This window comes from Nicotiana tomentosiformis, chromosome 8 (genome assembly GCF_000390325.3).
Source record: "Nicotiana tomentosiformis chromosome 8, ASM39032v3, whole genome shotgun sequence".
Lineage (NCBI taxonomy): Eukaryota > Viridiplantae > Streptophyta > Magnoliopsida > Solanales > Solanaceae > Nicotiana > Nicotiana tomentosiformis.
Genome location: NC_090819.1, coordinates 42,705,887 through 42,777,975, shown reverse-complemented (window position 1 = coordinate 42,777,975; position 72,089 = coordinate 42,705,887). Strand labels below are relative to the sequence as shown.

Below are 72,089 nucleotides of genomic sequence, written 5' to 3'. Positions count from 1 at the left end.
TATGTAAATCTTTTTTTTATTCTGAGCCATATTTATTGCGCCATTGTAAGTATAATCTAGAATATATATAAGATTTTCCCTTTCTGGCAATTTCGAGTCTTTACTTTTTCAGCATCTCTTCATAGTTTTTATTCTTGCAAAGTTTCTGATGCCTTAGTATAGAATCAAATGTAGTTAGACGGCGTTCGATTTTCAGAAGTTCAAACATAACCTAACTTCGATGCAACTTTGTTTGCTCAAAGTTTTGAAAACTCGGTATAACCGAAAGTGTTTTCGAAATGCTTAAGTGTTTTTAGACGATGCTTTTCCTCAGGGTAACCTTTTAGCATGTTTCAAATTTTATAAAGGCCATATGTTGTGATTATGAGCTTCGGACGTCTCTGAGCCATTTTTTAGGGTTGTCGTAACCTTTTATGCTTAGGCATTGCCTAATAGGTTTTGTGCCTCCAGGACCTCGAGATCCCGTGTTGCTCGACAGTCCCTGAGTAGGGGTAGACCTTGGGCTCGATAGTCCCCGTATAAGGGTAGCCCTTGGGCTCGATAGTCCCTGAATAGGGGTAGCCCTTGGGCTCGATAGTCCGCGAATAGGGATAACTCGTGGGCTCTTAGGATCCATAATTTAAGAGGCAAGAATATGTAATAGCAAAGTGGAAACTTTCTTTCATTCATGTATGTAAAGTACATGATCAAAAGCGTGTAAAATCTTGTATCATGGCTAAGGTGGATTAAGTGGGCACAGTTCATTCGACCGTTTGGCCCTTAAAATAAATCCTAACCACTGAGACTTAGCTATTCAAGTACAAAGTTTCCTTCTTTCCTCGCTAAGAACTTTAACCCTAGGGTAATGGCCCCCAGTATTCGAGGTCGATCTTGAGAGGGCTCGAATACTGTTGATGCAAAATGAACGTCCATTGACTCCAGTTTGAGACCGGCCGTCGAATCTAAGTTAACACGTTTTACTGTTGCCCTGTTAAAAACCTTGCCAAAAAACCCATTTTAGGACAAAACCCTCGAGGGGAGACCCTCGAAGAGATCGACACCCGAGGTTTCGACCTATTGGCTAAAATCGAGGAAGCCAAAAAATCTGAGGCCGAGAAGAAGATGTTGTACGATCCTGAGGGTGTTGAAGGCTCAGAGTGTTCCGAGGGCTTGGAGGGCTCTAGGGGCTCTGGCGATAAGTGGGGCCCCAGTGATGATTAGGCGTAGATTCGTTAGTGTTTTTTTAGTTTTTTGACTTATGTAAATCTTTTTTTTATTCTGAGCCATATTTATTGCGCCATTGTAAGTATAATCTAGAATATATATAAGATTTTCCCTTTCTGGCAATTTCGAGTCTTTACTTTTTCAGCATCTCTTCATAGTTTTTATTCTTGCAAAGTTTCTGATGCCTTAGTATAGAATCAAATGTAGTTAGACGGCGTTCGATTTTCAGAAGTTCAAACATAGCCTAACTTCGATGCAACTTTGTTTGCTCAAAGTTTTGAAAACTCGGTATAACCGAAAGTGTTTTCGAAATGCTTAAGTGTTTTTAGATGATGCTTTTCCTCAGAGTAACCTTTTAGCAAGTTTCAAATTTTATAAAGGTCATATGTTGTGATTATGAGCTGCGGACGTCTCTGAGCCATTTTTCAGGGTTGTCGTAAACTTTTATGCTTAGGCATTGCCTAATAGGTTTTGTGCCTCCAGGACCTCGAGATCCCGTGTTGCTCGATATAGCCCTTGGGCTCGATAGTCCCCGTATAAGGGTAGCCCTTGGGCTCGATAGTCCCTGAATAGGGGTAGCCCTTGGGCTCGATAGTCCGCGAATAGACATAGCTCGTGGGCTCTTAGGATCCATAATTTAAGTGGCAAGAATATGTAATAGCAAAGTGGAAACTTTCTTTCATTCATGTATGTAAAGTACATGATCAAAAGCGTGTAAAAGCTTGCATCATGGCTAAGGTGGATTAAGTGGGCACAGTTCATTCGACGGTTTGGCCCTTACAATAAATCCTAACCACCGAGACTTAGCTATTCAAGTACAAAGTTTCCTTCTTTCCTTGCTAAAAACTTTAACCCGAGGGTAATGGCCCCTAGTATTCGAGGTCGATCTTGAGAGGGCTCGAATACTGTTGATGCAAAATGAACGTCCATTGACTCCAGTTTGAGACCGGCCGTCGAATCTAAGTTAACACGTTTTACTGTTGCCCCGTTAAAAACCTTGCCAAAAAACCCATTTTAGGACAAAACCCTCGAGGGGAGACCCCCGAAGAGATCGACACCCGAGGTTTCGACCTATTGGCTAAAATCGAGGAAGCCAAAAAATCTGAGGCCGAGAAGAAGATGTTGTACGATCCTGAGGGTGTTGAAGGCTCAGAGAGTTCCGAGGGCTTGGAGGGCTCTGGGGTCTCTGGCGATAAGTGGGGCCCTAGTGATGATTAGGCATAGATTCCTTAGTGTTTTTTTAGTTTTTTGAATTATGTAAATCTTTTTTTTATTCTGGGCCATTTTTATTGCGCCATTGTAAGTATAATCTAGAATATATATAAGATTTTCCCATTCTGGCAATTTCGAGTCTTTACTTTTTTAGCATCTCTTCATAGTTTTAATTCTTGCAAAGTTTTTGATGCCATAGCATAGAATCAAATGTAGTTAGACGGCGTTCGATTTTCAGAAGTTCGAACATAACCTAACTTCGATACAACTTTGTTTGCTCGATGTTTTGAAAACTCGGTATAACCGGAAGTGTTTTCGAAATGCTTAAGTGTTTTTAGACGATGCTTTTCCCGAGGGTAACCTATTAGCAATTTCAAATTTTATAAAGGCCATATGTTATGATTACGAGCTTCGGACGTCTCTGAGCCATTTTTCAGGGTTGTCGTAACCTTTTGTACTTAGGCGTTGCCTAATAGGTTTTGTGCCTCCAGTATTCGAGGGTAGCCCTTGGGCTCGATAGTCCCCGAATAAGGGTAGCCCTTAGCCTCGATAGTCCCTGAATAGGGGTAGACCTTGGGCTAGATAGTCCGCGAATAGGGATAGCTCGTGGGCTCTTAGGATCCATAATTTAAGAGGCAAGAATATGTAATAGCAAAGTGGAAACTTTCTTTCATTCATGTATGTAAAGTACATGATCAAAAGCGGGTAAAAGCTTGTATCATGGCTAAGGTGGATTGTGTGGGCACAGTTCATTCGACCGTTTCGCCCTTACAATAAATCCTAACCACTGAGCCTTAGCTATTCAAGTACAATGTTTCCTTCTTTCCTTGCTAAGAACTTTAACCCGAGGGTAATGGTCCCCTGTATTCGAGGTCGATCTTGAGAGGTCTCGGTTACTATTGATGGAAAATGAATGCCCATTGACTCCTATTTGAGACCGGCCGTCGAATCTAAGTTAACACATTTTACTGTTGCCTCGTTAAAAACCTTTCCAAAAAACCCATTTTAGGAGAAAACCCTCGAGGGGAGACCCTCGAAGAGATCGACGCCCGAGGTTTCGACCCATTGGCTAAAATCGAGGAAGCCAAAAAATCTGAGGCCAAGAAGAAGATGTTGTACGATCCTGAGGGTGTTGAAGGCTCAGAAAGTTCCGAGGGCTTGGAGGGCTCCGGGGGCTCTGGCGATGAGTGGGGCCGCAATGAAGATTAGGCGTAGATTCCGTAGTACAATTTTAGTTTTTTGACTTGTGTAAATATTTTTTTATTCTGGGCCATTTTTATTGCGCCATTGTAAGTATAATCTAGAATATATATAAGAATTTCCCTTTCTGGCAATTTCGAGTCTTTAATTTTTCAGCATCTCTTCATAGTTTTTATTCTTGCAAAGTTTTTGATGCCTTAAATCAAATGTAGTTAGATGGCGTTCGATTTTCAGAAGTTCGAACATAACCTAACTTCGATACAACTTTGTTTGCTCGATGTTTTGAAAACTCGGTATAACCAAAAGTTTTATCGAGATGCTTAAGTGTTTTTAGATGATGCTTTTCCCGAGGGTAACCTTTTAGCAGGTTTCAAATTTTATAATAGCCCTATGTAGTGATTACGAGCTTCAGACGTCTCTGAGCCATTTTTCAGGGTTGTCGTAGCCTTTTGTGCTTAGTCATTGCCTAATAGGTTTTGTACCTCCAGGACCTCGATAGCCCGTGATTCTCGACACTCCCCGAGTAGGGGTAGCCCTTAGCTCGATAGTCCCCGAATAAAGGTAGCACTTGGGCTCGATAGTCCCTTAATAGGGGTAGCCCTTGGGCTCGATAGTCCGTGAATAGGGATAGCCCGTGGGCTCATAGGATCTATAATTTAAGAGGCAGAAATGTGAAATAGCAAAGTGGAAACTTTCTTTCATTCATGTATGTAAAGTACATGTTCAAAAACGGGTAAAAGCTTGTATCATGGCTAAGGTGGATTATGTGGGCACAATTCATTCGACTGTTTGGCCCTTACAATAAATCCTAACCATCGAGCCTTAGCTATTCAAGTACAAAGTTTCCTTCTTTCCTTGCTAAGAACATTAACCCGATGGTAATGGCCCCTAGTATTCGAGGTCGATCATGAGAGGGCTCAGATACTGTTGATGCGAAATGAATGCACATTTACTCAAGTTTGAGACCGGCCTTTGAATCTAAGTTAACACATTTTACTGTTGACTCGTTAAAAATCTTGCCGAAAAATCCATTTTGGGACAAAACCCTCGAGGGGAGACCTTCGAAGCGATCGACACCCGAGGTTTCGACCTATTGGCTAAGATCGAGGAAGCCAAAAAATCTGAGGCCGAGAAGAAGATGTTGTACGATCCTGAGGGTGTTGAAGGCTCAGAGAGTTTCAAGGGCTCGGAGGGCTCCGGGGGCTCAGGCGATGACTCTGGCCCCAGTGAAGATTAGGCGTAGATTCCTAAGTGCTTTTTTAGTTTTTTGACTTATGTAAATATTTTTTTTATTCTGGGCCGTTTTTATTGCGCCATTGTAAGTATAATCTAGAATATATATAAGATTTTCCCTTTCTGGCAATTTTGAGTCTTTACTTTTTCAGCATCTCTTCATAGTTTTTATTCTTGTAAAGATTCTGATCCCTTAGCATAGAATCAAGTGTAGTTAGACGGCGTTCGATTTTTAGAAGTTCGAACATAACCTAACTTCCATACAACTTTGTTTTCTCGAAGTTTTGAAAACTCGGCATAACCGGAAGTTTTATCGAGATGCTTAAGTGTTTTTAGACTATGCTTTTCCTGAGGGTAGCCTTTTAGTAGGTTTTAAATTTTATAATGGCCCTATGTGGTGATTACGAGCTTCGGACGTTTCCGAGCCATTTTTCTGGGTTGTCGTAGTCTTTTGTGCTTAGGCATTGCCTAATAGGTTTTGTGCCTCCAAGACCTTGATAGCTTGTGTTGCTCGACAGTCCTCGAGTACGGGTAGCCCTTGGGCTCGATAGTCACCGAATAAGGGTAGCCCTTAGGCTCGATAGTCCCTTAATAGGGGTAGCCCTTGGGCTCGATAGTCCGTGAATAGGGATAGCCCGTGGGCTCTTAGGATCTATAATTTAAGAGGCAGAAATGTGAAATAGCAAAGTGGAAACTTTCTTTCATTCATGTATGTAAAGTACATGATCAAAAACGTTTAAAAGCTTGTATCGTGGCTAAGGTTGATTATGTGGGCACAGTTCATTTGACCGTGTGGCCCTTACAATAAATCCTAACCATCGAGCCTTAGCTATTCAAGTACAAAGTTTCCTTCTTTCCTTGCTAAGAACATTAACCCGAGGGTAATGGCCCCCAGTATTCGAGGTTGATCTTGAGAGGGCTCGGATACTGTTGATGCGAAATGAACGCCCATTGACTCCAGTTTGAGACCGGCCTTCTAATATAAGTTAACACGTTTTACTGTTGCCTCGTTAAATATCTTGCCGAAAAACCCATTTTGGGACAAAACCCTCTAGGGGTGACCCTCGAAGAGATCGACACCCGATGTTTCGACCTATTCGCTAAGATCGAGGAAGCCAAAAAATCTGAGGCCGAGAAGAAGATGTTGTATGATCCTGAGGGTGTTGAATGCTTAGAGAGTTTCGAGGGATTGGACGGCTCCAGGGGCTCTGGCATTGAGTGGGTCCCCACTGAAGATTATCCTTAGTGCAATTTTAGTTTTCCCGAGGGTAACCTTTTAGCAGGTTTCAAATTTTATAATGGCCCTATGTGGTGATTACGAGCTTCGGATGTCTCCGAGCCATTTTTTAGGGTTGTCGTAGCCTTTTGTGCTTAGGCATTGCCTAATAGGTTTTGTGCCTCCAAGATCTCGATAGCCTGTGTTGCTCGACAGTCCTCGAGTAGGGGTAGCCCTTGGGCTCGATAGTCTCCGAATAAGGGTAGCCCTTAGGCTCGATAGTCCCTTAATAGGGGTAGCCCTTGGGCTCGATAGTCCATGAATAGGGATAGCCCGGGGGCTCTTAGGATCTATAATTTAAGAGGTAGAAATGTGAAATAGCAAAGTGGAAACTTTCTTTTATTCATGTATGTAAAGTACATGATCAAAAACGTTTACAATCTTGTATCGTGGCTAAGGTGGATTATGTGGGCACAGTTCATTCGACCGTTTGGCCCTTACAATAAATCCTAACCATCGAGCCTTAGCTATTCAAGTACAAAGTTTCCTTCTTTCCTTGCTAAGAACTTTAACCCAAGGGTAATGGCCCCCAGTATTCGAGGTTGATCTTGAGAGGGCTCGGATACTGTTGATGTGAAATGAACGCCCATTGACTCTTGTTTGAGACCGGCCTTCGAATCTAAGTTAACACGTTTTACTGTTGCCTCGTTAAAAATCTTGCCGAAAAACCCATTTTGGGACAAAACCCTTGAGGGGAGACCCTCGAAGAGATCGACTCCCGATGTTTCGACCTATTGGCTAATATCGAGGAAGCCAAAAAATCTGAGGCCGAGAAGAAGATGTTGTACGATCCTGAGGGTGTTGAAGGCTCAGAGAGTATCGAGGGCTTGGACGGCTCCGGGGGCTCTAGCGTTGAGTGGGTCCCCAGTGAATATTATCCTTAGATTCCTTAGTTCAATTTTAGTTTTTTGACTTATGTTAATATTCTTTTATTCTGGGACGTTTTTATTGCGCCATTGTAAGTATAATCTAGAATATATATAAGATTTTCCCTTTCTGGCAATTTCGAGTCTTTACCTTTTCAGCATCTCTTCATAGTTTTTATTCTTGTAAAGTTTCTGATGCCTTAGCATAGAATCAAATGTAGTTAGACGGCGTTCGATTTTCTGAAGTTCGAACATAACCTAACTTCGATTCAATTTTGTTTGCTCGAACTTTTGAAAACTCAGCATAACCGGAAGTTTTATCGAGATGCTTAAGTGTTTTTAGACGATGCTTTTCCCGACGGTAACCTTTCAGCAGGTTTCAAATTTTACAATGGCCCTATGTGGTGATTACGAGCTTCGGAGGTCTCCGAGCCATTTTTCAGTGTTGTCGTAGCCTTTTGTGCTTAGGCATTGCCTAATAGGTTTTGTGCCTCCAAGACCTCGATAGCCTGTGTTGCTCGACAGTCCTTGAGTAGGGGTAGCCCTTTGGCTCGATAGTCCCGGAATAAGGGTAGCCCTTGGGCTAGATAGTCCCGTAATAGGGGTAGCCCTTGGGCTCGATAGTCCGCGAATAGGGATAGCCCGTGGGCTCTTAGGATCTATAATTTAAGAGGCAGAAATGTGTAATAGCAAAGTGGAAAATTTCTTTCATTCATGTATGTAAAGTACATGATCAAAAGCGTGTAAAAGCTTGTATCATGGCTAAGGTGTATTGTGTGGGCACAATTCATTCGACCGTTTGGCCCTTACAATAAATCCTAACCATCGAGCCTTAGCTATTCAAGTACAAAGTTTCCTTCTTTCCTTGCTAAGAACTTTAACCCGAGGGTAATGGCCCCCAGTATTCTAGGTCGATCTTGAGAGTGCTCGGATACTGTTGATGCGAAATGAACGCCCATTGACTCCAGTTTGAGACCAGCCTTCGAATCTAAGTTAACACATTTTACTGTTGCCTCGTTAAAAATCTTGCCGAAAAACCCATTTTGGGACAAAAGCCTCGAGGGGAGACCCTTGAAGAGATCGACACCCGATGTTTCGACCTATTGGCTTAGATCAAGGAAGCCAAAAAATATGAGGCCGAAAAGAAGATGTTGTTTGATCCTGAGGGTGTTGAAGGCTCAAAGAGTTCCGAGGGCTTGGACGGCCCTGGGGGCTCTGGCGTTGAGTGGGTCCCCAGTGAAGATTAGGCGTAGATTCCTTAGTGCAATTTTAGTTTTTTGACTTTTGTAAATATTTTTTTATTCTGGGCCGCTTTTATTGCGCCATTGTAAGTATAATCTAGAATATATATAAGATTTCCCATTCTGGCAATTTCGAGTCTTTACCTTTTCAGCATCTCTTCATAGTTTTTATTCTTGTAAAGTTTCTGATACCTTAGCATAGAATCAAATGTAGTTAGACGGCGTTCGATTTTCAGAAGTTCGAACATAACCTAACATCGATACAACTTTATTTGCTCAAAGTTTTGAAAACTCGGCATAACCAGAAGTTTTATCGAGATGCTTAAGTGTTTTTAGACGATGCTTTTCCCTACGGAAACCTTTTAGAAGGTTTCAAATTTTATAATGGCCCTATGTGGTGATTACGAGCTTCGGACGTCTCCGAGCCATTTTTCAGGGTTGTCGTAGCCTTTTGTGCTTAGTCATTGCCTAATAGGTTTTGTGCCTCCAAGATCTCGATAGCCCGTGTTCATCGACAGTCCCCGAGTAGGGGTAGCCCTTGGGCTCTATAGTTCCCGAATAAGGGTAGCCCTTGGGCTAAATAGTCCCGTAATAGGGGTAGCCCTTGGGCTCTATTGTCCGCGAATAGGGATAGCCGTGGGCTCTTAGGATCTATAATTTAAGAGGCAGAAATGTGTAATAGCAAAGTGGAAACTTTCTTTCATTCATGTATGTAAAGTACATGATCAAAAGCATTTAAAATCTTGTATCGTGGCTAAGGTGGATTATGTGGGCATAGTTCATTCGACCGTTTGGCCCTTACAATAGATCCTAACCATCGAGCCTTAGCTATTCAAGTACAAAGTTTCCTTCTTTCCTTGCTAAGAACTTTAACCCGAGGGTAATGGCCCCCAGTATTTGAGGTTGATCTTGAGAGGGATCGGATACTGTTAATGCAAAATGAACGCCCATTGACTCCAGTTTGAGACCGGCCTTCGAATCTAAGTTAACACATTTTACTGTTGCCTCGTTAAAAATCTTGCCGAAAACCCAGTTTGGGACAAAACCCTCGAGGGGAGACCCTCGAAGAGATTGACACCCGATATTTTGACCTATTTGCTAAGATCGAGGAAGCCAAAAAATCTGAGGCCGAGAAGAAGATGTTGTATGATCCTGAGGGTGTTGAAGGCTCAGAGAGTTTCGAGGGCTTGGACGGCTCCGGGGGCTTTGGCATTGAGTGGATCCCCAGTGAAGATTAGGCGTAGATTCCTTAGTGCAATTTTAGTTTTTTGACTTTTGTAAATATTTTTTTATTCTGGGCCGTTTTTATTGCGCCATTGTAAGTATAATCTAGAATATATATAAGATTTTCCCTTTCTGGCAATTTCGAGTCTTTACCTTTTCAGCATCTCTTCATAGTTTTTATTCTTGTAAAGTTTCTGATACCTTAGCATAGAATCAAATGTAGTTAGACGGCGTTCGATTTTCAGAAGTTCGAACATAACCTAACTTCGATACAAATTGTTTGCTCAAAGTTTTGAAAACTCGGCATAACCGGAAGTTTTATCGAGATGCTTAAGTGTTTTTAGACGATGCTTTTCCCGAGGGTAACCTTTTAGCAGGTTTCAAATTTTATAATGGCCCTATGTGGTGATTACGAGCTTCGGATGTCTCCGAGCCATTTTTTAGGGTTGTCGTAGCCTTTTGTGCTTAGGCATTGCCTAATAGGTTTTGTGCCTCCAAGATCTCGATAGCCCGTGTTCATCGACAGTCCACGAGTAGGGGTAGCCCATGGGCTCGATAGTCCCCGAATAAGGGTAGCCCTTGGGCTAGATAGTCCCGTAATAGGGGTAGCCCTTAGGCTCGATAGTCCGCGAATAGGGATAGCCCGTGGGCTCTTAGGATCTATAATTTAAGAGGCAGAAATGTGTAATAGCAAAGTGGAAAATTTCTTTCATTCATGTATGTAAAGTACATAATCAAAAGCGTGTAAAAGCTTGTATCATGGCTAAGGTGTATTGTGTGGGCACAATTCATTCGACCGTTTGGCCCTTACAATAAATCCTAACCATCGAGACTTAGCTATTCAAGTACAAAGTTTCCTTCTTTCCTTGCTAAGAACTTTAACCCGAGGGTAATGGCCCCCAGTATTTGAGGTTGATCTTGAGAGGGCTCGGATACTGTTAATGCAAAATGAACGCCCATTGACTCCAGTTTGAGACCGGCCTTCGAATCTAAGTTAACACATTTTACTGTTGCCTCGTTAAAAATCTTGCCGAAAATCCAGTTTGGGACAAAACCCTTGAGGGGAGACCCTCGAAGAGATTGACACCCGATATTTTGACCTATTGGCTAAGATCGAGGAAGCCAAAAAATCCTAGGCCGAGAAGAAGATGTTGTACGATCCTGAGGGTGTTGAAGGCTCAGAGAGTTTCGAGGGCTTGGACGGCTCCGGGGGCTCTGGCGTTGAGTGGGTCCCCAGTGAAGATTAGGCGTAGATTCCTTAGTGCAATTTTAGTTTTTTGACTTTTGTAAATATTTTTTTATTCTGGGCCGTTTTTATTGCGCCATTGTAAGTATAATCTAGAATATATATAAGATTTTCCCATTCTGGCAATTTCGAGTCTTTACCTTTTCAGCATCTCTTCATAGTTTTTATTCTTGTAAAGTTTCTGATACCTTAGCATAGAATCAAATGTAGTTAGACGGCGTTCGATTTTAAGAAGTTCGAACATAACCTAACTTCGATACAACTTTGTTTGCTCAATGTTTTGAAAACTTGGCATAACCGGAAGTTTTATCGAGATGCTTAAGTGTTTTTAGACGATGCTTTTCCCGATGGAAACCTTTTAGCAGGTTTCAAATTTTATAATGGCCCTATGTGGTGATTACGAGCTTCGGACGTCTCCGAGCCATTTTTCAGGGTTCTCGTAGCCTTTTGTGCTTAGTCATTGCCTAATAGGTTTTGTGCCTCCAAGATCTCGATAGCCCGTGTTCATCGACAGTCCCCGAGTAGGGGTAGCCCTTGGGCTCTATAGTTCCCGAATAAGGGTTGCCCTTGGGCTAAATAGTCCCGTAATAGGGGTAGCCCTTGGGCTCAATTGTCCGTGAATAGGGATAGCCGTGGGCTCTTAGGATCTATAATTTAAGAGGCAGAAATGTGTAATAGCAAAGTGGAAACTTTCTTTAGTTCATGTATGTAAAGTACATGATCAAAAGCATTTAAAAGCTTGTACCGTGGCTAAGGTGGATTATGTGGGTACAGTTCATTCGACCGTTTGGCCCTTACAATAAATCCTAACCATCGAGCCTTAGCTATTCAAGTACAAAGTTTCCTTCTTTCCTTGCTAAGAACTTTAACCCGAGGGTAATGGCCCCCAGTATTTGAGGTTGATCTTGAGAGGGCTCGGATACTGTTAATGCAAAATGAACGCCCATTGACTCCAGTTTGAGACCGGCCTTCAAATCTAAGTTAACACATTTTACTGTTGCCTCGTTAAAAATCTTGCCGAAAACCCAGTTTGGGACAAAACCCTCGAGGGGAGACCCTCGAAGAGATTGACACCCGATATTTTGACCTATTGGCTAAGATCGAGGAAGCCAAAAAATCTGAGGCCGAGAAGAAGATGTTGTACGATCCTGAGGGTGTTGAAGGCTCAGAGAGTTTCGAGGGCTTGGACGGCTCCGGGGGCTTTGGCATTGAGTGGATCCCCAGTGAAGATTAGGCGTAGATTCCTTAGTGCAATTTTAGTTTTTTGACTTTTGTAAATATTTTTTTATTCTGGGCCGTTTTTATTGCGCCATTGTAAGTATAATCTAGAATATATATAAGATTTTCCCTTTCTGGCAATTTCGAGTCTTTACCTTTTCAGCATCTCTTCATAGTTTTTATTCTTGTAAAGTTTCTGATGCCTTAGCATAGAATCAAATGTAGTTAGACGGCGTTCGATTTTCTGAAGTTCGAACATAACCTAACTTCGATTCAATTTTGTTTGCTCGAACTTTTGAAAACTCAGCATAACCGGAAGTTTTATCGAGATGCTTAAGTGTTTTTAGACGATGCTTTTCCCGACGGTAACCTTTCAGCAGGTTTCAAATTTTACAATGGCCCTATGTGGTGATTACGAGCTTCGGAGGTCTCCGAGCCATTTTTCAGTGTTGTCGTAGCCTTTTGTGCTTAGGCATTGCCTAATAGGTTTTGTGCCTCCAAGACCTCGATAGCCTGTGTTGCTCGACAGTCCTTGAGTAGGGGTAGCCCTTTGGCTCGATAGTCCCGGAATAAGGGTAGCCCTTGGGCTAGATAGTCCCGTAATAGGGGTAGCCCTTGGGCTCGATAGTCCGCGAATAGGGATAGCCCGTGGGCTCTTAGGATCTATAATTTAAGAGGCAGAAATGTGTAATAGCAAAGTGGAAAATTTCTTTCATTCATGTATGTAAAGTACATGATCAAAAGCGTGTAAAAGCTTGTATCATGGCTAAGGTGTATTGTGTGGGCACAATTCATTCGACCGTTTGGCCCTTACAATAAATCCTAACCATCGAGCCTTAGCTATTCAAGTACAAAGTTTCCTTCTTTCCTTGCTAAGAACTTTAACCCGAGGGTAATGGCCCCCAGTATTCTAGGTCGATCTTGAGAGTGCTCGGATACTGTTGATGCGAAATGAACGCCCATTGACTCCAGTTTGAGACCGGCCTTCGAATCTAAGTCAACACATTTTACTGTTGCCTCGTTAAAAATCTTGCCGAAAAACCCATTTTGGGACAAAAACCTCGAGGGGAGACCCTTGAAGTGATCGACACCCGATGTTTCGACCTATTGGCTTAGATCAAGGAAGCCAAAAAATATGAGGCCGAAAAGAAGATGTTATTTGATCCTGAGGGTGTTGAAGGCTCAAAGAGTTCCGAGGGCTTGGACGGCTCCGGGGGCTCCGGCGTTGAGTGGGTCCCCAGTGAAGATTAGGCGTAGATTCCTTAGTGCAATTTTAGTTTTTTGACTTTTGTAAATATTTTTTTATTCTGGGCTGTTTTTATTGCGCCATTGTAAGTATAATCTAGAATATATATAAGATTTTCCCATTCTGGCAATTTCGAGTCTTTACCTTTTCAGCATCTCTTCATAGTTTTTATTCTTGTGAAGTTTCTGATACCTTAGCATAGAATCAAATGTAGTTAGACGGCGTTCGATTTTCAGAAGTTCGAACATAACCTAACTTCGATACAACTTTGTTTGCTCAAAGTTTTGAAAACTCGGCATAACCAGAAGTTTTATCGAGATGCTTAAGTGTTTTTAGACGATGCTTTTCCCTACGGAAACCTTTTAGCAGGTTTCAAATTTTATAATGGCCCTATGTGGTGATTACGAGCTTCGGACGTCTCCGAGCCATTTTTCAGGGTTGTCGTAGCCTTTTGTGCTTAGTCATTGCCTAATAGGTTTTGTGCCTCCAAGATCTCGATAGCCCGTGTTCACCGACAGTCCCCGAGTAGGGGTAGCCCTGGGCTCGATAGTCCCGGAATAAGGGTAGCCCTAGGGCTAGATAGTCCCGTAATAGGGGTAGCCCTTGGGCTCGATAGTCCGCGAATAGGGATAGCCCGTGGGCTCTTAGGATCTATAATTTAAGAGGCAGAAATGTGTAATAGCAAAGTGGAAAATTTCTTTCATTCATGTATGTAAAGTACATGATCAAAAGCGTGTAAAAGCTTGTATCATGGCTAAGGTGTATTGTGTGGGCACAATTCATTCGACCGTTTGGCCCTTACAATAAATCCTAACCATCGAGCCTTAGCTATTCAAGTACAAAGTTTCCTTCTTTCCTTGCTAAGAACTTTAACCCGAGGGTAATGGCCCCCAGTATTCTAGGTCGATCTTGAGAGTGCTCGGATACTGTTGATGCGAAATGAACGCCCATTGACTCCAGTTTGAGACCGGCCTTCGAATCTAAGTCAACACATTTTACTGTTGCCTCGTTAAAAATGTTGCCGAAAAACCCATTTTGGGACAAAAACCTCGAGGGGAGACCCTTGAAGAGATCGACACCCGATGTTTCGACCTATTGGCTTAGATCAAGGAAGCCAAAAAATATGAGGCCGAAAAGATGATGTTGTTTGATCCTGAGGGTGTTGAAGGCTCAAAGAGTTCCGAGGGCTCGGAGGGTTCCGGGGGCTCTGGTGATGAGTCGGGCCCCAATGAAGATTAGGCGTAGATTCCTAAGTGCTTTTTTAGTTTTTTGACTTATGTAAATATTTTTTTTATTCTGGGCCGTTTTTATTGCGCCATTGTAAGTATAATCTAGAATATATATAAGATTTTCCCATTCTGGCAATTTCGAGTCTTTACCTTTTCAGCATCTCTTCATAGTTTTTATTCTTGTGAAGTTTCTGATACCTTAGCATAGAATCAAATGTAGTTAGACGGCGTTCGATTTTCAGAAGTTCGAACATAACCTAACTTCGATACAACTTTGTTTGCTCAAAGTTTTGAAAACTCGGCATAACCAGAAGTTTTATCGAGATGCTTAAGTGTTTTTAGACGATGCTTTTCCCTACGGAAACCTTTTAGCAGGTTTCAAATTTTATAATGGCCCTATGTGGTGATTACGAGCTTCGGACGTCTCCGAGCCATTTTTCAGGGTTGTCGTAGCCTTTTGTGCTTAGTCATTGCCTAATAGGTTTTGTGCCTCCAAGATCTCGATAGCCCGTGTTCATCGACAGTCCCCGAGTAGGGGTAGCCCTTGGGCTCGATAGTCCCTGAATAAGGGTCGCCCTAGGGCTAGATAGTCCCGTAATAGGGGTAGCCCTTGGGCTCGATAGTCCGCGAATAGGGATAGCCCGTGGGCTCTTAGGATCTATAATTTAAGAGGCAGAAATGTGTAATAGCAAAGTGGAAAATTTCTTTCATTCATGTATGTAAAGTACATGATCAAAAGCGTGTAAAAGCTTGTATCATGGCTAAGGTGTATTGTGTGGGCACAATTCATTCGACCGTTTGGCCCTTACAATAAATCATAACCATCGAGCCTTAGCTATTCAAGTACAAAGTTTCCTTCTTTCCTTGCTAAGAACTTTAACCCGAGGGTAATGGCCCCCAGTATTCTAGGTCGATCTTGAGAGTGCTCGGATACTGTTGATGCGAAATGAACGCCCATTGACTCCAGTTTGAGACCGGCCTTCGAATCTAAGTCAACACATTTTACTGTTGCCTCGTTAAAAATGTTGCCGAAAAACCCATTCTGGGACAAAAACCTCGAGGGGAGACCCTTGAAGAGATCGACACCCGATGTTTCGACCTATTGGCTTAGATCAAGGAAGCCAAAAAATATGAGGCCGAAAAGATGATGTTGTTTGATCCTGAGGGTGTTGAAGGCTCAAAGAGTTCCGAGGGCTCGGAGGGTTCCGGGGGCTCTGGTGATGAGTCGGGCCCCAATGAAGATTAGGCGTAGATTCCTAAGTGCTTTTTTAGTTTTTTGACTTATGTAAATATTTTTTTTATTCTGGGCCGTTTTTATTGCGCCATTGTATGTATAATCTAGAATATATATAAGATTTTCCCTTTCTGGCGATTTCGAGTCTTTACTTTTTCAGCATCACTTCATAGTTTTTAATCTTGCAAAGTTTCTGATGCCATAGCATAGAATCAAATGTAGTTAGACGGCGTTCGATTTCTAGAATTACGAACATAACCTAACTTCGATACAACTTTGTTTGCTCGGAGTTTTGAAAACTCGGTATAACCGAAAGTTTTTTCGAAATGCTTAAGTATTTTTAGACGATGCTTTTTTCGAGGGTAACCTTTTAGCAGGTTTCAAATTTTATAATGGCCCTATGTTGTGACTACGAGCTTCGGACGTCTCCAAGCCATTTTTTAGGGTTGTCATAGCCTTTTGCGCTTAGGTATTGCCTAATAGGTTTTGTGCCTCCAAGACCTCAATAGCCCGTGTTCCTCGACAGTCTCCGAGTAAGGGTAGCCCTTGCGCTCGATAGTCCCCGAATAAGGGTAGCCATTGGGCTCGATAGTCCGCGAATAGGGATAGCCCGTAGGATCTTAGGATCCATAACTTAAGAGGAAGAAATGTGTAATAGCAAAGTGCAAACTTTCTTTCATTCATCTATGTAAAGTACATGATCAAAAGCGTGTAAAAGCGTGTATCATGGTAAAGGTGGATTATATGGGCACAGTTTATTCGACCATTTGGCCCTTACAATAAATCCTAACCATCGAGCCTTAGCTATTCAAGTACAAAGGTTCCTTCTTTCCTTACTGAGAACTTCAACCCGAGCGTAATGTCCCCCAGTATTCGAGGTCGATCTTCAGAGGGCTCGAATACTATTGATGCGAAATGAACGCCCATTGACTCCGGTTTGAGACCGGCCTTCGAATCTAAGTTAACACGTTTTACTGTTTCCTCGTTAAAAACCTTGCTGAAAAACCCATTTTAGGACAAAACCCTCGAGGGGAAACCCTCGAAGAGATCGACGCCCGAGGTTTCGACCTATTGGCTAAGATCGAGGAAGCCATAAAATCCGAGGCCTAAAAGAAGATGTTGTCTGATCCTGAGGGTGTTGAAGGCTCAGAGAGTTCCGAGGGCTCGGAGGGCTCCGGGGGCCTTGGCGATGAGTGGGGCCCCAGTGAAGATTAGGCATAGATTCCTTAGTGCATTTTTAGTTTTTTGACTTATGTAAATATGTTTTTTTATTCTGGGCCATTTTGTTTTCGCCATTGCAAGTATAATCTAGAATATATATAAAATTTTCCCTTTCTGGCAATTTCCAGTCTTTACTTTTTAAGTATATCTTCATAATTTTTATTCTTGCAAAGTTTCTAATGCCTTAGCATAGAATCAAATGTAGTTAGACGGCGTTCGATTTTTAGAAGTTCGAACATAACCTAACTTCGATACAACTTTGTTTGCTCGGATTTTTGAAAACTCAGTATAACCAAAAGTTTTGTGGAGATACTTTAGTGTTTTTAGATGATGCGTTTCCCGAGGGTAACCTTTTAGCAGGTTTAAAATTTTATAAAGGCCTTATGTTGTGATTACGAGCTTCGAACGTCTCCGATCCATTTTTCAGGGTTGTCGTAGCCTTTTGTGCTTAGGCATTGCCTAATAGGTTTTGTGCCTCCAGGACCTTGATGGCCCATGTTGCTCGACAGTCCCCGGGTAGGGGTAGCCCTTGGGCTCAATAGTCCCCGATTAAGGGTAGCCCTTGGGCTCGATAGTCCCTTAATAGGGGTAGCCCTTGGGCTTGATAGTCCGCGAATAGGGATAGCCCGTGGGATCTTAGGATCCATAACTTAAGAGGCAGAAATGTGTAATAGCAAAGTGGAAACTTTCTTTCATTCATGTATGTAAAGTACATGATCAAAAGTGTGTAAAAGCTTGTATCATGGCAAAGGTGGATTATGTGGGCATATTTCATTCGACCGTTTGGCCCTTACAATAAATCCTAACCATCGAGCCTTAGCTATTCAAGTACAAAGATTCCTTCTTTCCTTTCTAAGAACTTCAACCCGAGCGTAATGTCCCCCAGTATTCGAGGTCAATCTTGAGAGGGCTCGGATACTGTTGAGGCAAAATGAATGCCCATTGACTCCGGTTTGAGACCGCCCTTCGAATCTAAGTTAACATGTTTTACTGTTGCCATGTTAAAAACCTTGCTACAAAACCATTTTGGGACAAAACCCTCGAGGGGAGACCCTCGAAAAGATCAACGCCCGGGGATTCGACCTATTGGCTACGATCGAGGAAGCCAAAAAATTCGAGGTCGAGAAGAAGATGTTGTCTGATCTGGAGGGTGTTGAAGGCTCAGAGAGTTCCGAGGGCTCGGAGGGCTCCGGGGGCTGTGGTGATGAGTCGGGCCCCAGTGAAGATTAGGCGTAGATTCCTAACTGATATTTTAGTTGTTTGACTTATGTAAATATTTTATTATTCTGGGCCGTTTTTACTGCGCCATTGTAAGTATAATCTAGAATATATATAAGATTTTCTCTTTCTGGCAATTTCGAATTTTTACTTTTTAAGCATATCTTCATAGTTTTTATTCTTGCAAAGTTTCTGATGCCTTAGCATAGAATCAAATGTAGTTAGACGGCGTTCGATTTTAAGAAGTTCGAACATAACCTAACTTTGATAAAACTTTGTTTGCTCGGAGTTTTGAAAATTCGGTATAACCGGAAGTTTTTTCAATATGATTAAGTATTTTTATATGATGCTTTTCCCAAGGGTAACCTTTTAGCAGGTTTTAAATTTTATAAAGGTCTTATGTTGTGATTACGAGCTTCGGACGTCTCCGAGCTATTTTTCAGGGTTGTCCTAGCCTTTTGTGCGTAGGCATTGCCTAATATGTTTTGTGCCTCCAGGACCTCGATAGGCTGTGTTGCTCGACAGTCCCCGGGTAGGGGTAGCCCTTGGGCTCAATAGTCCCCGAGTAAGGGTAGCCTTTGGGCTCGATAGTCCCTTAATAGGGGTAGCCCTTAGGCTCGATAGTTCGCGAATAGGGATAGCCCGTGGGATCTTAGGATCCATAACTTAAGAGGCAGAAATGGGTAATAGCAAAGTGGAAACTTTCTTTCATTTATGTATATAAAGTACATGAACAAAAGCGTGTAAAAGCTTGAATCATGGCAAATGTGGATTATGTGGGCACAGTTCATTCGACCGTTTGGCCCTTACAATAAATCCTAACCATCGAGCCTTAGCTATTCAAGTACAAAGTTTCCCTCTTTCCTTGCTAAGAACTTTAACCCGAGGGTAATGGCCCCCTGTATTTGAGGTCGATCTTAAGAGGGCTCGGATACTGTTGATGCAAAATGAACGCCCATTGACTCCGGTTTGAGACTGGCCTTCGAATCTAAGTTAACACGTTTACTGTTCCCTCGTTATGCCGAAAAACCCATTTTGGGATAAAACACTCGAGGGGAGATCCTCGAAGAGATCGACACCCGAGGTTTCCACCTATTGGCTAAGATCGAGGAAGCCAAAAATTTCGAGGCCGAGAAGAAGATGTTGTCTGATCCTGAGGGTGTTGAAGGCTCAGAGAGTTCCGAGGGCTCGGAGGGCTCCGGGGGCTCTGGCAATGAGTCGGGCCCCAATGAAGATTAGGCGTAGATTCCTAAGTGCTTTTTTAGTTTTTTGACTTATGTAAATATTTTATTATTCTGGGCCATTTTTCTTGCGCCATTGTAAGTATAATCTAGAATATATATAAGATTTTCCCTTCCTGGCAATTTCGAGTCCTTACGTTTTAAGCATATCTTCATAATTTTTATTCTTCCAAAGTTTCTGATGCCTTAGTATAGAATCAAATGTAGTTAGACGGCGTTCGATTTTCAGAAGTTCGAACATAACCTAACTTCGATACAACTTTGTTTGCTCGGAGTTTTCAAAATTCGGTATAACCGAAAGTTTTTTCGAGATGATTATGTGTTTTTAGACGTTACTTTTCCCGAGGGTAACCTTTTAGCCGGTTTCAAATTTAATAAAGGCCTTATGTTGTGATTACGAGCTTCGGACGTCTCCGAGCCATTTTTCAGGGTTGTCGTAGCCTTTTGTGCTTAGGCATTGCCTAATAGGTTTTGTGCCTCCAGGACCTCGATAGCCCGTGTTGCTCGACAGTCCCCGAGTAGGGGTAGCCCTTGGGTTCGATAGTCCCTGAATAAGGGTTGCCCTTGGGCTCGATTGTCCCTTAATAGGGGTAGCCCTTGGGCTCGATAGTCCGCGAATAGGGATAGTCCGTGGGCTCTTAGGATCCATAATTTAAGAGGCAGAAATGTGTAATAGCAAAGTGGAAACTTTCTTTCATTCATGTATGTAAAGTACATGATCAAAAGCGTGTAAAAGCTTGTATCATGGCTAAGGTGGATTATGTGGGCACAGTTCATTCGACCGTTTGGCCCTTATAATGAATCCTAACCATCGAGCCTTAGCTATTCAAGTACAAAGTTTCCCTCTTTCCTTGCTAAGAACTTTAACCCGAGGGTAATGGCCCCCTGTATTTGAGGTCGATCTTAAGAGGGCTCGGATACTGTTGATGCAAAATGAACGCCCATTGACTCCGGTTTGAGACTGGCCTTCGAATCTAAGTTAACACGTTTACTGTTCCCTCGTTATGCCGAAAAACCCATTTTGGGATAAAAACACTCGAGGGGAGACCCTCGAAGATATCGACACCCGAGGTTTCCACCTATTGGCTAAGATCGAGGAAGCCAAAAATTTCGAGGTCGAGAAGAAGATGTTGTCTGATCTTGAGGGTGTTGAAGGCTCAGAGAGTTCCGAGGGCTCGGAGGGCTCCGGGGGCTCTGGCGATGAGTCGGGCCCCAATGAAGATTAGGCGTAGATTCCTAAGTGCTTTTTTAGTTTTTTGACTTATGTAAATATTTTATTATTCTGGGCCATTTTTATTGCGCCATTGTAAGTATAATCTAGAATATATAAGATTTTCCCTTCCTGGCAATTTCGAGTCCTTACGTTTTAAGCATATCTTCATAATTTTTATTCTTCCAAAGTTTCTGATGCCTTAGTATAGAATCAAATGTAGTTAGACGGCGTTCGATTTTCAGAAGTTCGAACATAACCTAACTTCGATACAACTTTGTTTGCTCGGAGTTTTCAAAATTCGGTATAACCGAAAGTTTTTTCGAGATGATTATGTGTTTTTAGACGTTACTTTTCCCGAGGGTAACCTTTTAGCCGGTTTCAAATTTAATAAAGGCCTTATGTTGTGATTACGAGCTTCGGACGTCTCCGAGCCATTTTTCAGGGTTGTCGTAGCCTTTTGTGCTTAGGCATTGCCTAATAGGTTTTGTGCCTCCAGGACCTCGATAGCCCGTGTTGCTCGACAGTCCCTGAGTAGGGGTAGCCCTTGGGCTCGATAGTCCCCGAATAAGGGTTGCCCTTGGGCTCGATTGTCCCTTAATAGGGGTAGCCCTTGGGCTCTATAGTCCGCGAATAGGGATAGTCCGTGGGCTCTTAGGATCCATAATTTAAGAGGCAGAAATGTGTAATAGCAAAGTGGAAACTTTCTTTCATTCATGTATGTAAAGTACATGATCAAAAGCGTGTAAAAGCTTGTATTATGGCTAAGGTGGATTATGTGGGCACAGTTCATTCGACCGTTTGGCCCTTACAATGAATCCTAACCATCGAGCCTTAGCTATTCAAGTACAAAGTTTCCCTCTTTCCTTGCTAAGAACTTTAACCCGAGGGTAATGGCCCCCTATATTTGAGGTCGATCTTAAGAGGGCTCGGATACTGTTGATGCGCAATGAACGCCCATTGACTCCGGTTTGAGACCGGCCTTCGAATCTAAGTTAACACGTTTACTGTTGCCTCGTTAAAAACTTTGCCGAAAAACCCATTTTGGGACAAAACCCTCGAGAGGAGACCCTCGAAGAGATCGACGCCCAAGGTTTTGACCTATTGGCTAAGATCGAGGAAGCCAAAAAATTCGAGGCCGAGAAGAAGATGTTGTCTGATCTTGAGGGAGTTGAAGGCTCAGAGAGTTTCGAGGGCTCGAAGGGCTCCGGGGGCTTTGGCGATGAGTGGGGCCCCAGTAAAGATTAGGGGTAGATTCCTTAGTGCATTTTTAGTTTTTTGACTTATGTAAATATTTTTTTTATTCTGGGGCATTTTTATTGCGCCATTGTAAGTATAATCTAGAATATATATAAGATTTTCCCTTTCTGGCAATTTCGAGTCTTTACTTTTTAAGCATATCTTCATAATTTTTATTCTTGCAAAGTTTCTGATGTCTTAGCATAGAATCAAATGTAGTTAGATAGCATTCGATTTTTAGAAGTTTGAACATAACCTAACTTCGATACAACTTTGTTTGCTCGGAGTTTTGAAAACTCGGTATAACTGGAAGTTTTTTCGAGATACTATAGTGTTTTTAGATGATGCTATTCCCGAGGGTAACCTTTTAGCAGGTTTCAAATTTTATAAAGGCCTTATGTTGTGATAACGAGCTTAGCTTCGGACGTCTCCAAGCCATTTTTTAGGGTTGTCATAACCTTTTGTGCTTAGGCATTGCCTAATAGGTTTTGTGCCTCCAGGACCTCGATAGCCCGTGTTGCTCGACAGTACCCGAGTAGGAGTAGCCCTTGGGCTCGATAGTCCCCGAATAAGGGTAGCCCTTGGGCTCGATAGTCCCCGAATAAGGGTAGCCCTTGGGCTCGATAGTCCCTTAAAAGGGGTAGCCCTTGGGCTCGATAGTCCGCGAATAGGGATAGCCCGTGGGATCTTCGGATCCAAAACTTAAGAGGCAGAAATGTGGAATAGCAAAGTGGAAAGTTTCTTTCATTCATGTATGTAAAGTACATGATCAAAAGCGTGTAAAAGCTTGTATCATGGCAAAGGTGGATTATGTGGGCACATTTCATTCGATCGTTTGGCCCTTACAATACAGTATTCGAGGTCGATCTTGAGAGGTCTCGAATACTGTTGATGCGAAATGAACGCCCATTGACTCCTGTTTGAGACAGGCCTTCGAATCTAAGTTAACTCGTTTTACTGTTTCCTCGTTAAAAACCTTGCTAAAAACCTATTTTAGGACAAAATTCTCGAGGGGAGACCCTCAAAGAGATCAACGCCCGAGGTTTCGACCTATTGGCTAAGATCGAGGAAGCCAAAAAATCCAAGTTCGAGAAAAAGATATTGTCTGATCCTTAGGGTGTTGAAGGCTCAGAGAGTTCCGAGGGCTCGGAGGGCTCGGGGGGCTCTGGCGATGAGTCGGGCCCCAATGAAGATTAGGCATAGATTCCTTAGTGCTTTTTTAGTTTTTTAACTTATGAAAATATTTTTTTTTATTCTGGACCATTTTTATTGCGCCATTGTAAGTATAATCTAGAATATATATAAGATTTTCCCTTTCTGGAAATTTCGAGTCTTTACGTTTTAAGCATATCTTCATAATTTTTATTCTTCCAAAGTTTCTGATGCCTTAGTATAGAATCAAATGTAGTTAGACGGCGTTCGATTTTCAGAAGTTCGAACATAACCTAACTTCGATACAACTTTGTTTGCTCGGAGTTTTGAAAATTCGGTATAACCGAAAGTTTTTTCGAGATGATTATGTGTTTTTAGACGTTAGTTTTCCCGAGGGTAACCTTTTAGCAGGTTTCAAATTTAATAAAGGCCTTATGTTGTGATTACGAGCTTCGGACGTCTCCGAGCCATTTTTCAGGGTTGTCGTAGCCTTTTGTGCTTAGGCATTGCCTAATAGGTTTTGTGCCTCCAGGACCTCGATAGCCCGTGTTGCTCGACAGTCCCCGAGTAGGGGTAGCCCTTGGGTTCGATAGTCCCTGAATAAGGGTTGCCCTTGGGCTCGATTGTCCCTTAATAGGGGTAGCCCTTGGGCTCGATAGTCCGCGAATAGGGATAGTCCGTGGGCTCTTAGGATCCATAATTTAAGAGGCAGAAATGTGTAATAGCAAAGTGGAAACTTTCTTTCATTCATGTATGTAAAGTACATGATCAAAAGCGTGTAAAAGCTTGTATCATGGCTAAGGTGGATTATGTGGGCACAGTTCATTCGACCGTTTGGCCCTTATAATGAATCCTAACCATCGAGCCTTAGCTATTCAAGTACAAAGTTTCCCTCTTTCCTTGCTAAGAACTTTAACCCGAGGGTAATGGCCCCCTGTATTTGAGGTCGATCTTAAGAGGGCTCGGATACTGTTGATGCAAAATGAACGCCCATTGACTCCGGTTTGAGACTGGCCTTCGAATCTAAGTTAACACGTTTACTGTTCCCTCGTTATGCCGAAAAACCCATTTTGGGATAAAAACACTCGAGGGGAGACCCTCGAAGATATCGACACCCGAGGTTTCCACCTATTGGCTAAGATCGAGGAAGCCAAAAATTTCGAGGTCGAGAAGAAGATGTTGTCTGATCTTGAGGGTGTTGAAGGCTCAGAGAGTTCCGAGGGCTCGGAGGGCTCCGGGGGCTCTGGCGATGAGTCGGGCCCCAATGAAGATTAGGCGTAGATTCCTAAGTGCTTTTTTAGTTTTTTGACTTATGTAAATATTTTATTATTCTGGGCCATTTTTATTGCGCCATTGTAAGTATAATCTAGAATATATAAGATTTTCCCTTCCTGGCAATTTTGAGTCCTTACGTTTTAAGCATATCTTCATAATTTTTATTCTTCCAAAGTTTCTGATGCCTTAGTATAGAATCAAATGTAGTTAGACGGCGTTCGATTTTCAGAAGTTCGAACATAACCTAACTTCGATACAACTTTGTTTGCTCGGAGTTTTCAAAATTCGGTATAACCGAAAGTTTTTTCGAGATGATTATGTGTTTTTAGACGTTACTTTTCCCGAGGGTAACCTTTTAGCCGGTTTCAAATTTAATAAAGGCCTTATGTTGTGATTACGAGCTTCGGACGTCTCCGAGCCATTTTTCAGGGTTGTCGTAGCCTTTTGTGCTTAGGCATTGCCTAATAGGTTTTGTGCCTCCAGGACCTCGATAGCCCGTGTTGCTCGACAGTCCCCGAGTAGGGGTAGCCCTTGGGCTCGATAGTCCCCGAATAAGGGTTGCCCTTGGGCTCGATTGTCCCTTAATAGGGGTAGCCCTTGGGCTCTATAGTCCGCGAATAGGGATAGTCCGTGGGCTCTTAGGATCCATAATTTAAGAGGCAGAAATGTGTAATAGCAAAGTGGAAACTTTCTTTCATTCATGTATGTAAAGTACATGATCAAAAGCGTGTAAAAGCTTGTATTATGGCTAAGGTGGATTATGTGGGCACAGTTCATTCGACCGTTTGGCCCTTACAATGAATCCTAACCATCGAGCCTTAGCTATTCAAGTACAAAGTTTCCCTCTTTCCTTGCTAAGAACTTTAACCCGAGGGTAATGGCCCCCTATATTTGAGGTCGATCTTAAGAGGGCTCGGATACTGTTGATGCGAAATGAACGCCCATTGACTCCGGTTTGAGACCGGCCTTCGAATCTAAGTTAACACGTTTACTGTTGCCTCGTTAAAAACTTTGCCGAAAAACCCATTTTGGGACAAAACCCTCGAGAGGAGACCCTCGAAGAGATCGACGCCCAAGGTTTTGACCTATTGGCTAAGATCGAGGAAGCCAAAAAATTCGAGGCCGAGAAGAAGATGTTGTCTGATCTTGAGGGAGTTGAAGGCTCAGAGAGTTTCGAGGGCTCGAAGGGCTCCGGGGGCTTTGGCGATGAGTGGGGCCCCAGTAAAGATTAGGGGTAGATTCCTTAGTGCATTTTTAGTTTTTTGACTTATGTAAATATTTTTTTTATTCTGGGGCGTTTTTATTGCGCCATTGTAAGTATAATCTAGAATATATATAAGATTTTCCCTTTCTGGCAATTTCGAGTCTTTACTTTTTAAGCATATCTTCATAATTTTTATTCTTGCAAAGTTTCTGATGTCTTAGCATAGAATCAAATGTAGTTAGATAGCGTTCGATTTTTAGAAGTTTGAACATAACCTAACTTCGATACAACTTTGTTTGCTCGGAGTTTTGAAAACTCGGTATAACTGGAAGTTTTTTCGAGATACTATAGTGTTTTTAGATGATGCTATTCCCGAGGGTAACCTTTTAGCAGGTTTCAAATTTTATAAAGGCCTTATGTTGTGATAACGAGCTTAGCTTCGGACGTCTCCGAGCCATTTTTCAGGGTTGTCATAGCCTTTTGTGCTTAGGCATTGCCTAATAGGTTTTGTGCCTCCAGGACCTCGATAGCCCGTGTTGCTCGACAGTACCCGAGTAGGAGTAGCCCTTGGGCTCGATAGTCCCCGAATAAGGGTAGCCCTTGGGCTCGATAGTCCCCGAATAAGGGTAGCCCTTGGGCTCGATAGTCCCTTAAAAGGGGTAGCCCTTGGGCTCGATAGTCCGCGAATAGGGATAGCCCGTGGGATCTTCGGATCCAAAACTTAAGAGGCAGAAATGTGGAATAGCAAAGTGGAAAGTTTCTTTCATTCATGTATGTAAAGTACATGATCAAAAGCGTGTAAAAGCTTGTATCATGGCAAAGGTGGATTATGTGGGCACATTTCATTCGATCGTTTGGCCCTTACAATACAGTATTCGAGGTCGATCTTGAGAGGTCTCGAATACTGTTGATGCAAAATGAACGCCCATTGACTCCTGTTTGAGACAGGCCTTCGAATCTAAGTTAACTCGTTTTACTGTTTCCTCGTTAAAAACCTTGCTAAAAACCTATTTTAGGACAAAATTCTCGAGGGGAGACCCTCAAAGAGATCAACGCCCGAGGTTTCGACCTATTGGCTAAGATCGAGGAAGCCAAAAAATCCAAGTTCGAGAAAAAGATATTGTCTGATCCTTAGGGTGTTGAAGGCTCAGAGAGTTCCGAGGGCTCGGAGGGCTCGGGGGGCTCTGGCGATGAGTCGGGCCCCAATGAAGATTAGGCATAGATTCCTTAGTGCTTTTTTAGTTTTTTAACTTATGAAAATATTTTTTTTTATTCTGGACCATTTTTATTGCGCCATTGTAAGTATAATCTAGAATATATATAAGATTTTCCCTTTCTGGAAATTTCGAGTCTTTACGTTTTAAGCATATCTTCATAATTTTTATTCTTCCAAAGTTTCTGATGCCTTAGTATAGAATCAAATGTAGTTAGACGGCGTTCGATTTTCAGAAGTTCGAACATAACCTAACTTCGATACAACTTTGTTTGCTCGGAGTTTTGAAAATTCGGTATAACCGAAAGTTTTTTCGAGATGATTATGTGTTTTTAGACGTTAGTTTTCCCGAGGGTAACCTTTTAGCAGGTTTCAAATTTAATAAAGGCCTTATGTTGTGATTACGAGCTTCGGACGTCTTCGAGCCATTTTTCAGGGTTGTCGTAGCCTTTTGTTCTTAGGCGTTGCCTAATAGGTTTTGTGCCTCCAGGACCTCGATTGCCCGTGTTTCTCGATAGTCCCCTAATAGGGGTAGCCCTTGGGCTTGATAGTCCCCGAATAAGGGTTGCCCTTGGGCTCGATTGTCCCTTAATAGGGGTAGCCCTTGGGCTCGATAGTCTGCGAATACGGATAGTCCGTGGGCTCTTAGGATCCATAATTTAAGAGGCAGAAATGTGTAATAGCAAAGTGGAAACTTTCTTTCATTCATGTATGTAAAGTACATGATCAAAAGCGTGTAAAAGCTTGTATCATGGCTAAGGTGGATTATGTGGGCACAGTTCATTCGACCGTTTGGCCCTTACAATAAATCCTAACCATCGAGCCTTAGCTATTCAAGTACAAAGTTTCCCTCTTTCCTTGATAAGAACTTTAACCCGAGGGTAATGGCCCCCTGTATTTGAGGTCGATCTTAAGAGGGCTCGGATACTGTTGATGCGAAATGAACGCCCATTGACTCCAGTTTGAGACCGGCCTTCGAATCTAAGTTAACACGTTTACTGTTGCCTCGTTAAAAACCTTGCCGAAAAACCCATTTTGGGATAAAACCCTCGAGGGGAGACCCTCGAAGAGATCAACGCTCGAGGTTTCGACCTATTGGCTAAGATCGAGGAAGCCAAAAAATTTGAGGCCGAGAAGAAGATGTTGTCTGATCTTGAGGGTGTTGAAGGCTCAGAGAGTTTCGAGGGCTCGAAGGGCTCCGGGGGCTCTGGCGATGAGTGGGGCCCCAGTAAAGATTAGGGGTAGATTCCTTAGTGCATTTTTAGTTTTTTGACTTATGTAAATATTTTTTTTATTCTGGGGCGTTTTTATTGCGCCATTGTAAGTATAATCTAGAATATATATAAGATTTTCCCTTTCTGGTAATTTCGAGTCTTTACTTTTTAAGCATATCGTCATAATTTTTATTCTTGCAAAGTTTCTGATGCCTTAGCATAGAATCAAACGTAGTTAGATAGAGTTCGATTTTTAGAAGTTCGAACATAACCTAACTTCGATAGAACTTTGTTTGCTCGGAGTTTTGAAAACTCGGTATAACCGGATGTTTTTTCGAGATACTTAAGTGTTTATAGATGATGCTTTTCCCGAGGGTAACCTTTTAGCAGGTTTCAAATTTTATAAAGGCCTTATGTTGTGATTACGAGCTTCGGACGTCTCCGAGCCATTTTTCAGGGTTGTCATAGCCTTTTGTGCTTAGGCATTGCCTAATAGGTTTTGTGCCTCCAGGACCTCGATAGCCCGTGTTGCTCGACAGTCCCCGAGTAGGGGTAGCCCTTGGGCTCGATAGTCCCCGAATAAGGGTAGCCCTTGGGCTCGATAGTCCCTTAATAGGGGTAGCCCTTGGGCTCGATAGTCCGCGAATAAGGATAGCCTGTGGGATCTCAGGATCCATAACTTAAGAGGCAGAAATGTGTAATAGCAAAGTGGAAACTTTCTTTCATTCATGTATTTTGAAGTACATGATCAAAAGCGGGTAAAATCTTGTACCATGGCAAATGTGGATTATGTGGGCACAGCTCATTCGACCGTTTGTCCCTTACAATAAATCCTAACCATTGAGCCTTAGCTATTCACGTACAAAGGTTCCTTCTTTCCTTTCTATGAACTTCAACCCGAGCGTAATGGCCCGCAGTATTCGAGGTCGATCTTGAGAGGGCTTGGATATTGTTGATGCGAAATGAACGCCCATTGACTCCGGTTTGAGACCGGCCTTCGAATCTAAGTTAACACGTTTTACTGTTGCCATGTTAAAAACCTTGCTGAAAAACCCATTTTGGGACAAAACCCTCGAGGGGAGACCCTCGAATAGATCGACGCCCGAGGTTTTGACCTATTGTCTAAGATCGAGGAAGCCAAAAAATCCGAGGCCGAGAAGAAGATGTTTTCTAATCCTGAGGGTGTTGAAGGCTCAGAGAGTTCCGAGGGCTCGGAGGGCTCCGGGGGCTCTGGTGATGAGTTGGGCCCCAGTGAAGATTAGGCATAGATTCCTAAGTAATTTTTTAGTTTTTGACTTATGTAAATATTTTTTTTATTCTGGGCCGTTTTTATTGCGCCATTGAAAGTATAATCTAGAATATATATAAGATTTTCCCTTTCTGGAAATTTCGAGTCTTTACTTTTTAAGCATATCTTAATAATTTTTATTCTTGCAAAGTTTCTGATGCCTTAGCGTAGAATCAAATGTAGTTAGACGGTGTTCGATTTTCAGAAGTTCGATCATAACCTTACTTCGATACAACTTTGTTTGCTCGAAGTTTTGAAAACTCGGTATAACCGAAAGTTTTTTCGAGATGATTAAGTGTTTTTAGACAATGCTTTTCCCGAGGGTAACCTTTTAGCAGGTTTCAAATTTTATAAAGGCCTTATGTTGTGATTACGAGCTTCGGACGTCTCCGCGCCATTTTTCAGGGTTGTCGTAGCCTTTTGTGCTTAGGCATTGCCTAATAGGTTTTGTGCCTCCAGGACCTCGATAGCTCGTGTTGCTCGACAGTCCCCGAGTAGAGGTAGCCCTTGGGCTCGATAGTCCCCGAATAAGGGTAGCCCTTGGGCTCGATAGTCCCTTAATAGGGGTAGCCCTTGGGCTCGATAGTCCGCGAATAGGGATATCCCGTGGGATGTTCAGATCCATAACTTAAGAGGAAGAAATATGTAATAGCAAAGTGGAAACTTTCTTTCATTCATGTATGTAAAGTACATGATCAAAAGCGTGTAAAAGCTTGTATCATGGCTAAAGTGGATTATGTGGGCACAGTTCATTTGACCGTTTGGCCCTTATAATAAATCCTAACCACCGAGCCTTAGCTATTCAAGTACAAAGTTTCCTTCTTTCCTTGCTAAGAACTTTAATCGAGGGTAATGGCCCCCAGTATTCGAGTTCTATCCTTAGAGGGCTCGGATACTGTTGATGCGAAATGAACGCCCATTGACTCTGATTTGAGACCGGCCTTCGAATCTAAGTTAACACGTTTTACTGTTTCCTCGTTAAAAACCTTACTAAAAAACCTATTTTGTGACAAAATCCTCGAGGGAAGACCCTCGAAGAGATCGACGCCCGAGGTTTCGACCTATTGGCTAAGATCGAGGAAGCCAAAAAATCCGAGTTCGAGAAAAAGATGTTGTCTGATCCTGAGGGTGTTGAAGGCTCAGAGAGTTCCGAGGGCTCGGAGGGCTCGGGGGGCTCTGGAAATGAGTCGGGCCTCAATGAAGATTAGGCGTAGATTCCTTAGTGCTTTTTTAGTTTTTTAACTTATGTAAATATTTTTTTTAATTCTGGACCATTTTTATTGCGCCATTGTAAGTATAATCTGGAATATATATATAAGATTTTCCCTTTCTGGCAATTTCGAGTCTTTACTTTTTCAGCATATCTTCATAATTTTTATTCTTGCTAGCATAGAATCAAACGTAATTAGACGGCGTTCGATTTTCATAAGTTCGAACATAACCTAACTTCGATACAACTTTGTTTGCTCGAGTTTCGAAAACTTATTATAACGGGAAGTTTTTTCAATATGATTAAGTGTTTTTAGACGATGCTTTTCCCGAGGGTAACCTTTTAGCAGGTTTCAAATTTTATAAAGGCCTTATGTTGTGATTACGAGCTTTGGACGTCTCCGAGCCATTTTTCAGGGTTGTTGTAGCCTTTTGTGCTTAGGCATTGCCTAATAGGTTTAGCTCTTGGGCTTGACAGTCCCCGAGTAGGGGTAGCCCTTGGGCTCGATAGTCCCATTTTGGGACAAAACCGGTTGAAGGAAAAAAGAGTGCAAAGCGTGCTTTCAGACCTAATAGTCATATTCTCCCTTGGCCATTGCCTGCAAGTGTTATTCCGATTCATAATATTATAAAAATGTAAATAACATAGTACCTTAGCAGTAGTACCGCTTTAAATGCGTAACATTCCAGTTGTTTGGTAGATGTAATTCCATTGACTCGATATGGTCCTTCCCAATTTGGTCTCAGCATCCCCTCGTTCCAGGTTTCAGGTGTGCAGTGTTACTTTTCTTAACACAAAGTCCCCGATATTGAAGTGTTGGAGGTTGGCTCTTCGGTTATAATATCTTTCTATCCGTTGTTTCTGGGCGGCCAACCGGACCAGGGCGGCCTCATGCCTTTCATCAAATATTTCCAGGCTCGTGTTAATGGCCACCTTCCACTCTTAAGTCGCATATTGGAACCTGATGCTCGGTTCTCCTGCTCCTACTAGACTTTAAAGTTGTACGGTCAACCTTTTTTTTAGGTTTTGGAGTATGTTCTAGTTTGTAGATTTTGCTTGCCCATTCCCACTAGGGTGATAGGGTGTTGATAGTATCTTTTTAATCTTGTGATCTTCGAAAAACTTTTTTACCTTGCTGCTGATGAATTGCTTCCCATTATCACACATGATTTAGGCCGGTATCCCGAATCGGCATATTATGTGGTCCCAAATGAAGTCAATGACTTCTTTTTCCCGGAATTTCTCGAACGCTTGAGCTTCGACCCATTTAGAAAAATAAACATTCATAAATAATATGAATTGAGCCTTATCAGGTGCCTATGGCAGGGGACCGACGATGTCCATTCCCCACTTCATGAACGGCCATGAGGACAAAACCGAATGTAGCAACTCTCCTGGTTGATGGATGATCGGTGCGTGTCTCTGATAGCCGTTGCGTCTTCGTACAAAATCCTTCACATCTTCCTCCATGTTGATCCAGTAGTAGCCGGCTATGATTAGTTTCTGAACCAAAGATTCCACCCCTGAATTATTTCCGCAAGTGCCTTCGTGAACTTCTCTCAAGACATATTCGGTATCTCCCATCCCCAAGCATATGGCGAATGGGCCGTCGAATGTTCTTCTGAACAGAGTCCCTTCGGACAAGCTAAACTTGGCCACATTCGTGTGCATAGCTGTCCATTCTTTACTATCCGAGGGCAACTTCCCAGTGTTCAAATAATCTATGTACTTGTTCCTCCAATCCCAAGTTAAACTTGTTGAATTTAATTCGGCATGGCTTTCTTTCACCACCGACTTCATGAGATGTATAACTATTCCCGAACTAAATTCATCATCATCAACCGATGATCCCATGTTAGCCAGGGAATCAGCCTCACTATTTTGATGTTGGGGCACATGTTGCAGGGTCCATTCCTTGAATTGATGCAGCATTACCTGCAACTTGTATAAATACCTTTCTATTCGTTCCTTTTTTACTCCGAATGTCCCATTGACTTGATTTACCATAAGGAAGTAATCACACTTAGCTTCGATCACCTCGTCCCCAAGGCTTTTAGCCAATTCGAGACCTGCAATCCTAGCCTCATACTTGGCCTCGTTGTTAGTCAATTTCACAGTTCTGATAGACTGCCTAACTATGTTACCCGTGGGTGGTTTCAGCTAGTTGCCGAGCCCGGGCCCCTTTTTCGTATGAAGCACCATCGTAATGAGGGTCCAAACTCCTAAGGTAATCCCCGAGGATAACAATAGTTCCCTTCCGACTTTGGGTATTAAGGCCGGCATAAATTCGGCTACGAAGTCTGCCAAATATTTTTGATTTGATGGCTGTTCGGGGCTGATACTCGATATTGTACCCGCTAATTTCGACTGCCCATTTGGCCAACCAGCTCGAGAGCTCGGGTTTGTGCATGATGTTCCTTAGTGGGTAAGAGACTACCAAACATATGGGGTGGCATTGAAAGTATGGTTTTAACTTTCCGAGGTGCTTAGCAAAGCGAGCGCCAACTTTTCCAGGTGAGGATACCTTGTTTCGGCCTCACCTAGAGTTCTACTAACATAGTAAACAGGAAATTGCGTACCTTCCTCTTCCCGGACAAAGACTCCACTTACCGCCACCTGGGATATGGCCAAGTAATGGTACAATTGCTCATCCGCCTTTGGAGTATGGAGCAGGGGTGGACTCGAAAGGTACCATTTGATTTCTTCCAAAGCTTGTTGGCATTCCGGGGTCCAAGAAAAGTTATTCTTCTTCTTTAATAGTGAGAAGAACAGATGGCTTTTGTCTGAGGACCTCGATATGAATCGGCGCAGGGCGGCTATACGCACGGTTAGCCTCTGAATGGCCTTGACATTGTCCACCATGGTGATGTCTTCTATAGCTTTGATTTTATCGGGATTGATCTCGATCCACCGGTTGGACACCATGAACCCGAAGAATTTTTTGGATCTGACACCGAATGCGCATTTTTTCAGGTTTAGCTTCATATTGTATCTTCTCAATATGTCAAAGGATTCATGCATATGTTTCAAATATACCTTTGCTCGCAAGCACTTGACTAACATGTCGTCGATATAAACCTCCATTGATTTTCCTATTTGTTCTTCGAACATCCGGTTTACTAGCCGTTGATAAGTGGCTCCGGCATTTATTAACTCGAACGACATTACGTTATAATAATAGGTGCCGAATTTAGTGATAAAAGAAGTCTTTACTTGATCGCCCGGGTCCATTTGGATTTGGTTGTACCCGGAATAGGCATCGAGAAAGCTGAGCATCTCGTGCCTGGTCGTCGCATCAATCATGAGATCGATGTTAGGCAAAGGAAAAGAGTCTTTAGAGCATGCCTTGTTCAAGCCTTTGTAATCTACGCACATTCTTAATTTATTTCCTTTTTAGGCACTACCATTATGTTAGCTAATAATCCAGGTATTTAACTTCCCTACTGGAACCTATTTTAAGGAGTTTAGATACCTAGTCTTTGATGAATGCATGTTTGACTTCGGATTGAGGCCTCCTCTTCTGTTTAACTGGGTAGAACTTCAGATCCAAACTTAACTTATGAGTGGTTATCTCCGGCGAGATCCCTGTCATATCAAGATGGGACCAAGCGAAACAATCTATGTTAGCTATAAGGAATTCAATGAGTTTTTTCCTGAGCTCGAGAGTTAACCCCGTGCCCAGGTATACCTTCCGATCAGGCAAGTGTTCGATCAATATAACTTGCTTCAGCTCCTCGACCGTTGACTTGGTGGCATTAGAATCATCAGGGGAGATGAATGACCTAGGGACTTGTAATCATCATCCTCGCTTGCTCCCTGCTCCTCCGATTCGGTCAGGGCCGGTATCGGTGATTGCTATTTAGTTTCTTCCTTCCTAATTAGCTCCGTGTTCTTTGATGTCGAGAGTATGGGTACCGGAATCACCTCATTGACTATGAACATTTCTTTTGCGGCCGGCTGCACTCCATGAACCGTATTGATTCCTCCCGGTGTGGGGAACTTCAGTGCATGGTGTAATGTCGAGGGTACTACCCTTGTGTTGTGAAGCCAAGGCCTTCCGAATAAGGCATTGTACCTCATGTACCCTTCGATCACATAGAATTTGGTATTCTAAATAATTTCGGCTGTATTTACTGGCAAAGTTATTTCTCTTTTGATAGATTCGCATGCCATGTTAAATCCGTTCAACACCCGGACTACCAGCACTATTTTATATTGTAGCCCTAACTCTTCTACGACCCTCGATCTGATGATGTTGACCGAGCTGCCCGGATCAATCAACACACGCTTGACTCAGAATTTTTTTATAAGTACGAATATTACCAGTGCATCATTATGAGGTTGCACGATGCCCTCGGCATTCTCGTTGCTGAACGAAATGACTCCCTCTGGTATATAATCTCGGGTGCGCTTCTCTCTCGTGATGGACACATTTGTGTGCTTTATCACGGGCCCTTGAGGAGCATCGACACCTCCAATGATCATGTTGATGACGTGTTGAGGTTCTTCTTGGTCGGCCTATTTGCTGGAGTCCCTATTCCTGAAGTGGTTTTTGGCTCGATCACTCAGGAATTCCCAGAGATGCCTGTTATTAAACAACCGTGCAACTTCTTCCCATAGTTCTCGGTAGTCCTCGGTCATGTGGCCAAGAGTGCCATGATACTTAGACATCAAGTTAGGGTCTCTCTAGGTAGGGTCAAATTGCAATGGTCGAGGCCACTTGGTCTCCTTGATGCATCCAATGGCCGATACGATACTTGTTGCATCAAGGTTGAAATTATACTCTAATAATCTTGGAGCTTCTCCCCCCCTCCCCGAGCGGCCTGTCGAAACCACTTTTGCTCATCAGACCTCAATTATTGGGCCCTCGATTGCCTCTCTTTTCGTTTCTTATAGAGTTATGCTCGGACCCGTTTCCCCTTCGATCTGCACTGTATGGTTGATACCGATCTCGGACCGGCCTTGATTCATGATTGACTACTCTCTTTGGCCTGTCTTTGGTTCTGATGGGATAAACGGACCTGGAAGGGGCTTCGTGTTGGTCATCCTCGACTCTCATTTTTGACTGGTACCTGTTGTGGACATCGGCCCAAGTTATTGTCGGGTATTCTACCAAGTTTTGTTTTAGCTGCTGCGAATCCAAGGAGCTTTGGGGGGTGAGTCCCTGAGTAAATGCCTGAAAGGCCCAATCATCTTCCATTGGAGGTAGGTCTATCCGTTCCATTGGAAACCTCGACACGAAATCCCTGAGCATCTCGTTATCTCTTTGCTTAACCTTGAAAAGGTTCGATTTTCTGGTCTCGACCATGATGGCCCTGGCAAGAGCCTTCACAAAAGCATCTATGAGCATCGCGAATGAATTAATGGAATTTGGGGCAAGTTGTGATACCATATCATCATTCCTTTTGATAGCGTTTCCCGAAACTTCATTAATAACACTGACTTGATTTCGTTGTCCTCCAAGCCGTTGCCTTTGATGGCGCATGTGTAGGAGGTCACATGCTCATTTAGATCCGTGGTTCCGTTATATTTTGGAATATCGAGCATACAAAACCTCTTCGAGATTGGTATCGGTGCCGCGCTCGGAGGGAAAGGATTTTGGACAAATTGTTTGGAGTCCGGGCCCTTCAATATTGGAGGCGCTTTGGGGATTTGATCAACCCGGGAATTCCTCGATTTTATTTTCGCCAGATTCCACACATTTCGTTAATGCCTCTAACATTTTCATTACATCAAAGCTAGCACCGAACTCAGCTTCGCCCGAACTTTCGATGATCTGCTTATTTCTTTGGGTGTTTTCCCAAGGCGGTTCGAGCTCAACTCTGCTGGGGGCACGACTTTGGTTTTGCATCTGCGCTATCGCTGCCTGCTAAGCCTGCAGCATTTCAAAGATCAATCGTAGACTGACCCCTTCTCCTTCGCCTTCAGGTGCTCCTTGTGCCGTTGGTCGGGCTCCTTCGCGAATGTTATTTTCGAGGTCGGTAAGAAGGTTGGCGTCGATGGCTACATATGAGTTAGAATCTATTGGGTCTACGACAGGGACCCCATTGGGATCAGCAGGGGGAACCTCATTTCTAGGAACCAGATTGTTGTTTTCACCATAATGGCAAGACCCATCCTCAACGTTCAAGGGAGCGGACTGGGAGTTTGACATTTTTAATCTAACCTGAAATTGAGACCTTAAAGAACAAGTGTAAAATAGAGTGTGTTATGGAGATTTGTATCAAACCACCACTATTATCCTTAGCCCCACGGTGGTCGCCAAATTATTTATCATTAAAAATGGATAACAATTGAATTTATATGTGGTTTTAAGAATATGTGGATTAATTCAATACAATTGATCAATGACGTTAAATAAGCGGATTAAAAATAAAATAATTAATCAAACCAGTTGCAATGCTATGGCACAACTTGAACATGGGTTGGATAATGGTTTCGTCCTCGATCGGACCCTCGGTTCGGAGCTAATAGAGAATGAATAACAAACAATAAAGTAACAGCTTCGTTGTAGCTAGAGAGTAATAAAAATGAAATTATATTGCCTTGGTACGCATATTACAGTATTCTCATTGAATAAAAATCAACTCCTTTATATAGTAGGAGAGTTTCATCCCTAGTACAATTCTAAGAAAGGTAAAAATCCTCTTTTTCGTTAATCACTGATTTGCTACCGATACAGCCCGAGACATGCGTTGTGACATCTGGTTGGGGTGCAAATATCACGGCCCTTAATTATTCGTGTTCAACAGTATGGTAATGCTTTTTCAAGGTCTTAGAGCTTGAACCGGAGGTGGTAAGCGCTTTGTTCGGTCCTTAGCATGAGAGGTTCCTAGCTTCAATTCTGATTTCATGTAGTTATGCCCTTGCTTCGTTTGCCTCACCAAGAAATCGGGGTGCTCATTAGCCCCGGTTTTACCCGTATACAAACTTAAGCCTTCTAACCGGGTCTGCGGTCACAGACTGGACCGCAAAAGAGATATGCGGTCTATAAAGTGGATCGTAGAAATGGTCCCAAGAACCGGGCTGATCGAGTTAGGTCTGAGGCAGGTCTGCAGTCCGTAGACCAGTTATGCGGCCGCGGAATCACCCTCTGGAATTTCTCATGTTGAATCTGCGATGGAAGTGCAGTTTGCGAAATGCGAATGCGGTCGCATAATGAACCGCAATATGACCTCTGAAATTTGCTTTGTTTCTATTTTACTCTGCGGCAGATCTACGGTCCGTAGAGTGCTTCTGCGATCGCATAGTGGACTGCAGAAATACATTGTTTTGCAAAAATTGTTCTTCCAACTCCCCAACGCATGGAACATCCAATCACAACACCACCATGTATGCGGCATAGCGTCCGATCTCGGCTCGATAGGCTAAGCCGTCTCACCACAATATTGTGTGGGTCGACATCACATTCCGCTAGCAATCATCTCATCCCAATTAAGGGGAATAAACTCAACATATCAATCGCATCCAAATTAAGCATTTTGAGCATATAATCTTCAACACAATGCTTATTTGGAATAACTGAATATATTAGGAATGGCCCGGATCATGAGAAAGTAAGAACTTGGGCCAACCACACTTGAAACACACGAGGACATCATGGAATTCGATTCCATGAAAGAAGTTTTGCCAACATACCTCCCTTGAGATTTCCTTAAACTACTACAATGTTCCAAAAATCCTAGAGACTTCAATCTACTAGAGACATGACAAAATTGAACCATAATTAGGAAGAGGTTTATGGGTTCAGCTCATTTTAGCATTTCATCAAGCACTAGGCGTGCAAATTCGACTATAGGGTCCTATGATGATATTCCTTCACCCCAATATACATCCCCACTTCAATAGGTCACCCATATAAGTTATACAACCTCCCAACCACCTTCATTGGCACATGCATGCATAATTAACCAACTCCTATTCTAAAGAACCACTTTCCCCATTACCTATTCGCAGCCTATTTTCGAAATTGAAGGCTGGGGCTAGAATCTTACCTCTTTAGTCGACAATTTTGCAATCTTTCCTTGTGAATGCTTCAAGGCTTGAGAAAGGAATTGAAATGGAAGGTGTTGGGGCTCCTCCTTCTCTCTCTAGTTCCTCCCCTTACTCTTAAAATACCTATAATTTTGCTTCAAAAATGGTCCCTTAAGTCTATTTAATTAAAATAGGGCGGGGTAAAAATTTCCTCAAACTCAAGCCTCCAAACCGGGTCTGTGATCGCAGACCGGACCGCAAAAGTGATATGCGGTCCGCAAAGTGGACCGCATAAGTGGTCCCAAAAACGGGGCTGATTGGGATAGGTCTGCGGTCCACAGATTAGTTATGCGCCCACAAAATGGACCGCGGAATCACCCTCCAACATTTCTCATGTTGAATATGCGACGGAAGTGCGGTCCGCGAAATGATCATGCGGTCGCATAATGGACCGCAATATGACCTCTGAAATTGGCTTTGTTTCTGTTTTACTCTGTGGCAGATCTGTGGTCCGTAGATTGCTTCTGCAGTCACATAGTGGACCGTAGAAATACCTTGTTTTGAAAAACTTGTTCTTCCAACTCCCCAACGCATGGCACATCCAATCACAACACCACCATGTGCACGGTATGGCATCCGAAATTGGCCCGATCGGCTAAGCCGTCTCACCACAATGCCGTGTGGGTCGACATCACATTACCCTGGCAATCATCTCATCCCAATTATGGGGAATAATCTCAACACATCAATTTCAACCCAATTAAGAGGATCAATCTCAACACATCAGTTCGGGGATTTACCCCTCAATCACTCCTACACCGACACATGTAGTTTTGGGTTAGGTTGTTTCAACCTACCGTTCCTCGGTGACTAACGATACTCCCAAACATTTATTGTATAATGGAGTTGCAGCTCATTTCATAATATTTCACACATTCTTTTCATTTCATTGGCACTATTGGCCACAAGTGTAATTTCCTTCTCGGCACGTCGGCCATATTTTGTATTTCATACTCACTCCTTTAACTTTCAAGCATCATCATGGATTATCAACAATAATAACATTTGTAATCAAGACTTTAAGTATGTATATGAGCAATAGGAGTCTTAAACACATTGAGTTTTCCTTCTAAGAATAAGGCTTAATAAACATTGCATTTGAAACATGAATTGAAGTCATAACATTTTCATACATAACCATACTTGAATACATTCCTGAAGGAGAGCATAATGCAATAGGAACAACTGAAACTCATTTTGAGCATATAATCTTGACACAATGCTTATTTGGAATAACTGAATATATTAGGAATGACTTGGATCATGAGAAAGTAAGAACTTGGTCCAACCACACTTGAAACACACAAGGACATCATGGAATTCGATTATATGAAATACGTTTAGCCAACATACCTCGCTTGAGGTTTACTTAAACTACTACAACGATTCAAAAATCCTAGGGACTTCAATCTATTAGAGAAATGACAAAATTGAACCATAATTAGGAAGAGGTTTATGGATTCATCTCATTTAAGCATTTCATCAAGCACTAGGTGTGCAAATTCGACTATAGGGTCTTATGGTGATGTTCCTTCACCCCGCAATCAATCCTCACTACAATAGGTCACTCATATATGTTCTACAACCTCCCTACCACCTTCATTGGCACGTGAATGCATAATTAACCAACTCCTATTCTCAAGAACCACTCTCCCCATTACCTATTCGCAGCCCATTTTAGAAATTGAAGGCTAGGGCTAGAACCTTACCTCTTTAGTAGACAATTTTGCAAGCTTTCCTTGTGAATCCTCCAAGGCTTGAGAAAGGAATTGAAGTGGAAGGTGTTGGGGCTCTTCCTTTTCTCTCTAGTTCCTTCCCTCTCTCTTAAAATATTAGAATTTCCCTTCAAAAATGGTCCCTTAGGTCTATTTAATTAAAATATGGTCGGGTAAAAATTTCCTCAAACTTAAGCCTCTGAACCGGGTCTGCGATCGCAGACCGGACCATAAAAGAGATATGATGTCCACAAAGTGGACCGCATAAATGGTCCCTAAAACTACCATCAAACACGTTAGCCTACCTCGGCACCACGAAACCCCTGGTTCTAGGTAAAAATTTATGGGGCCTTACAAAAAGTCGGGGTTGATTGTGTATTTTGTTACAGAAAGAGGATAGTGTCTTTGTTAACCTTGATTTGAGAGAAATAAGGTACAATCGAGTCTATTTGCTATGTGAATTATTTGTTGGGGCAAGTGTATATGCAAGGTGACGAGTGTATATGCGTTGGCTATAGGATAAGCCTGCGGGTGAAATTTTCCTTACTTGTTCCATTTTATTTGGTGTAATATGTCTTCCATGCTTAGAATATTGTTAAATCTTTTATTTCTTGCTTTCATGTTATTTCTTAAGTTTATATTGTTGTGATATAGGGTGATGAGATCGTGGAATTGTTGATTGGTCGTTGGCTCAAATTCTGGAAAGATATTCACATGATGAGTTGTGTTCAAATACCATTGTTGAGGTTGAATTGCTTCCCACCTTGTTTGGTATTGTGTTGCTGTGATTGCTTGGTGAGGAAGATAGAAAAGCGCCCGAGCTGTGTAGCGACAACACACTGAACCGCCCCAACTGGTAGAACTGCTGGGGTCTGATACCCGTGAGCCATATGCTCTAGAAAGTGAGTAGCGGGAGTCTGGGCTCCTCCCCCGGCCTGAGAAACAGTTGTTGCCACAAGAAATACACTGTCCTGGGCCATACTCTCCATTAAGCCAACCATGTGGACCAAGGCATCTTGAAGCACTAGGGTAGCAATGAACTCCTCTAGGACCTGAGTCGGTCCAACTGGCTCGGTTGGAACAAGAATCTCATCCTCCTACTCTATCAGAGGCTCAACAATAGGTACCGTTGTGTGTGCTTTGGGGTGAGATCTGCCTCTACCTCTGGCACTACCTCATACCTGGCCCAGTCCCCTACCCCTGGTATTGGCTGCAGCTTGGGGCTCCGACTTCTGATTAGCTACGGATATCGTATGTGTCCTTACCATCTGTGAGAGAATAAGAGTATAATGATTCAAACTCAATGATAGAATAAATTTTCACGATAGAGGAAGAAAGAAAGTGATGTTTTCTATAGCCTTATAGCCTTTAGAAGATAAGTACAGATGTCTCCGTACCGATTCTCAAGACTTTACTAAGCTTGCTCATGACTCGTGAGACCTAGGCAACCTAATGCACTGATACCAACTTCTCATAACCCGAAATCCCAACCAATCAGGGTCGTGATGGCGCCTAACATTGTATGCTAGGCAAGATAGCACAAAAGATTATGCAATAAAAATCTAGAAATTGAACAACAACATAACGTAAAAGCAACTCTGTGATAACATAATAAGTTCTAAAACCAATAACTAATGTAAACCATCCAAAACTTGCTATCACAGGTACATGTGCTTCTAGAGTAAACTAAATATAATGTTTGGAAAGAAATACAACATTGTCCGAAAAAAAAAGGAAACAGTACAATGAAAATAGGAAAGTGATTCAAAGGCCTGCGAACGGGATGCAACTCTACCTTGAATCACTATATGGTATCCGCTAAGTACCTTTTGGGACTCCGTTGGTACCAATGTCAGGATCTGTACAAGAAGTGCAGAAGTATAGTATGAGTACAACCGACCCAATATACTCCATAAGTGTCGAGCCTAACCCCGACGAGGTAGTGACCAGGCTAAGATGAGACACCTACTAAAAGGATCAAATATGACAACAAAATAGGGACACTTAAAGGGACAATAATCAGAAACAATAAGTAAGAATCATCAAGTAAACCTCTTTCAAAATAAGTATTGAAACCATAAAGTCAAGTTCACATTTCAAATATCAAGTGAAAGCAAGAAAGTCAACAAATTGCATGGCATAACCCTTCGGTCTTTTACTCTCATCCTCAGCTTATAATATAAATGCAGGTGCCTGGCATTACTATTCATGCTTTTAGTCTCATCCTCACATGATAATAATAATAAAGCAAGTGCATGGCACCACCCTTCATGCTTTCACTCATCCTCACATGATAATACTAAATAAGCATGTGCACGACATCACCTTTCATGCTTTATCTTCACATTCACTCAACCAATGATATCAATATGTAAATAAGATATGGCAAAGAGGCCCACGATGTCAGTTGAGTGGATGAAGAGGCTGCAAAAGTTCACCAAGTTTTTCCCCCTCACTTTAGTAGTACACCTTCCGAGGACCCCTAGGACATTTTAGACCGTTACCATGAGACCTTGCGCAATATGGGTATACTGGAGTCCAACGGAGTTGACTTCATAGTGTTTCTGATACACGGTTCTGCCAAGAGGTGGTGGCAAGTGTATGTTTAGGGGAGGCTAATAGGTTTACCTCCTCTCACATAGGCTTAGTTCTCAAAGTTGTTGCTAGAGAAGAACATTCCCTTTACTCAGTGAGAGGAGTTCCGCATTTAGTTTGAGCTCCTTCAATAGGGTAGAATAATAGTTGCTCAGTATGAGACCAGATTCTTGGATCTATCATGCCATGTGAGTATCTTGATCCCTATTGAGTGGGAGAAGGTGCATATTCATATATGGCCTTACATATGACATCAGGATATAGATGGCCAGAGATACTGGGGATGATATTTTATTTACTCAAGTTGTGGATATTGCCATAAGGATCGAGCGCATTAGGGGTCAGGCTAGGGAGACGATTATATGAAATACGTTTAGCCAACATACCTCCCTTGAGGTTCACTTAAACTACTACAACGATTCGAAAATCCTAGGGACTTCAATCTATTAGAGAAATGACAAAATTGAACCATAATTAGGAAGAGGTTTATGGATTCATCTCATTTAAGCATTTCATCAAGCACTAGGTGTGCAAATTCAAATATAGGGTCCTATGGTGATGTTCCTTCACCCCACAATCAATCCTCACTACATTAGGTCACTCATTTATGTTCTACAACCTCCCTACCACCTTCATTGGCACGTGAATGCATAATTAACCAACTCCTATTCTCAAGAACCACTCTCCCCACTACCTATTCGCAGCCCATTTTAGAAATTGAAGGCTAGGGCTAGAACCTTACCTCTTTAGTAGACAATTTTGCAAGCTTTCCTTATGAATCCTCCAAGGCTTGAGAAAGGAATTGAAGTGGAAGGTGTTGGGGCTCCTCCTTTTCTCTCTAGTTCCTTCCCTTTCTCTTGAAATATTAGAATTTCCCTTCAAAAATGGTCCCTTAGGTCTATTTAATTAAAATATGGTCGGGTAAAAATTTCCTCAAACTTAAGCCTCTGAACCGGGTCTGCGATCGCAGACCGGACCGTAAAAGAGATATGATGTCCACAAAGTGGACCGCATAAATGGTCCCTAAAACTACCATCAAACACGTTAGCCTACCTCGGCACCACGAAACCCCGAGTTCTAGGTAAAAATTTATGGGGCCTTACAAAAAGTCGGGGTTGATTGTGTATTTTGTTACAGAAAGAGGATAGTGTCTTTGTTAACCTTAATTTGAGGTAAATAAGGTACAATCGAGTCTATTTGCTATGTGAATTATTTGTTGGGGCAAGTGTATATGCAAGGTGACGAGTGTATATGCGTTGGCTATAGGATAAGCCTGCGGGTGAAATTTTCCTTACTTGTTCCATTTTATTTGGTGTAATATGTCTTCCATGCTTAGAATATTGTTAAATCTTTGATTGCTTGCTTTTATGTTATTTCTTAAGTTTATATTGTTGTGATATAGGGTGATGAGATCGTGGAATTGTTGATTGGTCGTTGGCTCAAATTCTGGAAAGATATTCACATGATGAGTTGTGTTCAAATGCCATTGTTGAGGTTGAATTGCTTCCCACCTTGTTTGGTATTGTGTTGCTGTGATTGCTTGGTGAGGAAGATAGAAAAGCGCCCGAGCTGTGTAGCGACAACATACTGAACCGCCCCAGCTGGTAGAACTGCTGGTGTCTGATACCCGTGAGCCATATGCTCTAGAAAGTGAGTAGTGGGAGTCTGGGCTCCTCCCCCGGCCTGAGAAACAGTTGCCACAAGAAATACACTGTCCTGGGCCATACTCTCCATTAAGCCAACCATGTGGACCAAGGCGTCTTGAAGCACTAGGGTAGCAATGAACTCCTCTAGGACCTGAGTCGGTCTAACTGGCTCGGTTGGAACAAGAATCTCATCCTCCTACTCTATCAGAGGCTCAACAATAGGTACCGTTGTGTGTGATTTGGGGTGAGATCTGCCTCTACCTCTGGCACTACCTCATACCTGGCCCAGTCCCCTACCCCTGGTATTGGCTGCAGCTTGGGGCTCCGACTTCTGATTAGCTACGGATATCGTATATGTCCTTACCATCTGTGAGAGAATAAGAGTATAATGATTCAAACTCAATGATAGAATAAATTTTCACGATAGAGAAAGAAAGAAAGTGATGTTTTCTATAGCCTTATAGCCTTTAGAAGATAAGTACAGATGTCTCCGTACCGATTCTCAAGACTTTACTAAGCTTGCTCATGACTCGTGAGACCTAGGCAACCTAATGCACTGATACCAACTTCTCATAACCCGAAATCCCAACCAATCAGGGTCGTGATGGCGCCTAACATTGTATGCTAGGCAAGATAGCACAAAAGATTATGCAATAAAAATCTAGAAATTGAACAACAACATAACGTAAAAGCAACTCTGTGATAACATAATAAGTTCTAAAACCAATAACTAATGTAAACCATCCAAAACTTGCTATCACAGGTACATGTGCTTCTAGAGTAAACTAAATACAATGTTTGGAAAGAAATACAACATTGTCCGAAACAAAAAGGAAACAGTACAATGAAAATAGGAAAGTGATTCAAAGGCCTACGAACGGGATGCAACTCTACCTTGAATCACTATATGGTATCCGCTAAGTACCTTTTAGGACTCCGTTGGTACCAATGTCAGGATCTGTACAAGAAGTGCAGAAGTGTAGTATGAGTACAACCGACCCAATATACTCCATAAGTGTCGAGCCTAACCCCGACGAGGTAGTGACCAGGCTAAGATGAGACACCTACTAAAAGGATCAAATGTGACAACAAAATAGGGACACTTAAAGGGACAATAATCAGAAACAATAAATAAGAATCACCAAGTAAACCTCTTTCAAAATAAGCATTGAAACCATCAAGTCAAGTTCACATTTCAAATATCAAGTGAAAGCAAGAAAGTCAACAAATTGCATGGCATAACCCTTCGGTCTTTTACTCTCATCCTCAGCTTATAATATAAATGCAAGTGCCTAGCATTACTATTCATGCTTTTAGTCTCATCCTCACATGATAATAATAATAAAGCATGTGCATGGCACCACCCTTCATGCTTTCACTCATCCACACATGATAATACTAAATAAGCATGTGCACGACATCACCTTTCATGCTTTATCTTCACATTCACTCAACCAATGATATTAATATGTAAATAAGATATGGCAAAGAGGCCCATGATGTCAGTTGAGTGGATGAAGAGACTGTAAAAGTTCACCAAGTTGTCCCCCCTCACTTTAGTGGTACACCTTCCGAGGACCCCTGGGACATTTTAGACCGTTACCATGAGATCTTGCGCAATATGGGTATACTGGAGTCCAACGGAGTTGACTTCATAGTGTTTCAGATGCACGGTTCTACCAAGAGGTGGTGGCAAGTGTATGTTTAGGGGAGGCCAATAGGTTCACCTCCTCTCACATAGGCTTAGTTCTCAAAGTTGTTGCTAGAGAAGAACATTCCCTTCACTCAGTGAGAGGAGTTCCGCATTTAGTTTGAGCTCCTTCAATAGGGTAGAATAATAGTTGCTCAGTATGAGACCGGATTCTTGGATCTATCATGCCATGTGAGTATCTTGATCCCTATTGAGTGGGAGAAGGTGCAGATTCATATATGGCCTTACATATGACATCAGGATATAGATGGCCAGAGATATTGGGGATGATATTTTATTTACTCAAGTTGTGGATATTGCCATGAGGATCGAGCGCATTAGGGGTCAGGCTAGGGAGATGACCTCTGAAAAAAGGCCTCATCATTTTGGAGGATAGTGGTGCCTCATCTGGATGTAGGGTTCTTTTGGTAGATGCCATCCAATCAGGCCAGTTCAGTTAGCTCTATAGGTTATCCAGGGTGCTTCAGGCCGTCACAATGCTTATGGACCGCGTCCCGAGCAGCTAGTATACAATACAAATTCAACACCGGTTAGTGCACCTCTAATTCAAAGATATCAGTGTGGTAATTCAGGCCAACATGGACAGTTGCAAGGTCAGCAGTCACGTCAGCCGAGTGCTTTCTATACTTGTGGGGATTTGAGGCACATCGCAAAGTTTTTCCCTAGGTCACAAAGAAGCATGCCACAACAGGGTACTCGTACCATGATATCAGCACCAATGGCCCCACCACCCACATAACAAGTTAGAGGTGAGGGTCTGGTACCTCGAGGTAGTGGTCGGATAGTTAGAGGTGGAGGCCAGTCAATGAGAGGCCATAGGTTGAGGACAGGTTAGTGGGGCTCAGCCCCGTTGTTATGCATTTCCAGCTAAACCTGTGGGGGAGTCGTCCGATGCAGTTATTATAGGTATTATATCCGTTTATCGTAGAGATGCTTCCTAGTTGTTTGATTCGGGTTCTTCATATTCTTATGTCTCTTCATATTTTTATTTACATTTGAGTATGCCTCATGATTCTCTTGATGTTTTGTTTCTGTGTCTACACCCAATGGATATTCTGTAGTAGTTGATCAGGTGTATAGGTCTTGTGTTGTTACTTTTAATGGTTATGATACCGTAGTTGATCTTCTGTAGTTGGATATGGTGGATTTTGAGATTATTCTTGGTATGGATTGGCTGTCCCCATATCACGCTATCTCGGATTGTTATGCCAGGACTGTGACTTTAGCCATGTCGGGGTTGCCTAGATTAGAGTGGAGAGGGACCCTTAGTCACTCCACTAGCAGGGCGGTGTCATATTTGAAGGCTCGACGTATGGTAGAGAATGGGTGTTTGGCATATTTGGCTTATATCTACGATTCTAGTGCGGATGTTCTTTTTATGGACTCGGTACCGATTGTGAGTGAATTTCCGTAGGTGTTTCCTACAAATTTTTTGGGTATGCCACCCGATAGGGATATCAACTTTTGCATTGACTTGGTTCCAGGCACTCAGCCCATTTCTATTCAACCATACCATATTTCCCCAACTTAGTTGAGAGAATAGAAGGAGAAGTTGCATGATTTGCTTGGTAAGTGATTCATCAGACCAACTATCTTTCTTTGGGGTGCACCGGTGTTGTTTGTGAAGGAAAATGACAATCGATGAGGATGTGCATTGATTATCGGCAGTTGAATAAGGTCACTATCAAGAACAAGTATTCGCTGCCGAGGATTGATGATTATTTGACAAGTGTCAAAGTGGCAAGGTGTTTTCCAAGATTGATTTGAGACTTTGCTACCATAAGGTGAAGATTAAGGCATCAGATGTTTAAGAAATCTTTTAGGACTTGTTATGGTTACTACGAGTTCTTCGTGATGTCATTTGCCTTGAACAATGCTCCAGCAGCCTTCATGGACTTGATGAACCGAGTGTTCAAGCCTTATGTGGATTCCTTCATGATCATCTTCATTGATGATATATCGGTTTGCTCTAGCAGTCGAGAAGAGAATGAGCAGCATCTATGGATTGTACTTTAGACTTTGAAGGATCGTCAGCTATATGCCAAGTTTTCGAAGTGTGAGTTTTGGTTACACTAAGTTGCCTTTTTGGGTCATGTTGTATCTTCCTAGGGTATCAAGGTGGATCCTAAGAAAGTTGAGGCAGTTCATAACTGGCCTAGACCTACTTCAGCTATAGAGATTCGGAGCTTCTTGTGTTTAACAGGAAATTATCGCTGGTTTGGAGGGGTTTTCATCTATCTCATCCTAATTGACTAAGTTGACCCAGAAGGGTGCCCTTTTTAGATGGTCCGACTAGTGTGAGGTAAGCTTTTAAAATCTCAAGACCGTCTTGACTACAGCCCAATGTTGGTGTTTCCCACAGGTTCAGGATCTTACACTGTGTATTGTGATGCATCTATTGGACTTGGCGCACTATTGGTGCAGGACGATAGGGTGATTGCCCACGCATCTTGTCAGTTGAAGTTTCATGAGAAAAATTATCATATGCATGATTTGGAGTTGTCAGCCAATGTTCACGCGTTCAAGATCTGGAGGTACTATATCTACGATGTTCCATGTGAGGTCTATACCAACCATTGGAGTCCCCAGCACTTGGTCAAGCAGAAGGACCTTAATTTGCGGTAGTAGAGCTAGTTAGGGTTGTTGAAAGACTATGATATCACCATATTGTATCATCCGGGGAGGCCAATGTAGTGGTCGATGCATTGAGTAGGAAGGTAGAGAGCATGGGCAGTTTGGCATTTTTACCGGCAGTGGAAAGGCCATTGGCCATGGATATTCAGGCTTGGCCAACCAGTTCGTTACGTTGAATATTTCAGATGCTAGTAGGGTTCTCGTTTGTGTTATGTCATAGTCATCATTGTTGGAATGTATCAAGGCTCGCTAGTTTTATGATCCTCACTTGTTGGTGTTGAGAGACACGGTGCAACGAGGTGGTTCCAAGGAGTTTGTGATCGGATGGTGTTATGTGGCTTCAGGGCCTGATTTGTGTTCCAAATGTTGAGGGGCTGAGAGAGTTGACCGTTGAAGAGGCTCATAGTTCGTGGTATTCCAAATACCCAGATGTCACGAAGAAGTACTGTGACTTAAAGTAGCACTATTTGTGGCAGAAGATAAAGAAATATATTGTTGGTCATGTCTCTCGGTGTTTGAATTGTCAATAGGTGATGTATAAGCATCAGAAACCGGGTGAGTTGGCTCAGATATTGGATATATCAAAGTGGAAATATGAGCGAATCACTATGGACTTTGTGGTAGGCTCACCACGGACCTTGAGGAAGTATGACATTGTTTGAGTTATTGTGGACTGGTTGAATAAGTCCGTACAGTTAATTCCGGTGATGACATCCTATTCTTTAGATCGATTGGCTTAGACTTACATTCGGGAGATTATCCGCCTGCACGGTGTTCCTATTTCTATCATTTCAGACTGGGGCATGTAGTTCACATCATATTATTGGAGAGTCGTGCAGCTTGAGTTTGGCACGTAGGTCGAGTTGAGTACCACTTTTCATCCTCTGATGGACGGACAATACGAGCGTACTATTTAGATTTTGGAGGACATGTTGCGAGCATGCTCTATGAACTTTTGGGGTTAGTGGAGCTAGCTTTTACCTCTAGTGGAGTGTTCCTACAACAACAGCTATCAATCGAGAATCCAGATGGCTCCGTACAAGGCCTTATATGGGAAACAATGTCATTCGCCGGTTGATTGGTTTGAGCCCGGTAAGGATAGATTGTTGGGAATCGATTTTGTCCGTAATACTTTGGAAAAGGTTAAGGTGATTCAACAGTGGCTTCGTACATCTTAGTCCAGGCAAAAGAGTTATGCGGACCGAAAGGTTTGATATGTGGCTTACATCGAAGCTGAGAAGGCTCTTCTCCGAGTGTACCCTATGAAGGGTGTGGTGCAGGGTTTATTGGTCCATTTGACATTTTTGAGAGAGTTGGGGAGGTTGCTTATAGTCTTGCATTGCCTCCTAGCCTAGCAGGGGTTACATCAAGTATTTCATGTTTCCATGCTTCAGAAGTATCATAAGGATAGGTCACATATTTCAGACTTCAGCATGGTGCAACTTGATGAGAATTTGACCTATAAGGAAGAGCCGGTGGCTATTCTAGACCAACAGGTTCGGAAGTTGGGATCAAAGAGTTTTCCATCTGTGAAAGTGCATTGGAGAGGTCAGCTATTTGAGGAGGCTATGTGGGAGTACGAGTCTGATATGAGGAGTAGAAACCCACACCTTTTTTCTAGTCCAGGTACATTTCTATGTCCATTCGAGGACGAATGTTTCTTTTAGATGTTGAGAATGTTACGATCCGATTGGTCGTTTTGAGTACCATCTCTCTTTTCTATGTTATGAGACCTCCCATAGCTTTATTGGATGATATATGACTTGCGTGCGTAGTCTATGTCGTTTTTCGAAAAGCTTATATGTGAAATTTTAAGGAAAATATGATTTTTGGCTTTAAAAATGACTTGAGTTGACCACGATCACCGTTTTTGGTAAAGGACCTCAGATCGGTATTTTGACGATTCCGGTATGTTCGTATGAAGTTTTTGGACTTGTAGGCATGTTTAGTTGGGGTCCTGGGTGACCTGAGGGCGTTTGATACATTTTGTGAAAAATTGGAAAACTGAGGAAAATCTTGAGTTTTGATGATCAATTTGATGTTTGATATTATTTTAATGATTTGAGATAGCGAGCGAGTTTGTATGATGTTATTACACTTGTGTGAATGTTCGTATTGGAGCATGAGGAGCTCGGGTGAGTTTCGAATGGGTTGTGAATGGCTTTGAATAGCTGATGCTTTAGCTGGGTTTTCTTGCCTACAGATCTTGCATTTGGGAGGTACTTGCTTGCAAATGCGAGCATCGCTTTGTTGAGTGATGGCTTGCATTTGTGGGGGGGGGGAGGGGGGGCTAGATAGGGCACTTCGCATTTGCGAAGTCAGAGATGATTTTGCAATATGGGGGATCATCACATTCTCAATTGTTGTGTCACATGTGTGACATTGGGCATCATAGATCAACTTTGTATTTGCGAAGCTTGGTTCGCATTTATGATGGAGGGGACCTACGCAAATGCGAATGAAATGTCACATTTGCGATAACTGCATGGCTGAGAAACTAGTCGGATTTCCGACCAGTGGTAATAAAATTATGGTAATGTCTCAAATGAGATGGCCTAGTCGATCAGGCCGAGATCGGACTCCGTGTAAGAATACAGAAGTATTGTGAATTGTGGAATATTGGTGCTAAAGATCACCCAACTTAATACGGAATTGACTTGAAAATGTATATGATCCTTAACATTGTCGTTTCTATATTATTTGAAGCCCTTATTGAATTATTGATTGTTCCTCTTGTATTATTATTCATTCTATTGAGTTGGTATTTAGCTTTACATACTAGTGCTATTCAACGGTACTAACGTCCATTTTGTCGGGGGCGCTGCATCTTTAACTGGATGCAGGTGGTTACATAGCAGACATTGTTGATCACAGGTAGTGTTGCATCCTCTTCTCAGCGAACTCGGTGAGCCCCATTTCATTTCGTGGTCATGTATTGTGCCTTTTGTTCATATTGTGGTCACTTTTTAAGGTATGGCCGGGGCCTTGTTGCCGGCACCATCTTTACTCTTTTTTGTATCTTTAGAGGCTCCGTAGACACTATGTCGGTTGTATATAGGTGTTGAGAATGCTAAGTAAGTTATGTTGTGTTTGATCACTTGTTCCATTCGTACTATAAGAAATGTGTATTTTGAGGCCTAAAGGAACAATAGCTAATGAAACGATTTAATGTTGTATGTATGAACTTCCTTCCATCTAATTAATGAAATCACGTCTTGTCTTGATCATGGGTGAATTGGGTTGAAAGTATCTAACAATCTTGCTCGGCCGGGTTCACTCGGTTGAGCGCCGGTCGCGCTTCCTCAGGTTGGGGCGTGACAGACTTGGTATCAGAGCCTAAGGTTTTAAAGTGTCCTAGGATGTCTCGGAGCCGTGTCTAGTAGAGTCCTTCTTATTGGTGTGTTGTCGACCACATCTATAAGTTGGAGGCTACTCGGACATTTAGGAACAATGCCCTTCTTTGATATTCTGGATCGTGCGATGAAACTAATTATGCAACTATTCCTCCTCTAACTCGTGCATTCCTTTAACTTTCAGTATATGGAACCTAAGAAGAGAGTAAGAACTGTCCAAGGAGCCAATGCCGCCTTGGGGTGGCAATTGACTCTTTACTTGGTGAGGCGGGTGAATACCCGAAGGGTGAGGATAATCCCCCGACTGCTACACTACCTAATTCGACTACACCTGTTCAGGCCACACTTGTTCCTACACCTACTGAGGGTGCAGCGGTTCCTCCAACCGATATTTCGATTCCACCTCCAGCCCCAACTTCCGGTTCTGGTATTTCTGATGGGGATCTTAGGGGAGCTATTCAGATGCTAACACATATAGTGGCTTCTCAAGCCCAAAGATCAAATGTTGCACCCACTTTGTCTAGCCAAGAAGGGGATTCTAGTGGTTCCAGGGTGAACAGGTCTCTTCAGTTAGATCCTCCAGTGTTCACGGGTGCTAATCCCGAGGAGGATCCACAGGACTTCATTGATGAGATGCATAAGACTCTCCGGGTTATGCGCGCTACTAAGACGGAGGGAGTGGAGTTGGCCGCCTACCGCCTGAAAGGGGTGGCATATTCTTGGTTTGAGCTGTGGGAGGACTCTCGGGAGGAGGGGAGCCCTCCAGCTAGATGGAGTAAGTTTGCTAATGCCTTTATAGAGCATTTCTTGCCTACCGAGACTAGGGCTGCCCATGCCGCAGAGTTTGAGAATCTTAAGAAAGGGTGTAGGAGTGTGTGGGAGTATTACAGGGAGTTCGCGCGCCTGTCAAAATATGCTATTCACATGTTGCCTACTATGGAGGCTAGAGTGCGCCGGTTTGTGCAGGGCCTTAGCCCCTTGGTTATCAATGAGGCCGCTGCAGCGACCTTGAATTCAGATATGAACTATGGGAAAATGGTAGCATTTGCTCAAGCTACAGAGGACCGCAAGTTAAGGAACAGGAGGGAGCGAGAGGGTACCAGCAAGGCCCGATCCGCGGGCAACTTTGGGGAGTCATTTGGTGAGGGAAGATCAGCTTTCAGGGGAGGATCATCAGGGCCAACCCAGTCTCATGCTCAGTCTTCCTCCAGTGCACCGCCAGTGGTGCACAGTCAGCAGCATGGGAGTCACTTCAGGCCCAATTAGGGTGGCAGGGGACCCCACCACAAGGGCCGATCCCGAGGGAGATTCCCACAGCAGCGGAGGCCCCCATGCGCCAGGTGTGGGAGGATGCACTCGGGGATTTGCTACATGGACTTACCTATATGTTACGGGTGTGGATTGAGGGCTCATATTCAGAGGGAGTGTCGTTCATCCCGCCAGGGTACGGGCAGGGGCACAACATATCCATCCAGTTTTGTAGCTGCTACATCTTCAGCACCCCCTCCAGCTTGGGGCACTCCGGCACCAGCAGGGCTTGGTGCAGCTAGAGGTGATACGCAGAGTTCAGGAGGACCCAGCCGTTTCTACGCTATGAGCGGTCGCCAGAATACAGAGGCTTCTCCAGATGTTGTCACAAGTATATTGACTGTCCAAACTCATGATGTATATGCTTCTATTGATCCCGGTTCCACCTTGTCCTATGTTACCCCTTATGTTGCTATGGAATTTGGGATAGAACCGGAATAACTTCCTGAGTTGTTCTCTGTATCTACTCCGGTTGGTGAGTCTATTGTGGCCGCACGGGTTTATAAGGATTGTGTTGTCATGGTGCGTGGTCGGGACACCGTGGCCAATCTCATTGAATTGGGGATGGTTTATTTTGATGTAATTATAGGAATGGATTGGCTTTATTCATGTTTTGCTAAGCTCGACTGCCGAACTAGAACTGTAAGGTTTGAATTTCCTAATGGGCCAGTCGTTGAGTGGAAGGGGGATAATGTGATGCCGAAGGGTAGGTTTATTTCATACCTTAAGGCCATGAAGATGATTAACAAGGGGTGTATCTATCATTTGGTCCGAGTTACGGACACCACTGTTGAGGCACCTACACTCGAGTCTGTGCCAGTTGTGAATGCATTTCCAGAGGTCTTTCCTGATGAGCTCTCTGGGATTCCGCCAGATAGGGAGATTGATTTTGGGGTTGATGTGATGCCAGGCACGCAGCCTATATCTATTTCGCCATACAGAATGGCACCAGCAGAATTGAAGGAGCTAAAGGAGCAATTGAAGGATTTGTTAGAGAAGGGTTTCATCCGACCGAGTGTGTCACCATGGGGTGCACCGGTTCTCTTTGTAAGGAAGAAGGATGGATCGTTGAGGATGTGTATTTACTATCGACATCTCAACAAGGTCACAATCAAAAAAAAATACCCACTACCAAAAATAGATGATTTGTTTGATCAGTTACAGGGTGCTAGATACTTCTCGAAAATTGATTTCCTATTCGGGTACCACCAACTGAAGATCAGGGAGTAGGATATTCCGAAAATAGCTTTCAGAACCCGGTATGGGCACCTTGAATTTCTGGTAATGTCCTTTGGTCTAACAAATTCCGCAGCAGCCTTCATGGACCTTATGAATCGGGTTTTCAAGCCTTTCCTCGACTCCTTTGTAATAGTGTTCATTGGCGATATTCTTGTGTATTCACGAGGTCGGGAGGACCATGCCGATCATCTCAAGGTAGTTTTGCAGACTCTTCATCGGTACCAATTGTATGCAAAGTTTTCAAAGTGTGATTTTTTTCTCAAATCTGTCACATTTTTGGGTTATGTTGTCTCTAAGTAAGGAATTAAGGTTGATCCTCAAAATATTTCAGCAGTTAAGAATTGGCCTAGACCTACAATGCCCACCAAGATTCGCAGTTTCTTGGGCTTAGCAGGGTATTACAGGAAGTTTGTGGAGGGGTTCTCTACTCTTGCCTCTTCATTGACTAAATTGACTCAGAAAGCGGTTAAATTCCAATGGTCCAATACTTGTGAAAAGAGCTTTCAGGAGATGAAATTGAAATTGACTACGGCGCCGGTGTTCACCCTGCCAGAGGGTACAAAAGGGTTTGTGGTATATTGCGATGCTTCAAGAATTGGTCTTGAGTGTGTATTAATGCAACACGGCAAGGTTATAGCCTATGCTTCTAGGCAACTCAAAAATCATGAAAAGAATTATCTAACACATGACTTAGAACTGGCGGCGGCAGTTTTTGCATTAAAAATTTGGCGTCACTATTTGTATGGGGTCCATGTGGAGGTATTCATGGATCACAAGAGTCTTCAATATATTTTCAAACAAAAGGAGCTATATCTGAGGTAGAGAAGATGGTTTGAAATACTCAAGGATTACGACCGGGGAAAGCCAATGTTGTGGCGGATGCGCTTACCCGGAAATCTATGGGTAGTTTAGCACACTTGGAGGTATATCAAAGGCCATTGGCCAAGGAAGTCCATCCATTGGCTAGTTTGGGAGTTCGTCTTACTGACTCTAATGAAGGAGGGGTAATTATGCAAAATAGGGATGAATCATCGTTTGTTGTGGAAGTCAAAGAGAAGCAATCCAACGATCCATTTCTGGTGCAATTGAAGGAGGGGATTCAAAAACATAAAACTATGGCTTTTAGTCTTGGCATAGATGATGGTAGACTAAGGTACCAAGGGCGACTATGTGTTATGAATGTAGATGGTCTCTGGGAAATAATCATGACTGAGGCTCACGCTTCTAGGTATTCCGTTCATCCAGGTTCTACAAAGATGTATCACGATCTCAAGGAAGTCTATTGGTGGAATGTCATGAAAAGGAATGTGGCGGACTTTGTGGCAAGGTGTCTAAATTTTCAGCAAGTGAAGGCCAAGCATCAATGGCCTGGTGGGTTGGCACAGAACATAGAAATGCCAATGTGGAAGTGGGAGATGATTAACATGGATTTCGTGGTAGTATTACCCCGCACTCCGCGCAAGTTTGACTCAATTTGGGTGATCGTGGACCGACTCACGAAATTAGCTCATTTCTTGCCGGTTAAATCTACCGACACAGCGGAACAATATGCTCAGTTTTATATCAAGGAAATAGTCAGGCTACATGGCACTTCAGTTTCTATCAATTTCGATCGAGGGGCTCAGTTCACGGCCAATTTTTGGAAGAAATTTCAGCAAGGTTTGGGTACTCAGGTAAATCTTAGTACAACCTTCCATCCACAGACCGACGGGCAAGCAGAGCGGACTATTCAGACGCTTGAGGATATGTTTTGTGCTTGTGTTCTTAATTTCAAGGGTAGCTGGGATGATCATTTGCCACTCATAGTGTTTTCTCATAACAACAGCTTTCATCCTAGTATTCAGATGGCACCATTTGAGGCATTATATGGTAGGAGATGTAGATCTCCCATTGGGTGGTTCGAGATTGGGGAAGAAGAGTTGATATGGCCAGACCTTGTACATCAGTCTATGGAAAAAGTTAAGATCAGAAAGGAGCGGTTGAAAACTACTCACAGTCGTCAAAAATCCTATTCGGATGTTCGTCGCAGAGACTTGGAGTTCAAAGAAGATGATTGGGTATTCTTGAAGATTTCCCCCATGAAAGGTGTAATGCGATTTGGTAAGAAAGGAAAATTGAGTGCGAGGTATGTCGGGCCGTACAGAATCATCCAGAGGATCGGTCAGGTAGCATAAAATCTTGAGCTACCACCCGAGATGTCATTAGTGCACCCGGTATTCCATGTGTCCATGTTGAAGAAGGTAGTTGGAAATCCGTCAGCTATCGTGTCGGTTGAGACCATTGAGGTTAATGAAGAATTGTCATATGAAGAAATTCCGGTTGCCATTCTTGATAGACAAGTCCGAAAGTTAAGGAATAAAGAAATTGCCTCCGTGAAAATGCTATGGCAAAATCAGCAAGTTGAAGAGGCCACGTGGGTGGCCGAGGAAGAAATGAAGAAGAACTATCCTTACTTGTTTGAATAGCTGTGTAATCCTTTCATTTATGAACTTATCGCCTACGAATTTTGTATCACTTGTTCAGATAATGTAAAGGTGTTCCTTTTTGATTATGTGTTTCTTATGAGGCCACGATTGGTACTGTTATGAGCTTATTACGTCATTGAGTTGTGCATATGTTTGTAAGATGTGTTTCTGGGGCTCTCTGACAGGTGGATAGGCCTAGTTACAAAGGAAACTTTGGTGAAATATTTGGAAATTCGGGAAGTTAGTTAAATTTGGGGTTGCTAGTGAAAGGTATGAAACAAAAACTGAGTTGCATAAGGTGCTAATAGCAGACCCTGATCCTCATTCAAGGATGGATGATGTTAAGTGGGGGAGGATGTAAGGCCCCGTAAAATTCTTCCTAAAAACTCGAATTCCGTGATGCCAAAGTAGGCGTAGAGGTTAATAATAATAGAAATGCTTCGCGTCAAACTTGCTCACCGCGGTTCAAACATTTTGGATTGATCAGTGCATTGGGGAGTTGAGGAAAACGTTGGGCAGAAGTACGCATTTCTGCGGCCCAATCAACGGCCGCAGAACCACTCTACGGACCGCCGACTGGTCGCAGAGTGGGGCAGATTTCTGGGGCATTTTTTATGCCTAATTTCGCGGCCATTATGCGACCACATAACCGTTTCACAAGCCGCATTCTTGTCGTATATCCGACCTTGGGATTTTTTGGAGGGAGGTTATGCGGTGCACTATGCGACCGCAGAACCATTCTGTGGTGCATTCTGCGACCGCAGAATAGGTCTGCGGGCCGCATAGTGACCGGAGACTAGGTCAGTTTCTTTCCAGCTCTGGCACCAATTTTCGCGGTCATTTCGCGGACCGCATAACCACTATGCGGTCACATATGCGACCGCAGAACCCGTTCTAGAGCTTCATTTTAGGGGTTTTTAAACCCGACTCAATTCCATTAAAGCACACCCCATAGTCATTTTTGAAGACATTTATGATATTCTAGAGTGAGAGGGAGAATTCTTATAGTGGGGGAGCAATCTTTAACCATTACCCATCAATTCTTGCTCAATCATTGAGGATTAACAAAGGAAGTCTTCACCCTAAAGGTGAGAATCTATGTCCTAGCTCTCAATTTCGAAATTTTGTAAAAAAAATGGGGTAATTAGAGTGGCAATTCTTGGGTGTGGGGGTTGTTGTCCTGCATGTATGTATCCTTGAAGTATGTGGGAAGGTTGTGAGCTAAGAATGGTAGAGAGTGGGTTGGGAAATGATGGAATCTTCCACAAAAGAGCCTTCAAACCTTAATGCACACCTAGTGTTTGATAAAATGCTCAAATGAGCTAAAACCATGATCATCTTCCTAATTTTTGGTTCAACTTGTTATATTTCTAAAATAGATTGAAGTTGCTAAGAATTCTGAATCATTTTAAAGTTTGACAAGCTCAATTGAGGTATGTTGGCTAAACCCCCTTCTTCTTAGAATCGAATCCCACGGTGTTCATGTAATTGGAGTAAGTCCTTGATCATTATTGAATTGGCTTTTCCTAGTGTGGTTGTGTTGAAGGATGTTTGTTCAATGTTTATTCTAAATGCTTCATCATGTCATCTTACCATTTGAGAATATGTTCAAAAATGTGGAATATGTGTTAGGAATGTTCAAACTTCATGTCAAGACCGAAATAAAAGTTGTTATGCCAAATTGTATGAAAGGCCTCTATGTGCCTACGATTTCCTAAATTGCTCATATGTGAATTAATGTCTTGAATGGGAAGCACTATTGATGTTGATAATGATAATGATATTTGAACGTGGAAAAGGGAACTGGAATTATGAAATACGGCCAAGTTCCAAGAATGACTTTGTAATTGTTAAGAAGTACGATGTGAAATGATTGACTGAAGAAAGTAATGTCTCAAATGAGATGGCCTAGCCGATCGGGACTTGATTGGATGCCATGTCGCACACATGGTGGTACTGTGCTGTAAATTATAATGAAATTGTGGTAATGTCTCAAATGAGTGGCCTAGCCGATCGGGCCGAGATCGGACTCCGTGTAAGAATACAGAGGTATTGTGAATTGTGGAATATTGGTGGTAAAGATCACCCAACTTAATAATACGGAATTGACTTGAAAATGTATATGATCCTTAACATTGTCGTTTCTACATTATTTGAAGCCCTTATTGAATTCTTGACTGTTCCTCTTGTATTATTATTCATTCTATTGAGTTGGTGTTTAGCTTTACATATTAGTGCTATTCGACGGTACTAACGTCCCTTTTGTCGGGGGCACTGCATCTTTAAATGGATGCAGGTGGTTATATAGCAGACAATGTTGATCACAAGTAGTGTTGCATCCTCTTCTAAGCGGACTCAGTGAGCTCCATTTCATTTCGGGGTCATGTATTGTGCCTTTTGTTTATATTGTGGTCACTTTCTGAGGTATAGACGGAGCCTTGTTGCCGACACCATCTTTACTCTCTTTTGTATCTTTAGAGGCTCCGTAGACACTATGTGGGTTGTATATGGGTGTTGGGAATGCTAAGTAAGTTATGTTGTGTTTGATCACTTGTTCCATTCGAACTATAAGAAATGTGTATTTTGAGGCCTAAAGGAACAATAGCCAATGAAACGGTTTAATGTTGTATGTATGAACTTCCTTCTGTCTAATTAATAAAATTGCGTCTTGTCTTGATCATGGGTGAATTGGGTAGAAAGTATCTAACAAGTTTGCTCAGTCGGGTTCACTCGGTTGAGCGTCGGCCGCGCTTCCCGAGGTTGGGGCGTGACAATTACCATTGTACAGCTTTATAGTCTATTTTGCATACTAGGTGTTTGACAAAATTCCTAAGAGAGTTACATCATGTGAATCCTTCTAATTATTATCCGATTTTTGCTATCTTCCTATAGATTGTTATTGATAGAAGAGTTGGGACATTGTAGTAACTTAAGGAAAGCTCAAACAAGGTATGTTGGTTAAACTCCTCTTTTAGTATTGAACCCCTCAATGGCCTTGTAAGTCCTATTTGCTCATTATAAATTGATTATTCCGAACAAGGCTTGTGTCAAAAGATATATGCGTTCAAATTGTATTCCAAACATTTTTTTGTTGAGCTACTATTTGAGAAGGTGATTACATGGGCTGTGTGTTAATATGTTATGATTTGAAGCGTGATTCTAATGAAAACTAGCATGTCGAATTGTGTAAGAAATCACATGTGTCTGAGACCCATTATTTGGCTAGTTGCTCAAATGTGTATCTAAAGTCTTGAATTAAAATGCCTTGTTATTGATAATCTATAAGTGTCATGACCCAAACCGATGGGCTGCTATGGGCACCCGGTACCTTACTCAACCGAGTACCAACGTAACGTATCTTCCTTGAATTGACTATAGACTCTGTAATACTATCATCTTTTTGATCTACCGTTGTCATCCATGTATTTCATCTTACTCATAATGCTTCATTAACTCTCTTCTTATTTCCCTGCTAATATTTTTGTCTATCACTTTATTCTGAAAACTTCAACAAGACATTCTTTTGCTTTTAGCTTCCCTTTACTCCATCCAGTGGCTCTTCGGGTTGCTTAACGTTCTTGCTCTACTAGTGACGGAAATCACACAAAGATAATATTTATCTCTTCAAGGCTTCCAGTGCCTATCTTTGTAATATTCATAACTGGCAGTACTATTGTAGAGTTCACCATCTGGGTGTCTCACAAGGAGATCTGTTAGCACATTTGCAATATACTTCAGAAATGTCAACTAACACAAATAATCCATCCACCATTTTGGGTCACTATAACCCCAGCCGGATCCTGATATCCGTCCTTCTCTTATACTACTTTTGTTAGCTTCCATGGGGCATATATGAGATGGGTGTGTCCAATTGTACATACCTTTGTTGCAATTGAAGGTAACTCAAAATGCTTATATTTCTCTGCTTGAATTGTAGATAATGTTCATCTCTACTAACTATGTACCTCGTACCCCTCTTCACCTTGCTTATTTTACTTGTTGAAACTTGTACTTTCTGATTCTTTCATTGCTTTCTACCCTAAGAGTGTATAGGCATTCTTGCCTTAGGGATCCTTATCAAGAAGCTTACACATCTTATATACATATGATCTGCTGAATACCTCATATTTATCCATTATAAGCATGATGCCAAAAATTGAGTTCCTCTAACTCAACTCTTCCACAACTATATCTCTTACCAACCGTCTTTCTGGATGTAGGCATCATTGTATTACGAATAAGATAGAGTTTAGGAAATTGAGTTCTTACAACTGAGCTCTACCACACGATCTAGAGTAAGAAGAAAGAATGACAGTCATAAATGTCTTGTAGCCTCCTGCTTATAAGTGTGGTGCACGACACACCCATAAACAAGACTCTACTAGACACGGCTTGTAGAATCCCTAGGAAAGAACTGCTCTGATATCACTTTTGTCATGACCCAAACCGATGGGCCGCAATGGGCACCGGTACCTTACTCAACCGAGTACCAACATAATATATCTTCCTTATTACATCATCATATACACGTGACATACGGGCCTCATAGGCCAACATCATCATTTATAAACTCAAAACATAGGCCGACAAGGCCGTACAATCTTTCACGTACACGATATATGTCTACAAGCCTCTAAGAGTACATAAATATCATAAAGGTCGGGACAGGGCCCCGCCATACTAATCAGTACATGTCCTAATCATACTGACCACATAAGCAACTCAAGAACAAAAGGAGTGTACCAACATCTTCCGCTGAGCTGATCGCCTACTTGGAGGACTCTCGACCTGTCCATCGAGACCTGCGGGCATGAAACGCAGTGTCCCCGGGCAAAAGGGATGTCAGTACAAGTAATGTACCGAGTATGTAAGGAATAAAAATCAGTTTATAATAGACATGAGAGAAACATGGAGTAAAAGACTCGACATGTACGTCTACATAGCTCTGTGAATTATTTTATTTTTATAATGTCATGCATATGTGTATAAATTTCATACCATGCACATGTATATGTGTTCATAATATCATCAAGCCTCTGAGGACATCCCATCATATCATTTCGGCCGCTGTGGGCAAATCATCAACGTATACCAGCTGATCAAGTGGTGGTGCGTATATAACGCCATAACCTTTTCCCATATCCCATATACATATAATATAAATATATACACGTATATAACGACATCTGGTCATGGGTCAATGTATATGTATAAATTCATAAAATGAATAAGAAATACGTTAATAATATTTTCTCAGAATGTCATAAAAATAATATGCCTTAAGAAATACGTTAATAAGATTTTTTCGGAATGTCATAAAAATAATATGCCTGTCGGATAAATTTTATCAAATACATATTTTTCTGAGACCCATGAACAGAAGATATAATAATAATTTACATAGGGAATCAAGAATATAGACACCCCTAATATTTCTATGAATAGAGTCATTTATGAAAATTTTGTATTTGCTCGTTTCGTTTGTATCGTATTGATCATGCCAAAAAGAAAGAAGGGATAGCCTTAACATAGCTGGAGTAGGGAAAAATCCGTATGATATTCTTGGAAAAGGTTGCACCGTACTCCTTTAGAACCGCAAAATTTTACGGTGCTAAGGTTCTAATAATTCTTGTTGGAATCGTTTGGTTGCAAGAAATCTTGTTGATAACTAGAAAGAATTGCTAACATTCTGTAGTGTCTTTGTATTCAAATATGAGAAATGAAGTGTATTGTATATAACACACTACTTTTACAATTCTTTGTATGAAATCACGTAAAACAGTTTGCTGAAGCAACATAAGTGCTCAATTACAATATATAAGAAATCTCTTACCTTAAAGACTTGTGGGCCCCACTTTTGGGGTTTATTTAATCCAAAGATTTTCCTACACATGCCACCTATTTTTCAAGACCAATGATTCACAATGACTTAACTCCTTACTTCCACGTTCTTGGCATAATAATCTTATCCAATAACTTAATTAAGCTTATCTATAATTTCCTTAATTAACTTGTTAATCTCCCACTAACCAATAATTAACCAAATATCCATAAAATTAAGAATTATCTCAAATTACTTGAATTACTACTCACTTTTAACACACTTTGTACATCTTACTATCATATCTATGTGGTACCTTGTATGGTACTAGTTCATAAATACCGAGTATTTTAGCTCGGGGCGTATTTGTCCCAAAATATCAAACATCGACGAAATTCATTTTATTCAATTTGCTTACCCTCTCAACTTCAAGAATTTACTCATCACTTGTTTGAAATAGCATAATGCTCAAAATCTCAAAATAATCTCATTCCCAGACTTACGTTGATTAACTTATGACGAAACTTTAACGTACGAAAATGCGAGATGTAATATCTCATTTCCGAGCTTTCATCAATTTACTTATGGCGTACTTTTACGTACGAAAACATGGGGTGTAACAAAAAGGATGCTTGAAAGTGAAAGAAGGGGGTTGGAGATGGAAAATGTGGACACTGTGCCAATAATGAGATTTATACTTGTGCCCAAACGTGGTTGTTTTAACTAATGTTATGCTTTGTAAGTGTTTCCAATGTATCTTTAGCTCTTATATATATTCACGAGTTGAAATTGTTTATTGACCTTTTTGGGAAAAGTATTTCAAGATTAAATGATGTGTTACTCGTTTATGTTTTTAACTTGTGCTTCGATTGCCAACCATTTTACTCCATTTCTTGGAAAGAAATTTATTATGTTTGAAGTCTTCATTGCTAATAAACCTAAAGTGGTGATTTCTGGAATATTCTATTTATTGATATTTATGATGATGATCCTTTAAAGTAAAGAAATGAAAGTGTGAAATATAAGATACGGCCACCGTACCTTGGGATGAGGAATCATAGGTATGGCCAAAAGAGCCAATGGAATTATAATGATGTTGTGAATGGTTGAAGCTACTGACAAGGTTATATATAGTGCAAAGGTAATGAGGTGAATATAAAATATATTTGTGCTTTTGTTTCCCTTGTGTGCAAACAAAAAATATTTTTGGGAGTATCATTAGCAAACCGAGGAAGGGTGGGTCATAAGGCCCATACCCGAAAATAATTAGGCTCAAGCATGTGAATCTCAACCAAATAACTCCCTATTTACAAACAACTTCAAAAATGCAATGGAGTTTCAAAATAATCAAGTGACAACAACCAAGCCTCAAGAAGTGACTCAAAAGCAGTTATGCTCAATTTACTCAATTCGGAATATATCAATGTCACCAATCCATCAGAATCCATGTGCCCTCAAAAGAAAGAAAGTCCCAAAATCACTATATTTAGAATAATAACACAAGGGACAAATTCACAAAGACCCTCACTCTCAATAAATAATTTCAAGTGTTACAAAATATCATACCATAAGCTTGCCCTTATTTTAATTCGCCGCCTATTTAAGAACATTCGGTTGGAGATCCCATAAGGACATTTTAAGATTGTAATGTAGGCTTAGGGGAGGGTAGGATAAATATTTGGGATACAAGTGACTACACCCTCCTTGAACACTACTAACATTTGTCTTTCTTTTTGCACTTTGCTTATTTTTAAACCACATAGCACTTATTGACATCTAGTTACCAACATAAAACCACCTTAAAGAGCCTCTCTAATTTTCTCAAGACTCCATATTTTGTTTTATACAACTATTTTCTTTTGAGGCTTGAGTATCTTCGTATAAAAAACTTTGAGGTATATGCTTCTACACACAATGTACATCTTCACCATTTCCCACTTAACACCAACACCTCAACTAAGTCTTTTAGCCTCATTCTTAACATTGAAGAGGGGACGGGTTCAAAAGAAGGAATTATTTCTCAAAAAGAGTAAAGGTTTGTAATGTGTTAGCCAAAGAAAAGGTTAAAAGCTCAAATAGGGTTAATTAGTGATAATATTTATGCAATGGTAGGCTCGAAAGGTTAAAGAGGTTTTTTCAAAGATCACAAAGAATGCCTAATGTCATCCATCCAACCAAACATAATTAACATTAGCATTGAAAGATCAATCGGTCAAGTTCTAGATGATAAAAGTAAACACAAGAATTATTTTTAACAAAAACTAACACACATGGCACATGAACTAACTGATTTGCAGACCGCAGATCTACCGTAGACTGAAGTAGAAGTCTGAGCAATTTTTGGACCATTATGCGACCACATAATTATTTTGCGGGCCGCATAACCCATCGCAGACCCAACACAAAAATGTTCGGAGGGAAGTTCTGTGGCGCATTATGCGACCGCTGAATAGGTCTGCAGACCGCAGATCGGTCGCAGACATGTCCAGACCATTTTCGTTTTTGGACATCACTTTCGCGGTCCATTTTGTGGACCGCATATCTATTATGCTGTCCATTCTATGACCGCAGACCTGAGTTCAGAGGGTCCATATTCCTATTTTTATAACCCGACCCCATTTTGATAAATAGCCTTTGGAGCTTATTTTGGGGCGATTATCTGATGATTTTAGAGAGAGGTAAGAGCATTTTAGAGAGAGAAAGAGGAAGCCAAACATCTTAATCATCCAATCTTGTACCAACCTTCAAGAATCAAGGATATCAATCACTAGATTATTATCTATCCGGGTAAGTCCTACTCCTAAGCTTTCATGCAAGAGGTTATGAGTTCTAGTATATTTTGGGGGGTTGGAAATAGGCTATGCATGTGACAATAGGTTGTAGTATGTGGGATTAATGAGCCATTTTGGTTAGTTTCTTGTTGAAATTGGTTGAGGGATAAAGGGATTACCATTGTAGAGCTTTATATTCTATTTTGCATACTAGGTGTTTGACAAAATTCCTAAGAGAGTTACACCATGTGAATCCTTCTAATTATTATTCGATTTTTGCTATCTTCCTATAGATTGTTATTGCTAGAAGTGTTGGGATGTTATAGTAACTTAAGGAAAGCTCAAACAAGGTATGTTGGCTAAACTCATATATTAGAATTGAACCCCTCAATGGCCTTGTAAGTCCCGTGTTGCTCATTATAAATTGATTAGTCCGAACAAGCCTTGTGTTAAACGATATATGCGTTCAAATTATATTCCAAACGTTCTTCTTTGTTGAGTTACTATTTGAGAAGGTGATTAAACATGGGTTGTGTGTTAATATGTTATGATTTGAATAATGATTCTAATGAAAACTAGCATGTTGAATTGTGTAAGAAATCACACATGTCTAATACCCTTAATTTGGTTAGTTGCTCAAATGTGTATCTAAAGTCTTGAATTAAAATGCCTTATTGTTGATAATCTATAAGGATGCTTGAAAGTGAAAGAAGGGGGTTGGAGATGGAAAGCGTGGCCACTGTGCCAATAATGAGAGTTATACTTGTGCCCAAACGTGGTTGTTTTAACTAATGTTATGCTTTGTAAGTGTTTCCAATGTGTCTTTAGCTCTTATATATATTCACGAGTTGAAATTGTTTATTGACCTTTTTGGGAAAAGTATTTCAAGATTAAATGATGTGTTACTCGTTTATGTTTTTAACTTGTGCTTCGATTGCCAACCATTTTACTCCATTTCTTGGAAAGAAATTTATTATGTTTGAAGTCTTCATTGCTAATAAACCTAAAGTGGTGATTTCTGGAATATTCTATTTATTGATTTTTATGATGATGATCCTTTAAAGTAAAGAAATGAAAGTGTGGAATATAAGATACGGCCACTGTGCCTTGGGATGAGGAATCATAGGTATGGCCAAAAGAGCCAATGAAATTATAATGATGTTGTGAATGGTTGAAGCTACTAACAAGGCTATATATAGTGTGAAAGTTAATGAGGTGAATATAAAGTATATTTTTGCTTTCGTTTCCCTTGTGTGAAAACCATAAATATTTTTGGGAGTATCATTAGCAAACCAAGGAAGGGTGGGTCATAAGGCCCATACCCGAAAATACACGTGTCGGTGTAGGGGTGAATTGTGGTTATTCTCTTTGTTTGGGATGAGATTGAAATATTGATGTGATTGTGGTTATTCCCCTTAATTGGGATGAGGTGATATTAGTTGTGAATTGAAAAATCAACCCACACGGCATATGTGGGAAGGCGGCCTAGCCGATCGAGTGGAGATCGGACGCCATGTTGCGCACATGGTGGTACTACTCTTGGTAACACCTTTCTTTCGCACCACATGTCAAACCACATTGTTTGTGGGGAGATGACCTAGCCGATCGAGCGTGATCGGACTCCGTGCTAAAAACACGGTGATATATCAGTGCTAATGATCTCCTAACCAAAAATATATATTATTTTCGTATTTTGAAAATTGTTATGTTTCAACTGGGCATTTGGATATTGTTGATTGTGACTTGCTGTTTATATTGTTTTTCCTATCTTATATTGGCATTCTATTTTGAAAGTAGACATTTAGCTTTACATACTAGTACTATTCCATATGTACTAACGTCCCTTTTGTCGGGGGCGCTGCATCTTCAATGGATGCAGGTGGTTCGTCAACAGGTAGTTTTGACCCTCGTTAGCAGTTACTCTCTATTCAGCAGATTTTGGTGAGCCCTACTCTATTTCAGGCTTCTTGTCATTTGACGTTGTACTTTACATTTTGAGGTATAGCCGGAGCCTTGTCACCGGCACATCCATACTACTCTTCTGTTGTACTTAGAGGCACCGTAGACAGTATTGCGGGTGGTATATGATGTTGGGAATTAAACTAGTAAGTGCTGGCATTTGGGCAAACATGTTTTTTTGTTATCATATCTATAAACTTTTGATATTTTGGAAATAAAAAATGAATATCTTTTAGTAACGGAAAAAGAATGTGGAACAATTGACTCTTTTCATGTCTATCACTTGTATTGGTTCTTAAATTGTTAATGGGCAAGGTTGGGTTGAAGGCATCTAATAGGCTTGCTTAACCGGGGTATCTCGGTTGAGCGCCGGTCGTGCTCCCCGAGGTCGGGGCATGACATTTCACTTCTTAATAAGAACAATTTGAGCAATATCATGCAACCTAATGGGCAAAGAGTCACAAAATAAACCAAAATATTGTCACAAAAATTATTCTACCCCATGGAACTTACTTTTTGAATTTGCAACCAAAATTCGAAGGGGTATCATTAATTCACACTTCACATACAAGAGACTAATTTTTTTAGTACCAAACAATCCAAAAATCTCCACATACCAAAACAAAACTAATTCCCTTAAGAAAGTCGTCACGCCATCTATCATAGGAAAAAGTCACCCGGTTCAACACAAAAATATTCCTCGGAAAAGAACTGTAGCATAAAGAAAACCCAAGAATAATTTATTGAAAAGTATATTACTACTAAAGAGATAAAAATAATATAAATTAAAAACTACTAAAGAAAATAAAATAAACACTAAAGGAATAAAAATAAAATAACTAAAAGCTACTAAAGAAAATAAACTAACAAAAGCAACTAATACTAAAGGAACAAAAATAATATAAAATAAAAACTACTAAAGAAAATAAATAAATAAATAAATAAAAATAAAATAGAATAATAAAAGCGACTAAACCACAATTATATCACCAATCACAAATTACGCCCGGCAAAGGCACATGATAAACAATAGTAGAACAACCCCGACAAGGGCACACAATATCCATACAAAAGCATAAGCCCGGCAAGGGCACAAGTTAAGCATCAATGTATAAATAAGGTAGATCCCTAAATCCACCCCAACTAAAAATACTGCAGTGTCCTCACTGCACAATATCAAGATAAAAATAAGAGTAGTTTGAGGGTCTCCCTTATGTCTGCATCAGACTAGCAGACTGCGGGCAAAAGCTAATCATTGTCATGTGGAGCTCTCGGCCTCATCATCATCGGTAGCATCAGTATCAGCAACACTTGACAGGAACAAATACTCTTGACTATCATCGTCGTCCTCGACCGGTATCTTCCTGTTCGGCTGCCCCCATTTGAAGAGGGCCTTGATGCCTCTCCACATCTTTATCATGAACTTGATCTTCTTCTTATTTTTCTCTTTCTCCTTGTGGAAATCTACCTGAAGATCTATATGTGCCTTGGCCATCTTGCCATAGGCTGTCTCGAGCCTGCTAACAGAAGCTGCCAACTTCTCCTGCGACTCTACTTTCTTCTTCTGGTTCTCCAGGTAGGTCTTCATTTCTTCCCTAGTAAAAGACTCTAGCGTAGGCTGGGAGTGTGAGGGACCACTAGGGAGCTGTGATACTAAGTCATGGATGGAGACAAGTTGTGAGTTCAACATCCCAAATTGTCCCTCAGGCAGGGCTGCCTGTGAGGAAGACTTTGGTCTGGCAGCAGTGGTGAAATTCCTCTTTTTGCTCTTTACTGCATTACCCTCGCTCGTTACTCTCAACAGATGAAAGGGTTTGTCGGCCGGTAACCACCAATCGGCACTACGCACCTCAACCTCTGCCCGTTGGCACAACTCTATAATCAGTGAAGGGAAGATCAAGCCTGGGTTGTCGTATAGCAAATACTCTTTCAGCTCCTGAAGGATATAATGGCCGACATTCACATAAATGTCGTCTAGTATGCATGTAATCATCAAGGCTCTACCATATGAAACATCCGAAACATTTCCACAGGGTGATACTCTATTGCAAATGATGTAGAGCCACATTTTTCCCTCAGCTGTGAAGTCGATAGACTTCAAACCCTTTTTCTTGTTTGCCCACTTTGCCCTCATGTCGACTGGATAAAGTTTAGAAACTAGCCAATCTCCATTTGAGCAATGATCTTTTTCTCATACCGGCTCAAGTAGATGGTTAGGTTGATTTGTTCAGTTCCAAACCTCACTATTTTGCCTATGATGGTGAGTTGTGGGTCGTTGATGTTTGTACACTTAAGGCTTGCGTAAAACTCACGAACCCACTCCTCATTGGCCTTACATGGGGTAGGCATGAAACAAGACCAGCCGACAGTCTGTAGACGGCCATAAAAGTCCGGAAGCCACTCGGCCAATTTATCCTCGAAGATTCCCTTTTCAACCACAACTTTCTTTGTAAGAAGGTTGTCGTAATATCGGCGATGACAATTAGCAGACATGAATCATTCAATGTCGAATTATTTTACCTCAGCTTCTTCCTCAATTTCATGATGAAACGCCGCATTTTTGTTCATGTTCGGGTCCATTTTAAGCTTAAAGTACCAAAAAAATAAAAACCAAGTTAATAGGGAATTATAATCATGTTAAGCAATTCAAAACAATGCAATTAGGCCAAAGAATCAAGATAAACGGGCTCAGGAAGCTCCAATTGCAAAGCTACTATTTTTGCACAAACTGCACTGTCACCTCACCAACGGAAAAAGCCTCGCAGGTGCGGCTCCGCTTCTGCGGAGATTCTGTCACATCTGCGAAAAGTGACTGTTGGCAAAGTCTCGCACCTGTGGAATATACATCGCAGGTAGCCGCATCTGCAGCATTATACTCGGTTCTGCGAAAGGTTATATCTGGCCAAAACTCGCACCTGTGGACAAGTCATCTTAGGTGCGAGCCCGCTTCTGCGATGTTCATCAGGGTTTTCCAAAAAACCCAGAAACTGCCGAATCTTTTAATTCCAAACATGATTTTGGCACATAATTTGTACTCAAGCCTTCTAAATTAGTGCACTATATGATTACACGACTTGATTAAACGTCATTTTAAGGTACCTAGGAACAAAATTTCTTTCAGACAATTTGTCAAACATTTAATGGGCACTGAGAATGTTACACTTATTTAAACAAATTAGGTACTCAGACTTCCCAAAATTGTTTTGCAACAACAACAGCACATACAAACACACTCTCAACCAATGTCCTCACCCCTAATATTGACACTAATTAGAAGGAAATGGGCCTGCGGGAATTCTGCCATGGAGAAGAGATGAAGAAGAAGAAGAAAATAACAGTAGAAGAGAGGAGTGGAAGGGAGAACTGGAGATGATACATGTTTATCTTGTGTGAGGACAGTAGAATGCACGAGCAACAGAGATGAATGTGACAGATGAGAGGGAGTTTTGAGTTTTTGGGGAAAAAATTAGAGTCTCACCTGATGATGAAGGGCTTTAAAAATTTACCCGACTGGCCGCTTCTGCGGAAGAATTAGCACTTCTACGAGAGTGCTTTTGCGGTTAGTGAACCGCTTCTGCAAAGCTGTCGCATCTGCGCTCCAACAAGCGCTTCTGCGAGTAATGTTCTACAGATGCGGTTTCACCAAATGACTGATGCACAGATTTGGCAGCCACTATTTTTGTGCACTCCAACACCTCAAACTCCTCAATGCAACTGCAAAAATTCTGAAACTATGGAGATTAGTCAAAAATAACATATTAAAGTATTCTAAAAAAAAAATCAAAAACGACTAAAATTTTGAAAACGATGGGTTGCCTCCCACCAAGCGGCGCATTTACCGTCGTGGCACGACGTGAATTACTTTACCACTTTTCTCTCCACTTGGATGATATGAATTGGGCATCTAACTTGGAATCAAGCTTGTGATCACGAGCGACGGGGGGTGGTAAGTAGATGATCATGCCGAGCATCAATTTCTGCATTTTGCATTTATTGGCTTTCTTTTGAGGAGTGTCATTTTGCGTTCTTGAATTTTCAATTTCCATATCACCATACAAGCCCAAAGTTGAAAAATGCTTGGAATGAGATAATTGCCCCCAACTTGCAACTTTTTCCGGATTTTGACATCCTCTTTTTCCCCCGAACTAGATTCAACTTCAACCATATTTTCAATTACACCGGTTGACTCTAGTTCTATATATTTCTTGGCATCACCCACAAGCATGGAGTCGGTTGGCAGATGTTCAATTCTTGATTCCTCCAAATAAAGCTCACTTTTGTCCTCAAGTTGGACTCTTCTTGACCTCTTTCCACACTCTCAAATTGATAGGCATAATGAGCCTCAATCAATGACTCCAATTGATTTTCCAAAGAGCGGATAGTCTCATCATTTCGATGTAGTGCTTGTTTTAAGTCCTCGAGTGCCAAGCCTTGCTTCTCCTCATTTTCAAGAATGGCCTCCAACATGAGCATCATCCTCTCATATTGAGCATTTGAGAGTTCTTCTTGATTTTGATCAAGTGCC

General features: G+C 41.8%; 2 protein-coding genes across 2 annotated transcripts; one reads left to right on the top strand and one right to left on the bottom strand.

The window, feature by feature from the left end:
- Positions 1-31,630: 31,630 nt before the first annotated feature.
- Positions 31,631-32,167, bottom strand: LOC138897383 (uncharacterized). Its single transcript, XM_070183348.1, has one exon. It carries the CDS (start codon positions 32,165-32,167, stop codon positions 31,631-31,633), a length of 537 nt encoding a protein of 178 aa, XP_070039449.1.
- A 21,205-nt stretch (positions 32,168-53,372) lies between these two features.
- On the top strand, positions 53,373-53,750 carry LOC138897382 (COPII coat assembly protein sec16-like). Its single transcript, XM_070183347.1, has one exon. The coding sequence runs from the start codon at positions 53,373-53,375 to the stop codon at positions 53,748-53,750; it is 378 nt and encodes a 125-aa protein (XP_070039448.1).
- The last annotated feature ends 18,339 nt before the right edge of the window (positions 53,751-72,089 follow it).

Excerpts from the sequence above, each read along its gene's own strand:
- LOC138897383 (XM_070183348.1), bottom strand. The coding sequence starts at position 32,167 with ATGGGATCATCGGTTGATGATGATGAATTTAGTTCGGGAATAGTTATA.
- LOC138897382 (XM_070183347.1), top strand. The coding sequence starts at position 53,373 with ATGGACTTACCTATATGTTACGGGTGTGGATTGAGGGCTCATATTCAG.